This window comes from Hypanus sabinus, chromosome 12, assembly GCF_030144855.1.
Source record: "Hypanus sabinus isolate sHypSab1 chromosome 12, sHypSab1.hap1, whole genome shotgun sequence".
Classification (NCBI taxonomy): domain Eukaryota; kingdom Metazoa; phylum Chordata; class Chondrichthyes; order Myliobatiformes; family Dasyatidae; genus Hypanus; species Hypanus sabinus.
Window position 1 is genome coordinate 76631245 of NC_082717.1, and position 72089 is coordinate 76703333.

The window sequence follows — 72089 nt, forward strand, 5'->3', positions numbered from 1 at the left end:
TGTTGCTGATTTGTAACACTGGACAGAACTCTTTGATGTGGAATGGATACTTGCCGCATCTCCTCCCCTCTTTCTGTAGTCTTTCTGACTGTACCTTGATTCCTTTCATATATAGAATCTCGTTTTCCTGTGAAATATCATTTGAATTTGTCCTGCACAGTTTTGTACTCCTTTTTCTGAGCATCCGACAGTTCTAATCCACGTATGATGTCATTTGTTTTGTCACCTATGCAGTATATCAGTGTGCTTACCTGATGCTCTTCTGAAGCCAGAGTGAGATTGCGTGCAACCTAGATCTCTCAGGCCTCTGAGCCATCTCTCAACATCCCCTGGTTGAGAGAAATCAAATGTTCTGGGGGGGTTTATTAAGTAAGTAGATGTAGGTACTGCAGGTGCTCCATTTTCTTGTTTGTTTTGGTTATTTATTATTTTATTTATTTGGACTACAAAAGTCTTATTTTCTCTCCTGAGAGTATGACTGACTTCTCTGCTGTATCTGTGTCTCTGTGCACTTCCCCAGGCTAGTGGCCCACAGATTATTACAACATATCCACTTTTGGGTGCAGTTTAAAGGTGTTGCCTGGCAACCCTGGCCAGGAATTTAGCTCAACCTCGGTGCACACAACTAGCAATTAGCATAGGCAGTGAATATTTTTCATAGATATATGTGAACAGTTTTACTGTAAATTCATTCTTGTTGGGGTCTCACTTGGTCTGTAGCACAAATTTGTTGCTGATTAACCAATTCTGACATCATCTTGTGTTTGATATTGAGGGATAGTGCAGGGACATGCCTGGATGCTAGCAGACAGGATATCCAACTGAAGTTTATTGATAACGCCACTTGTGTGATGTGAACTCCTCCATGTGGAAGCGGCTAACTGATTGGCATAGGAATAACCCATTACCTAACCACACCTACGCGTCCATCTCTCCACTTTCTAACCTGGTGCTCTGGTTTCCACCCCCTGCCAAACTAGTTTAAACCCCCACCAACAGCACTAGTGAACCTGCCGGTCAGGATATAGTCCAGGTCAAATTTAACACATTAAAATAACATCTGCAGTGCCCAGCTGATCATGATTATAATGTCTGAATATCTGCTTTATTTGTTTAAATTAATTTTAAATGAACATTTATCTTTTTAATTTCATAGGCAAATGTGATATATTTTCTAAAAACATAGTGGCAGATTGTACGTAGATTGTATTTCTAGGACTTGAAATTTAACTCGCTAGATTGAAAATAGACAATATTTTAATTTTCCACCTCTGAGTTGCACTCTTGCTATATGATTAACATATCTGGTATTTGCCTTCAGATTCCTCTTGTTGCCTCTTATCTTTTATTCCAGATTCTGAATTCTTTTTCGCCCTCCCTCTCCTGAGAATCACGTTCTTCCAAAGCCCTTCCAACCTATGTGAACTAAACCTCTAATAACACTTAAAACTTGAGTTCCATTCTTACACTGTATAGCTGCATCACAAGTCTGATGTACTACACAGGAACATCATGCTGTGGTGTTGGTTCTCTTGGCTAAAACAGAACTAACCTATCATTTACCATTGGGAACTGTACCACTGTGAATAACAGCAATAATTTTACATGACCTGCGCAATTTAAGTATCCAGCAGTCTCTACAATTTTCTGTAGATATAACCCTGCTTTTACTAGGTATTTGGTTCCTGAGTTGTGTTCACCAGTGTCATTTTGTCAGGACTCTGCAGACTGTTTACTCTGCGTCTTACTCAGTCTCTGAGAGATTATGTGAGGTCAGCTGACACAGATTTGGAATAAGGTATCCCAACAGCAGAAAAGAGTAGGAAGCCATGTTGAAGACAGGAATGTAAAAGAGAACTTACTAGTCACACACCTGCCAGTAGAAATACCAGTTGAATGATAGATTATTCAGTCAATCACATCTAGAATCCATGCATCTACAATTGATAAGAGTTAACTCTAACTTTGTAATTGTTGTTATGTAACCATTCCCCACTCAACAGAGTTAACCAGGACATCATTTTGCCTTTATCATAAAGCATTGCTCTCATGGTTCCTGTTTCATGGTTTCTAGGAGCTACTGAATGGGATGTTGGATCCTTGTGGTACAGTAGCATTGTCATTAGTTGGACATTATGAGTTATTTTAAGAAAGATATTTAACTTCAACCTTTTTGCGCATAAAAAGTAATATTTTAGAAAAGTACAACTGTTTAACACTTACATTAAAGGAGTTAAGACACTGGCTGTCATAAGATTGGGAGAATAGCTGGAAATGGAGAATCTCAGACACTGAGGCAAATTCATTCTTGGTTCTCCTCAGAATATTTCAGGCACTCTGTTTGCCTTGTGAGGTCTTTCAAGTTGTTTTGTGGAGGCACCTCTTCTCCTGAGGATTTGCAATAGGTTAACAGTTTTCTAAGACTTTGGATTGATTTGATCCTAACACTTGTGGTTCAGCAAACTGGGGACCTGGAAATACAAGGTTGAGCTTGTGATTCAATCAATTGCGGAAGCATACTTTGGAAAGTGAATCTGAAGGGATGACAGTTCACTTCAGCACACTGCTAGAGTGGACTCAGAAAACCTAACTGCTCTTGCAAATCAGGCACAGTCCTCTGCACAAGCAAATTGTTTGTTGGTGCACTCCTTTTCAACCCACAAAATGGGCAATGAAATTTAATTTACACCTATGATTCTTAAAATGAAAGAATTTTATTCTTGAAGTAAAAAGAAATTGGTCTATATGGTTCTTTTCATAAATCCAAGGAAAAAATTGAAAAACAACAACCTGGAGTACAGCAATATAGCCCTTATTTAATTGTATCTTCCATTCATTTGTGTCCCTTTTGGAGAGAGTAGCTTCCATACAACTTTCCTCTGGCAGAGCACTCCCTATGTGATATGAAGGATAGCTCAACATTCAAAATTCACCTGCAATGAGATTTTCAACCTGAGTGATCAGAGAAACAACAATTCTTATTTATGCCCTATTTGAAAGGCTATCACTCAAACTCCATTCCTTGTCCTCACAGAGATCTCATAAGTACAATATCACTGATGCATCTGGACTGCTTTGCTATTGGAGTTCAAAATCACAATCACTCTCAGCTTTATAGTCTGACATCGACAGGTTGCTGCGGCTGCCACTAATCTCACAGTTCAAAGTAAATTTATTATCAATGTACATATATCTCACCATATACAACCATGAGATCCATTTTCTTGAGGACATACTCAGATCTATGGAATAATATCCATAAGAGAATCAATGAAATACAGCCCCACTAGAGTGTTCAACCAGAGTGAAGGAGGCAACTAACTATGCAAATAGAAAAAGAAGAAATAATAATAAATAATTAGCAATATGTATCAAGAACACAAGATGAAGAGTCTTTGAAAGTGAGTCTGTTGGTTGTGGGAATATATTAATGATGGGGCAAGTAAAGTTGTGTGAAGTAATCAAGACACATCTTACAGTTACTGTTCATAGTTGTGTGTGGATAGTTCAATTTCCATCCTGAGGGTGAGGAGACTTCCCATTCCATGTCCTCATTGCACCATCCATTCATGTATCTCCATATGGATGAGTGAAAGCTTCTATGATGACCCTAGCTCTTAGGGTCATTGAGTTATACAACGTGAAATATGCCTTTTGGCCTCCTGAGTCCATGTTAACAATGAAATGTCATTTACACAAATCCTATATTAAACCTAATTTTTGTTCTCATCAACTCTCTGCAGATTCAGCCACTCAGCAACACACATAAATTGTCTTAAGGAGACAGGAGGCTGGACCCAAGTGCAGGACGCAGGCACTGAAGTACTAGGGGCGGGATGGGAACAACTAAACGATAGACAAGATGTGGTGACCGTGGTGTGCGAGAGGGACGTGACGTTCAAGGTGATTCTGGGGTTCCGGGAGAGTCTTGGAGTTCAGGCGAGGCAGAAATCCCAGAGTCCAGGCAAGGCAGGGATCCTGGAGTTCAGGCAAGGCAGGGATCCCGGAGTTCAGGCAAGGCAGGGATCCCGGAGCTCAGGCAAGGCAGGGATCCTGGAGCTCAGGCAAGGCAGAGATCCCGGAGTTCAGGCAAGGCAGGGATCCCAGAGCTCAGGCAAGGCAGAGATCCCGGAGTTCAGGCAAGGCAGGGATCCCGGAGTTCAGGCAAGGCAGGGATCCCGGAGTTCAGGCAAGGCAGGGATCCCGGAGTTCAGGCAAGGCAGGATCCTGGTTCACTGGGTGGGCCGCATAACTCCTAGGCAGGGCCCGGACCTCCCAGGCAGGAACACGGGGGCCTGAGCAGGTCACGGGGCACCTGGGTAGGTTGTGGGGCACAACCTGTTGACAATGAAGGATAGGTAGGGGCAGAGACCTCTGAGCAGGCCACATAACTCCTAGACAGGGCCCGGACCTCTCAGGCAGGAACACGGGGGCCTGAGCAGGTCGCAGGGCACCTGGGTAGGTTGCGGGGCACAACCCGGTGGCAGCAAGGGATGGAAAGGGGCAGAGTCCCCCACCGGGGAACGGCTGTCTGGCCAGGCTTGCCCGATGGAGGCAAGGGATAGGAAGGGAACTAGGTCCAGGGTGACTGCCAGACTTACTCAAAGAACTCGTCTTTAATGAGGAGAACTCCAAGCCAGGGCAACCAGAGGAATAGGGTAAGCAGGACGATGACAACAACACCCCAACTCCACTCAGTCCCAGAGCCAGCCGATGGGCATCAGGTGCGCCTCCTTGAGCCCCAGCAAGCCACGATGATCCACAGGTGTGACTAATTGGGCTCAAGGGCAAAAGGAGGGACGGCTACAAGACCCAGAGTCCGGAGTCTGCGGACCGGATCAAGACCCGGAATGCAGGCTCCGGACTGGACCATAACACAAATTACTGGAAGAACTCTGCAGGTATCTCTGGAGGGAAATAAGGACTCAGCCCAGAATGCCAACTGTTCTTCTTTCTCCACAGATGCTGCCTGACCTGCTGATTTCATCCAGCTTTCTGTTTGCCTGCTCAAGATTTCCAGCATCTGTAGAATCTCTGTGGCTCTGAGTTTCTACCACTCACCCGCAGTCGCCAAATAATCTATCTAGCTACATAGGTCGGGGTGGGGTGGGGGGAAGTGGTATAAGACAGGACCATCCAGTGAAAATCCACAAGGTCACAGGTAAAATGTGTAAGCTCCTGAATTAGAATCAGAAATTGGAATCAGGTTGAATATATTGGCATTTGTCATGAAATGTGTTAACGTTGACCACACATCTGATGTCAGGTTTAAATCCAGCCCTCTGGGCCTATGAGGTAACAGCCCCACTAACTGTGCCATCCCTTAAGAGGTGGCAGCAGGTAGTACACCTGTGAGCAGAAATGTCACTTTGCTGCAAGAATTTCTAACACATCTGTTGGGAACACGATTGAAACCAATCATGTCAGTTCCAGTAGAGTGTTACATGGGAAAACCCTGGCAACACCGCACTGTGAGCCCTGTAGTTGAAGATCTCAACCTTTATAAAATTCCACAAAAAATAAAATTCTGGCTCATTGTATGTGAAGATTATCTTTCACAACGTTCCACAAATTTCACAGTGATTGTGTTAATTCAGTAAAATATGGTCACTGTTGCATCATGGCAGCCAATTTACACATAGCTCATTCCAGAAATTACAATGAAATCACCAACCAAATCTCCGGCGGTGGCACAGGATCTTGTGTATCTACAGAAACTCAGTTTAACATCTCATCTGAAAAAAAGCATCGTTATCTCCCTCAAATTGGGAATACTTCCTCACTTTGTGGAATACTTTGCTACCGCAGGGGCCACCCTAAATGTCCTGTTGCCCACCGCTTTAATTCTCTATACCCTATACACTCTGACCCCCTTGAATTGTGACCTTCCTGTACTTTCAGTGAAGCCCAAAGTAAGGTTGAGGAACATTAACTTATCCTCTGGGCGCGTTGTAGCCTTCTGGACTTAATACTGAACCTTTAGGTAACTTAATTCCTCATCCATCTGCAATATTAGCTCCATTTGTTCTTTTTCATCCTTTCCCTTTCTCTCTGGGAGTGGGAACATGCACTGCCTGCTCTGCTGGACAGTTCTCCTTGCTATGCATTTTCCAATTACACATTATTTTTGTCTGTGTTGTCATTCTCTAACTGGCCCATTCACTCATTGACCAAGTAATTGTTCGTACGTGCTGAGCAAGAATAACAATGGAACAGCAGGATTAAGTGTTTTTACTGATTCATGTTAGCTACGGTACATGCTGGACAACTTACAGTTTGAGAGCGATGAACTGGGCTCGTGGAGACGACAAACACACTCAAAAACCTGCACAGGAAGAGAGAGCCTTGCGCACATAGGAGACCTAAACTATTCACTATGTGATCAATCGTCCACATGCACACTTGTCACGTGCTCACAATTGATCCAGTGTGATTCAATAATCTTGTTTATAGCTTACTGCACAGTCACCCCAGCTTCTTCCTTTTGGAGCTTTTCCAATTCTCCACCCTCCCTGCAGCTTAACAAGTTTCTTCTGTCACCTTCCTAGTTCGGACAGAGGTCTCTGTCTGAAATATTGATTCTACCTCTTCCTACAGATGCAGCCTGACCTGCAGTTTTGTTTTTTTTTTGATAGTCATTTGCCTCCCTCATTCTGTACTATTGGAGTGGGATTTGATGAAACAAGGTTTTGAGGCTGAGCTGTTCTGCTGTTAACAACTTCACAAAACTTAATCCAAAATAAACTTACACTTTCTGCAAAACTGTACTTAAAGCATTATATTATTAGGACATTTCCAAGCACATTTTAATTCCTAGAGCAGGCAGGAACAGTCCATCTACACTGAACGAAGATGCTCGACCAATACTATTAAATAAATAGTATGATCTCAATGAGCTGTATCCTGCAATCTAATTGTCACATTTTTATCTGCAAACTTTCACAGTCATCTGCAGGAACACACAATTCCATGTTTCCTTGTTTGCCAATCTAAAGAACCAAGACAGTGTAATGTCTGAGATTCTACCCAATGAGTTCCTTGAAGAAGGCAGAGAACTGTTCACAAAAAAGAGCTTGGCTGAATCCTGATAGAATAGAATACATTTGACCTGAATCGTGCAACAACTTTTCTAATTACATTTTGATCAATATGCTCATTTTAACTAAAATATGCAGCTCTTAGCATTCAAATTTAATGTATAGAAAACTTGTTCACATTTCTATTGTCAGGATTCCATTGAGGATTGCTTTCAACAAGTTTGTTTCCATGCTATTTCAAGAAGTACAATGTAAGCAAATGGCTGTGTCAAGGATAAATATCAAGTACAGTCCAGGCTTAAGCATCTTTTTGTTGACAGGTTTTCTCCCTTCATTGGTTGAACTAGAATGCACTATTAGGTTCTTCCCAGAGTCCCTGGCTTACTGAGTATTACTTAACACAGGCATTGAAAAATTACATTGGAAGTTTCATGATCTACTGCATTTTAGTCATTAATATTTATTGTGTCTTTGAACACTGACAGGTTGAAATACAGTTAAGAAGAGACACAAGAGACTGCAGATGCTAGAAGGTGGAACAAATTAACGAACTAATGGAGGAACTTTATGGATCAAGCAGCATCTACTAAGGCAAATGGCCAATCAAACACTTGAATTGAGTCCAGATGAAGGGCTTCGAGCCAAAACGTTAACTGACTGTTTCTCTCAACAAGTGCAGTCTGACCCATTGAGTACCCGTTGTACTCAGCAGGTCAGATTTGTTTTTCATTAAACTGCAAGGATTCGATATATAGTGCATTTAGGCTAATTAGTATGATTGGTACAAAGTAATTTTTATTAATCTACTGCTTAGAATGCATTCAGTTTAACATTCAATTCTCTTTTTGTGTAATACTCAATGTCATAGTTTTAAGAACTGTTTCTTTAAATTTATTACTCAGCAAAATCTGGGTTTATGGTGAAGGGATGGAAAGCCTTTTCTTGTAGGACTTTGAAAACCAGCATCAAGTATGTGGACCTAGATCAGGTATGGTATTAGTACCCTTTCTATTTACCCCAGCTATTTATCTCAGGACAATGCCAGTACAAAGCAGCATTCCCTCTACCAGTCACTCAATGGCCACTTAAGTGCCAAATTAAGGTTGCAGATTTACTAAGAGCAGAACTGAAGCAGTCAAACACATGACCTGGATTTTCTGTGAATTTCATTGTCTTCTTAATGAATTGAACATGCACTGACAAACAATACATCATTGCAATTATACCTTTAGAAAGAAATTAGAATAAATAGCATAAATGCATTTTGCAATCAGTATATGAGTATGTTTCTGAGGAAAACATAATTTTCTCAGTGCTTGTGGATGAAATTCTTAGATGCCCAGTATTTTGCTGATGCCGTTATGTCATATATTGGCAGTCGAAAAGATTTGCATTTACTTATTTATTGATAGACCCCTATATGAGCATGGGATATCCCAATGGCATAATAACCCATGATGCACACTGAATTGGCTTTTATTAGCCCTTCAGATGTACCCTTAGAAAAGTTTATTTTTTTTTATTCAGTGTATGGATGTTTAAATGGACTGGAGACAGCAGGTTCAAACCCCTTTTCTGTTGTTACCTTTTTTTCATACCGTCAGTGTTTAGTTTTACTTATAAGGAGCAAATATTGCAACAGGCCATGAGAGAAAGAGTGCTGAGATGCACGGAGTAGGACCTGCCAACACTTCTGCCTATTATGTCAAGGCAGGAATAAGTTTAAAGGCTTGAGAAGTAATATATATTTTGCTGTAATCCCAAGACAAATAAAAGGCAGACAGTATTTCTGCTTAGCACATTAAAGCCTGGCTGACTTTAAAAGCCTTGGGGAGTACTTTGGGGGTTTTGGAAAACGTCATCTGGCTTAAAGCAAAGACCAGAAGCTGTCATGTTGCAGATGGAACTGATGGATGCAGTAAGGTAATTTAGCCTGCTTATAGCAGCTGCAAATATCAGCTGATGATTATTTATATCATTGCTGGTATAATGTGCAATGTAAAAATGGGTGCTGGGGGGGTTGCTGGGTGAGGGTGAGGCAGATGCTTAGGGGTGGGAGAAATGAAAGAGAGAGAGCGCTCTGTGCTGATTCAAAGGTAGGAAAGGTTGTCTGAACTCTGTGGGCTTTCTTTACCAACACTTTCCATGCATGAGCGGTGGCTGCTGAATGAAGTCATTATGTGCTGAGAGGCAGCAGAGGGAAACAGACTTTGTCAGTCGCTGGTCATTAGTGCCTGGTTGTTCTTGAATCCTTGCCAGTTCGCTGGCTCTAAATGGAGGGACAACGTGCTCCCCGCCTCGAAAGGCTCCGGAGCCAGTCTCTCCAGGCAATGTTGCAGGTTCCTCCACCAATGCCACAGCTGAGGGAAAGGCTCCTCTTATGTTGAGAGCTTTCCCCCCACAGCAGCTGTATTCACTTTGAAATAACTGTGTTATATGTACCCCCCCCCCCTTATTTCACAGAGCCACCTTTGATGCCAAGAATACCAATCACTGTGATCCTGTGGCTCAACCTAATAATCCTAGTGCTGGTTACCATGGCAAGCATGTGATGGCCATTTCCAGAGCAGTTTTACTGGTGCCTCTTAAGAGTTAAGTGCTGGCAGCGAATGGTAAAATGGCTGGAGCTGAAAGCTTTAGGGTTACTTCGAGCTGCCTTAGAGTGCAGAATTCCATATTTACTACCTATAAAGGGGACATCCTGGCCAGACTAACAATTCAATTTGGCACAGAATGCAGAGATACTTCAAACATCATTTCCCCGCCCACACACAGAGTTCAAGTATAATGATTCAACAGATTCAATGCTCTTATTCTGCACCTTTCAAACCGTGTCAAAATGTTTTGCAGCCAATCAAACACTTCTAATTGTAGCCACTGCTGTAAGGTGCATGGTAGTTGAGAGTAGTGACTTGGCCAGTAGTCACACGTTGACACTCTCCATGAAGGACGAAAGGCCCTCAGTTCCACAGAGTAATAATGGATGCAAATGCAGCCCTTTCTGATGGAATACAAATGTTGCCTGGTTTACTTATCGATTCTGCAGCCAGACAATTCTCTATGCACTGAATTAATTTTCATATGTTTCATCATGTGTTACCTGGTAGCCATGGTAGGAGAATGGTGAAGTGGGGAGGAGAAAATCTTCTGCTCGTTCACTGTCTGAATAGTGTACCAGAGCAGGACATCTGCCTATTGTGCAATCTGCTCCCTGGAGTGAAAATCAGAGATGAGAGAAAGAAAATAAGGAAGTGAGGTGACCTCAGAACACCTCTTAGTGGACCACAGCCAATTTAGAGTAATCACAGTTGTTATAGAAGAAATGCGCACAGCAAGGTGCCACACGCGGTGATGAGATAAATGATTAGAGCATCTGTTTTTCAGATTGAAGGATAGATTGGCCAGGACATTTGCCTCTCCTTTTATGAACTCTGCAGTGGGATGTTTTCCATCGACTTGTGAAGGCAGATGGGGCTTCATCAGGAAGACCGCACCTTTGACAGTCCAGAGCTCCACTGAAGTGCCAGCCAAGATTATGTACTGAAGTCTTATTGAGTAGTGTTCAAAGAAACAACCTCCTTCTTTAGAGGTGAGAGTGCTACCAAGTGAGCCAAGGCTAGGCTTCACTCTCTAGGCAAAGCAGGCAATCCTTAACTTCTTTTTATTATTTCTATGAATCACCCGTCTGAGAAGTTTCAGTTCCATAGTCATAGAAATGGAAAAATAATATTGAAGATAGTTGAAAGAACTGTAGGTTTCAATACTAGTAGTTATTAGCACTCTGGCGTTGCCAGAGTACGGGATAATCAGCATGTGCAGTGGACTTCCCAACACTAAAGACATCTTTAAAAGCCTACGTCTGAAAAAGGACCATCAAAAACCCATCATTAATAACCCCCAACGCTCAGAACGTGCCCTCTTCTCATTACTACCATCAGAGAAGAGGTACAGGAGCTTGAAGACACATACTCAACATTTCAGGACCAGCTTCTTCCCCTCTGCCATCAGATTTCTGAACGGATAATGAGCCCCTGACCTATTCACTATTTTTTGCTCCCTTTTTGCATGACTTACATATTTCATGACTTATGTCAGTGATATCAAGCAATACAATTGCTGGTTATCACTGAGATGTCACCTGTTGTCAGCTCTTTGAATTAAATAAACATTAGCATGGACATTAGATATCTCTGTCTTAATTGAAAATTTTATTTTTAGCCGGTATTAAATTACTGGCTGTGAAATATAATTTTTTTGCAATAACTCATAACTGATCTGAGAAGATTTAGTGAAACTCTCAGGTCTTTCTACCTTTGCAGGGTGGGCTACGCTGAATGATGATAGGTTAGTCATTAGTACCATTTTATGAAAATAGGTCATGTGGCTAAAGGCTTCCGCTGTAGTTGCAACATTGCTTTGTGTAGAACTGGCAGGAGAGTTTGCCTGTCTCTGTGTAGGGATCCAAAGCAAGAATACATTCCCTCAGCAGAAGCTTTCATTTTGTTCAGTTAAATAGTGCTCTTCAATGGAATTACCAATGTTTTTCAGCATCTTAGGGGTCACTGAGGCATAGAGTCAGAAATGCTGGTTGGTGAAATCTAGATCCTGTCCCTGAATCAGAAGGGTGAATGCTGAACGTGATTTCTTCCAACTGAGATCACAAGAAGATAAGGCCAGAGATGGCAAACTGTGTGATTCAATGGAACAAACTGATGCACCATCAATAACTCTCAGAGACGTGAGGCGAGATATAGGCTTTTATTCGCTGGAAGAGAGCAGTCAGCAGCAAGAGATCCCCATATGACATCCTGGAGACTGAGGGAGGAGCAGTGCCTCCAATCGCCTTTATACAGGGGTCTGTGGGAGGAGCCACAGGGGCAATCAGCAGGGGGGGCGTGTCCAGTCAGGGATATGTAGTTCACCACACAAATAAAGCTACTTCCTGGAAGGTAACTGAAGAAAGGTGACGGTGAAAGGAAAGGTTCAGTCTCTATGTTGACCTCACTAAACCAAAGCAAATGAAATAAGGATGGTATTGTATCTCACAGTCACAAGGGGAGAGCCTTCAAACGAGACCATGGTTAATGTACTGGATAAATTGCAAGAATAAAAACGGAACAGCTAACTATTACCAGCTTTTTTAAACACACTAGCCGCAAGCCATTGCAGCTCCTCGATCAACTGAAATTCGAAAAACAGACTTCGTTCGCAGGAAATCTGAAATAAAAAAACAGAAAGTACATACTCAGCAGGTCAGCCAATGTCAGTGGAAACAGAAACTGAGTTAACTTTCATATGAGAAACCCTTCATCAAAATATTAATCTGACAGAGGGTTGCAGGCATCAAATATTACATCTTTTCCCCTTCCTATAGATGCTGCCTTACTTGCTGAGTATTTCCAGAAATCTCTGTTTTTATTGCAGTTTAATTGATTTGAAGGACTAGTTCAATAGAGATAAAGTTGCTTGTTGAATCAGGAATCCAAACTGAGGAACTGGTTACTACGTGAGACAGAGTTTACTTGGGAGAAGTGTAAGTAGAGGTACAAATCTGCAGAGTGATCTAAAGCCAGAATTAAAATGCTGCAAGGTCAACAGATATATACGTGGTGAAGAGGAAGACAATAATTAGATCAAGAAGTGTATGGTTGAAGTGTCTTTGACGTTGTAAGTCAGGCAATATGTAAAATAAAGTCTAGCTTATTGTCACACACTCAAGAAGATGTATGCACAGGTGCACTGAAAATCTTACAGCAGCGTCTCAGGCACATAGCATCAGATAAGCAACAATCATCAAAAAAACATAAATATAAACATATAAATATATACAAGAAAACACATTTAGAATGTGAAAAAAACACCAAAGTCCATTGCAATACAGAGTGGTCATAGTGTTACTATAATGAGGTTGTGATTAGAGTTATGCAGGTTGGTCAGGAACCAAATGGTTGAAGGGAAGTAACTGTTTTAGAACATGATCTGGAATTTTAGGCTTCTGTATCTCCTGGCCAATGGTAGCTGTGAGACAATGGCATGGCCCAGACGTGTGGGTCTTTGATGACAGATGTTGCCTTCTTGAGGCACCTGGCCTACATATCAGTGTTCACAACTGACACACAACACATCAACACATATAACGCCTTGGCTGATTGCCTCTCACGGCCAGCCATGGAGCCTATACACATAGGGGTTGACAATGCTAGCATGGCAGCCCACCAAGCTACTGACCCAGAGGTCTGGGCTTATTGAACAGCAGTCATGGGCATGTGGTCAGCCGACATTAAGTTCGGGGAAGCTGGGGTTTCTCCCCCGTGCGGTATCTCAACCGGTTGCCCTTGCTCCATAGCAAACTGGAGGGAGACTGCTTTTAACTCCATTTATGGCCAGTTGCATCCAGGCCAGGAGGCCTCACAGAAAATGGTTGAACTAAAGTTTTTGTGGCATGGCCTTAGAAAGCTAGTTGAGCAAAAATTGGCTGTCAAGTTCAGGCACCATTGGCACCTTTTGAGATCTCTGAGCGACAGCTTGACCATGTCAATTGTGGACCTGGTTGTTTCTCTTCCCCCCTCACTCAGTTTCTCGCACCTCATTACCATGGTGGACCATACTGCCAGGAGGCCAGATGTTGTCCCTCTAACATCGATGATGGCCACAGACATAGCTTGGGCGCTCATCAGCATCTAGGTTGCTCAGTTTGGCTCCCCATCTGATATTTCCTCTGATTGCGGTTTCCAGTTCACACCAGGCCTCTGGGTTGTGATGGCCCAGAACGTTGGTGTTAGGCTACATCACACCACAGTGTATCACCTGCAGTCCAGTGGCCTATGCAAGCAATTTCACTGCTCCTTAAAGGCTGCACTGAGGGCTTCCTTGATGGATGAGTGATTGTTCTGTGTTTTGGAGTGGAGAGAATAGATAGCAGGAGTAAATCTGGATCAGTTGATTGCTTTAAACTGGCTCAGCAAGATGGAATCACAACATGACCATGAGTATGTCACCACACCTCTGGATGAGCCAGAGGCTCCTGCTGTTACTCCACCCATGGAACATAGGACCCAAACTGGGTGGTTTGTCCAAGCTCCAGACAGTTTCACCTAGTTTTGGTGAATTCTTGGGAGGGGGAAAGCTGTGTAGGGTAATGTAATGGGTGGATATAGATACATGCATAATTCACAAATGCTGACATTGAGATGGAGTTCACTGTAAGAGGCTGGTCTCTTAATGACATGAAGTTTTCTTTACTGTGCTTTGCGTTTTGTGGTTGGTGGACAATAAAGGAGTGCTATGGTTTCCCTGAAACTTAAAGCACCTCTGCCACTTTATTTACAAAAACTTGCATTACCATAAGTGGTCAATTCTGTGTAAAGCACTCTCATCAGAGGTGTCTATGCAAAGTTCTGGTGGAAAGGTAACCAGTGGTATTTCATTTTTACTTGCCGACCCTCAGGGTATCCAGTTTGCTTGCACTTTTGCACATGTGTGCTTGACTATGGCTTTCTTCCAACATTCTTCTCCTTGATTCCGATATGTGGGAACTCTTACTTTGTCCTTTCAGTCACCACTACTGAGGCTGTACGTCTTTCTGAGCACCTCAGCGTTTTGTGGCTGCTCAATGCTGTGCTGGAGAGTTGCTTTGCTGCATTTCTTGATCCAATCCGGGCTCCCGAATAGACAGACTCGCGTCTGTCCCTCCCAAGCCATGCCACATGAAACAACATTTCCTGATGCTTGTGCCTTTTAGCTCAGTCTCCTCTCCACTACTATCTCACGATGCTATTACACTCGGGATACTACATGGCTCCTGATCCACAGGGAACAGAAGAAATTGATGTACTAATCAAATCAAAGGACATGCAGATTGGATTCATCAGAAATGCATCTGGAATTTAAGAATTAAATTGAAGTGAAGTCAACTCTAATGAAGGGTCTTCAATGTGAATTGTTAACTTTGTTTCTCTCTCTGGACTTGTTGAGTATTGCCAGTTTATACTAAGCGGGAAACTAAGTTTATACTCCTTGTAATTCAGAAGTTTGAAAAAGAAAACAGTTTGATTGTGATCAGGATATAAAGGGAATTTTTTTTCTGCGTTTCAACATAGCCTTTGTGGTTAACCAGCTGGACTAATATTTGAAAATTGGAAGAATCAACTCAGAATAAGGTTTATTATCATTGACATACAGAATATCGTGAAATTTGTTGTCAGTAATAATAAACATGATTTTGACTCTGAGCCAAAGACTTGTTAATTTGGATTATTAATCAGAATCAGATTTGTTATCACTGATTTAGATAATGTGAGATTTGTCGTTTGTGGCAGCAGTACAATGCAAAGACATATATATTACAAAAATAGCATTCATGGGTTCATGGATTGTTGAGAAATCTGATGACAGAGGAGAAGAGCTATTTCTGAAAATGTTGAGCATAGATCTTCATGCTCCTGTACCTTCTCTCCAACAATTGTAACAGGAAGTGTGAATGTTCTGAATGGTCAGGGTGGATGTTGCATTCTTGGGGCACTGCCTCTTGAAGGTATCCTCAATGATGGGGAAGGTTGTGCCCATGATGGAACATAATGAGCGCCAACAACCCTCTGCAGCTTCTTGCAATCCCGTGCATTGGAGCCTGCATACAAGGCTGTGATACAACTGGCCAGAATGCTCTTCACCATAAATGCATAGAAATCTGGTAACATACTCATTCAAATAGAGTAGCTGGCATGCCTTCTTCAAGATTGGGCCCAGTGTAAATTCTCTAAGATGTTCAAACCTGGGAACTTGAAGCTGCTCACCCTTTCCACTGTTGACTTCTCAATGAGCTTAGGTGTGTGTTTTCCTGACTTCCACATCCTAAAGTCCACAATCAATTTCTTGGTCTTGCTGACAAGTTGCTTTCTGGCAAAGATGTACTTGGTAAGTGGGAGGTCTCCAAAAGTTAAATTTTGAGAGTACAGAGTTTGTATGCTCTTGTCAGAATAAAAGGCAAGGAGTACATTTGGGAGGATAAATTCCCAAGGCCTTATAATATATTCCTTTAAACAGTGTGGGAGGCTAGTGCAAAAATAAATGGACTGCACTGGGATGGGATAGAAATAAAAAGTCAAATTGAAATTTCCAAAAGAGCACACTATGCATGCTGTTGATGAAAAATGTGATAATGAGAATGGTACAGGACTGCTTAGCCATTTAGATTTACAGTGTGAAAACTAGCAATAGACAAGCAGTATAGCTTACACCAAAAGTGAACAGCAAATTTATTCAACTGGAATTGGACACTGGCTCGGCTGTTTCAGTCAGTCCATAAAATGAGTTTGAAAGGCATTTTAGAGACACTAAAATGAAGCCTGCAGATATCCAACAAAGAACTTATAGTGGAGAAAAGATAACTCCTATGGGAATGACATTTGTAACCGTGAAGTAGCACAACCAATAAGCTACATTGGGCTTGTATGTGATAAAAACAGGAGGATCAGCGTTGTGGGGGTCTGATTGGCTGAGACAACTACAACTCGAAGGGAGATCCTGTTTCTATAACATTCCTATAACAGAGTCAACTAAAAGTGAATTAAGAAAGATTCTGGATGATGCCACAATGGTCTCCATGCTGTACACCATAAACTGCTGCACAGAGGCAACTCTCTGTTGGTGCCAGCCTCTGTACGTCTGGTTGGAAGGCATATTGGACTAAGAAAGGACCATGCTGCCTAGTGGGATCGTGAAAGTAGTGGTCTGACTACAAAAGTTTTTGTAGGCAACATATCTGAGAAAGCTTCTATGTTAATAAGGCAGTTACTTGCAAAGTGTGCACAGAGCTTCAGGAAAGTTGCAAGCATTCAGCTCTTGTGAGTGTAAAGAACCAGAATCTATACTGTGTGCATTAATATTACTGCATGATCTTCAAGTGGGAGGTGAAAAAACTCTTTGTAAAAGTAGATGCAAAGACCAAAACCCAGCTGGATGAATGGAATCAGGAAAATAAAGGAGTCAACAGAGATACCGAAACAGACAATGTGGTTGAGGAAACCAAGAGGAGAGATCAGATCGTAAAGGGAGTAATGGAAGAACTAATAAGGGAATACTCTATTGAATTAAATGCACCTTCCCAAGATCAAGATACACATCCTAGAAAGTCTGGGAATGAGAGAAAAAGAAGGAAAAATCAAAATAGACCCTGAGAGAAAAGCTGAAACAAGGAGAAGAACATTTGTCCAGAGCTGTTCAGAACCATTTCCTGCAGGCTCAGAGTCAAATCCTACAGCCACCATGAAGGAGGACCCAGAACCTCAGATTGTTTTGATAGCAACAAGTCTCATCTGCCAAGAGGCATGAACTCCCATGTTAGGAAAAATGTTATCCCACAAGAGTAAGAAACCCTCTACAACGATTAAGGCACGAATGGGACAATTTATCAAGTTACGTGTATGCCACACTTAAAGAAAACACAAAGTTAGACTCATCTTTTGAACTCCCATCTTTTCTTTTCAACCCATTTAATTTTTTTTTTGGAGTTTCAAAACACAACACCAGTGCATATATTATAGAAAGGTATTCTAAGGGACTGGATACATGAGTGTTTGGATAGACAGGAACTGACAAGGGATCGTCAATGTGGCTTTGAGTGGAGTAGATGATGTCCAACCAATCTTACTTGGTTTTTCAATAAAGTTATCAGGAAAGTTGATGAAGATCAGGTAGTGGATGTTGCCTACATGGACTTTAGCAAAGCCTTTGACAAGGTCTTGCATGGAAGGTTGCTGAAGAAGGTTCAGTCATTTGGCATTCAAGATGAAGCAGTAAATTGGATTGGACATTGACTTCACGGGGGAAGCCAAAGAGTGGTAGTAGATGGTGAACTGTTGGGCATTGAGGAATACGTTTGGACAGAGGGTTCTGGGAATGCAGATCCATAATCCTTGAAAGTAGCATCAAAGGTAGATAGGGTTGGAAAGGGATTCCTGACAAAGGGTCTCGGCCTGAAATGTCGACAGTGCTTCTCCCTATAGATGCTGCCTGGCCTGCTGCGTTCCACCAACGTTTTGTGTGTGTTGATTGAATTTCCAGCATCAGAAATCCCATCAACCTTCTATGTTCCAAGGAATGAAGTCCTAACCTGTTCAATCTTTCCATATAACTCAGGTACTCCAGACCTGGCATAACCTTGTAAATTTCACTTTTGAAGGCCTCCCACTTAGCAAGTACACCTTTGCCGGAAAACAGCCTGTCCCAGTCCACACTTGCCAGATCCTTTCTGATACCGTCAAAATTGGCCTTTCTCCAATTTAGAATCTCAACCCATGGACCAGACCTATCTTTTTCCACGTTTCCTTTGAAACTAATGGTATCATGATCACTAGATTCAAAGTGTTCACTTACACGAACTTCTGACATTCTGTCCTGTCACATTCCCTCACAGCAGAACAAATATTTCACGCTCTCTCATTGGGACTTCTATGTACTGATTAAGAAAACTTTCCTGGACACATTTGACAAGTTCTGTTCCATCTAATCCTTTTACAGTTTGGCTGTCCCAGTCATTATGTGGAAAGTTAAAATCAGCTACTAGAACAACCTGATTTTTCTTGCAACAGTCTGCGATCTCTCTAAAAATTTGCTCCTTTAAATTCTGCAGACTGTTAGGTGGTTACAATATAATCTCATTAATGTGGTCATACCTTTCTTGTTACTCAGTTCCACCTGTAACACCTCACGATACAAGTTGTCCAGTCCGTCCCAACTGAGCACTGCCGTGACATTTCTCTGACTAGTAACACCACCCACCCCTCTTGTTCTGTTGTGTCTAAAACAATGGGACCCCAGAAAATTGCTCTTCCAGTCCTGCCCCTCCTGCAACCAGGTCTCACTAATGGCTACAATATCATAATTCCAGATGTTGATCCACACCCTGAGTTCATCTACCTTACATATGATATTTCTTGCATTAAAATTTATGCAGCTCAGGACTCTATGCTCAACTACACACAGTTGAGCATCATGCTCAATCCTTTTTATTCCTGACTTTGTCTGAGGTCTTAATATCTGTCTCCACAACCTTTCCACTCGTTGTTCTGACACTGGTTCCCATCCCCCTGGAACTCTAGTTTAACGCACCTTCCCCTCCCCCTCCCACCAGTACAGCATGAGAAAATCTTCCTGCTAGGATACTAATCCCTTTCCATTTCAGGTGCAAACTCTCTTCTGAACACGTCCCACCTTCCCTGGAAGAGAGCCCAGTGATCCAAAAATCTTATGCCCTCCCTCCAACACCAACTCCTTAGCCACATGTTAAACCATATAATCTTCCTAGTTCTGGTCTCACTAGCACGTGGTATGAGTAGCAATCCTGAGATCACAACCCTGGAGGTCCTGCCCTTTAACTTAGCACCTAACTCCATGGCCTCACTTTACAGAACTTTGTCACTCATCCTACCTATGTCATTGGTACCTACATGGACCATGACCTTTGGCTGTTCACCCTCCCACTTAAGAATGCAAAGGACTTGATTCATGATATCCTGGACTCTCGCACTTGGGAGACAACATACCATCCAGGAATCTTGCTTCTGCCCACAGAACCTTCTTTCTGTCCCACTAACTGATGAACCCCTATCACTGCGGTGTGCTTCTTCTTCCCCCTTCCCTTCTGAGTCACAGAGCCAGACTCAGTGCCAGAGACCCGACTACTACGGCTTTCCCCTGTTAGGTCATACACCCCCAACAGTATCCAAAGTGGTATACCTGTTGTTGGGGGGAGTTGCTACGAAGGTACCCTGCACTGGCTGTTTAATCCCTTTCCCCTTTTTGACTGTCACCTAGTTTTCTGTGCTTGTGTGTAACCTTGGGGTACTGCCTCTCTGTATGTCCTTCATTAAGATGGAGAGTGACATAGTTAATTCAGAAACAAAGGTTCTGAACTTAAAGAAGGGTAGCTTTGAAGGTATGGGATGTGAATTAGCTAAGGTAGACTGGCAAATGATACTTAAAGGGTTGACGGTGGAAATGCAATGACAAGCATTTATAGATTGCATGGATGAACTACAACAATTGTTCATCCCAGTTTGGTAAAAGAATAAACCAGGGAAGGTAGTGCACCTGTGGCTGATGAGGGAAATTAAGGATAGTATCAAGTCCAAAGAAGAAACATACAAATTAGCCAGAAAAAGTGGCGCACCTGAGGACTGGGAGAAATTCAGAGTCCAGCAGAGGAGGACAAAGGGCTTAATTAGGAAAGGGAAAAAAGATTATGAGAGAAAGCTGGCAGGGAACATAAAATCTGACTGTAAAAGCTTTTATAGATATGTGAAAAGAAAAAGATTGGTTAAGACAAATGTAGGTCCCTTACTGTCAGAAACTAGTGAATTGATCATGGAGAACAAGGACGTGGCAGACCAATTGAATAACTACTTTGGTTCTGTCTTCACTAAGGAGGACATAAATAATCTTCTGGAAATAGTAGGGGACCAAGGTTTTAGTGAGATGGAGGAACTGAGGGAAATACATGTTAGTAGGGAAGTGGTGTTAGGTAAATTGAAGGGATTAAAGGCAGATAAATCCCCAGAACCAGATGGTCTGCATCTCAGAGTGCTTAAGGAAATAGCCCAAGAAATAATGGATGCATTAGTGATAATTTTTCAAAACTCTTTAGATTCTGGATTAGTTCCTGAGGATAGGAGGGTGGCTAATGTAACCCCACTTTTTAAAAAGGGATGGAGAGAGAAACCGGGGAATTATAGACCGGTTAGCCTGACATCGGTGGTGGGGAAAATGCTAGAGTCAGTTATTAAAGATGTGATAACAGCACATTTGGAAAGCGGTGAAATCATCGGACAAAGTCAGCATGAATTTATGAAAGGAAAATCATGTCTGACGAATCATATAGAATTTTTTGAGGATCTATCTAGTAGAGTGGATAGGGGAGAGCCAGTGGATGTGGTATATTTGGATTTTCAAAAGGCTTTTGACAAGGTCCCACACAGGAGATTAGTGTGCAAACTTAAAGCACATGGTATTGGGGGCATGGTATTGATGTGGATGGAGAATTGGTTGGCAGACAGGAAGCAAAGAGTGGGAGTAAACGGGCCCTTTTCAGAATGGCAGGCAGTGACTAGTGAGGTACCGCAAGGCTCAGTGCTGGGACCCCAGTTGTTTACAATATATATTAATGATTTAGACGAGGGAATTAAATGCAGCATCTCCAAGTTTGCAGATGACACGAAGCTGGGCGGCAGTGTTAGCTGTGAGGAGGATGCTAAGAGGATGCAGGGTGACTTGGATAGGTTAGGTGAGTGGGCAAGTTCATGGCAGATGCAATTTAATGTGGATAAATGTGAGGTTATTCACTTTGGCGGCAAGAACAGGAAAACAGATTATTATCTGAATGGTGGACGATTAGGTAAAGGGGAGATGCAACAAGACCTGGGTGTCATTGTATACCAGTCATTGAAGGTGGGCATGCAGGTACAGCAGGTGGTGAAAAAGGCAAATGGTATGTTGGCATTCATAGCAAAAGGATTTGAATACAGGAGCAGGGAGGTTCTACTGCAGTTGTACAAGGCCTTGGTGAGACCACACCTGGAGTATTGTGTGCAGTTTTGGTCCCCTAATCTGAGGAAAGACATTCTTGCCATAGAGGGAGTACAAAGAATGTTCACCAGATCGATTCCTGGGATGGCAGGACTTTCATATGAAGAAAGACTGGATCGACTAGACTTATACTCACTGGAATTTAGAAGATTGAGGGGGGATCTTATTGAAATGTATAAAATTCTAAAGGGATTGGACAGGCTAGATGCAGGAAGATTGTTTCCGATGTTGGGGAAGTCCAAAACAAGGGGTCACAGTTTAAGGATAAAGGGGAAGCCTTTTAGGACCGAGATGAGGAGAAACTTCTTCACACAGAGAGTGGTGAATCTGTGGAATTCTCTGCCACAGGAAACAGTTGAGGCCAGTTCATTGGCTATATTTAAGAGGGAGTTAGATATGGTCCTTGTGGCTAAAGGGATTGGGGGTATGGAGAGAAAGCAGGTACAGGGTTCTGTACCTGTTTGGATGATCAGCCATGATCATACTGAATGGTGGTGCAGGCTCGAAGGGCCGAATGGCCTACTCCTGCACCTATTTTCTATGTTTTCTACCTATCACCCCCTCAGCCTCACCAAGTTTCAGCCTCAACACTTTAACGTGTAGTGTTAGAAGTTGGAGCTGGATGCACTTCTTGCCAGTGTAGACATTAGGGACACCAGAGGTTTCCCTGCTTTCCTATATCCCACAAGAGGAGCATTCTACTATCCTGCCTGGCATCTCCATTGTTCCTAACACAGCAAATATAAAGAAGGAAGAACTATAAACTGTGGGGGAGAAATAGACTCCACCTGCAGCTTTTTTGCTTTCTCTTATTCAGGCCTCTCCTCACCAGAGCCTTGATGAGTTAAAGCTTCAGATTCTCCTCTCTAACTCTGACCACTCCAATGATGGCTGCTCCATTTGCCCCCGCCTTACTTTAATTTGTTCTTGTCAATCAACCCCGAATGCTGATTGATCACTGCTCAAAGCTCCAATCTGCTGTAAGTTCATTACCCAGCCAGGTACACCACTAGAGGCTGATGCCTTGTGAGGGTTCTCCCTTTTGAAGGATGTTCTGACATTGGCCTCTGTTACAGAAGTCACAGGGTCTTTTAAAGCTATACGGATTCACACAAGGTGTGGTGCTATTCTTCTTTTCAATGCGTGCATAAACGATGTTGAGCTTGTTGAGGAATGAAGCATCACTGCCAATGAAACTGTTAGAACATAGAACATTACAGCAGAATCCAAGCTCCTTGGCCCACAATGTCTTGCTGACCTTTTAATCTACTCTGAGATCAACCTAATTCTTCCATCCTGCATAGTCCTCCATTTTACTTTCATCCATAAGCCTATCTAAGAGTCTGTTAAATTCTCTAATGTATCTGCCTCTATCACCATCCCTGGCAGAGCATTCCATGTACCCACCACTCCCTGTGTATAAAAAAATCTATCCCTGACATCACCCCCCATACTTTCCTTTAATCATCTTAAAATTATGCCCCCTTGCATTAGTCATTTCTGCTCTGGGAAATAGGCACTGAATGTCCACTCAATCAATCCCCCTTATCAATTTTCCACTAAGTTTTTGTCTTATAGGAAGTAATGACCTACAAACACACAATGTCATGCATCCAATTGTGTCTCTGACTTCACATGCACTTGCCTTTTTGCTTTCATGATGACCATCCATAGGTTATACGTGGACTACTTGTAGGATTCTGGTCCACTGGTCATGAATGCCTGAGACCTAGTCCTCAGGAGACAGTGACAGTGAATCTCCTGGAAGCTTTGGTATGTTCTCAATGGCACATACTCATCCACACTATTCTTAATGAAGTTGGTGATAGCATGGTATATTCTTTTGGTTGCAAGATGTATACATGTATATAGTCCGCTCCACCAATACAAAGCAGCTCTGTAAATGCTCCTCCACCTCCCTTGACCATACCTTTGTGGTCCTCACCACCAGTGCTGCTGTCCTCAGGCTCTACCTGTATGCCAGAAGCAGAAGTATAGCCAGGTACTCAGACTTGCCAATGTGCAGGTGCAGGGTGGAGTGGTAAGTGTCCTAGACAAAGGTGTTACATTGATTGGGTGTTAATCAATCCGCTGGTTCTGCAGGTGACATGTAGGCCAGAGGCTTCTTCAAGCTGGCCTGGATGAAGTCCCTGTGGAAATTGGGAAAACATGAGGGTGCACTGTGCTGTGATGTGATCCCGTGCCAGCTTGATCTCCACCAGGGTGAGACATATGCCATCTATCATGATTATGACAGAGAACTCCCTTGGCAGGTAGAACAGGTGATGTTTGACTGCCAAATGGTCTAGGTTGGGGGAGAAGGGCTGAGATGGAATTGCCACACCTGTGCACTGCAGTGAGTTATCTGCCTTTAGCTGATGCCACCAGCTGGACTGTGCAGTAAACGGTGGAATTCTCATGTCCTATGTCCAGAGTGCTGAGGATGAGTTGCTGTTTCATTGTCACTGGGTCTAAATCCTGGAACATCTGATCCAAACACACAGGGAAGCATTTCCATCAGAAAAACAGTACCAACATTTACCTTCTCAAAGACACACAGGGATAGGCAATAAATATTGGCCTTTCAGATTCCTAAAACAAAGAATTAATGTAAAAATGTATCTTGTTCAGTAATGGTCTCCAGGAATGAAAATCTTTCGTTGATGGGTGACTCCTGACTTACCACTGCCTTCTCAGTTCTTGGGCAGTTAGAGGGAGAAAAAATCGCTGACATTGTCAGTAGTGTACATTGAACAAGTAAATAAGAAGTGAAAAGGTACTTAGAGTGGAACCATTTCTGTCAGTGGGGGTGTTTGGGATGAGGGCACAGAGTTTAGAAACGTGAGCTAGGCTATACAGGAGAGAAGTTAAGAAACATTTCTATGTGCAAAGGCTGTTATAACTTAGAAACCATTTTTCAGCATTTTTTCTAAAAAATGGCATTTGATACCAACTCAATCATCAGTGATTTTTTTAACCAAAAGCATTAGGGAAATGGATTTGGGTCACCATTTAGCTGCCATATTGATGAATGGTAGGATGAGTTTAAGAAGTTAAATGTCTACTCATCTTCTCATGTTCCTGTGTTTTTGGAATAGCAAAAACCACGAGATTTGACTTCTTGTTGCTGCTGTAACATGCCATCTTGTAGAGCTTCTGTGAGCTGGTATCTCAGCTTTTAATAATCTGGTAGCGACTCTGTCATGAATGATTCAATGTACATCAGGTGGTAGGAATTGTCCTTTCAGCTGCAATTTACAACCTGCTGTTGATGGTTATTCAAACTTTTACGTGAAAATTTGCATGGAAATATGAGGAAAGGTGGCAATAAGCTTGAACAAAGACAAGGGTTTAAGGCTCATGTTGAAAAAATTAGAGACAAGCAGAGAGCTGGGTAGATTTTGGAAAGTGATGCCAGAGCCTGGGCAGGGAAAGTAATGGAGTTTTTACCATCTTATTAGCACAAAAAAACTAATGTTGAAAGAAAACAGATATTTCAGAGTATCATAGGGCTGGGGAAATGATGAACATGGGATAGTACAGCACTGCACAATATTGTGTCTACCCTAATGCCAATATATTCTAAATATCCTCTTCCTTTGTATCATTTGCATCCCTCTATTCTCTTTATATTTGCATGTCTATCTCAAAGCTTCTGAAGTGCCACCAATCTGCCTCTTTGCATTACTGTACCTGGTAGCATATTCCTGGCACCTACCACGCTCTATGTAAAAATTAAATAATTTGGCACTCATGCTGCCTTTAACTGCCCCCTTCACTAACATTAACAGCTTAACCTTAAGTCCATGTGTTAACATCCACTGCCTTACTCACATCAAGCTCCTTTGTCACCTCTTCAATACACTTAGAGAGTACCTCAGCACAGAAACAGTCCCTTCAGCCTGTTTCTTACAGACACAAGCAGAGCAGTTGTTATACCAAGTTATTAAGCGTCCAGATAGGTGCATCAAAAAAAATTGATAATGGTCAGCAGGGCCATGCCAATTTTTTTCTAAGCTCCTGAGAAAGTAGTGGTGTTGGTGAACTTTCTTGGCCTTGACATCTATGTGGTTGGGTGTGGACAGGCTACTGGTGATGTTTACTTCTAGAAACTTGAAGTTCTCAGCCCTCTCAACCTCCACACTATTGACGTAGACAGCAGCATACACACCACCCCACTTCCTGAAGTCAATGACCAGTTCTCTTGTTTTGCTGACACTGAGGTAAAGGCTAATATGCCTCAAGCCCTGAGCACTTACCCACCTTAATGGTTTTCATAAAAACCTCCTCATTAACTTCAAAATGTCTATGCACATTAGCAAGCCCCACTCTGCCTTCACTATCCACCAAATCCTTCTCTGTGGTAAATACCAACACAAAGTGCTCATTTAGTATCTCAGTTCTGAATCCAAACACAAATTATCTCCATCACTCACCATCGAGCCTTAAACTATTGGCAGGGTATTTGCCTTAACTTTTAGTCCATGAATTTCATTGCCTCGCAACTTTACTAAACAGTGCTGGAATGAGTTCAAAATTCAAAGTAAATTTATTATCAAAGTACATATATGTCACAAGATATATACGAATATACACAACCCTGAGATTCATTTTCTTGCAGGCATACTCAATAAATGCAAAAAACATAACAGAATCAATGAAAGACCGCACTAACATGGTGGACAACTAGTCTGCAAATGCAAAAAGAAAGAAAAGAAAAATAATAATAATAATAATAAAAAAAGAAATAAACAATAAATATTGTGAACATGAAATGAAGAGTCCTTACAGGTGAGGCCATAGGTTGTAGAAATGTTTCAGTGATATTGCAGGTAAAGTTGAGTGACATTATCCCCTTTGGTACAATAGCCTAATGGTTGAGGGGTAATAACAGTTCTTGATACTGTTGGTGTGAGTCCTGAGGCTCCTGTACCTTCTTCCTGATGGCAGCAGTGAGAAGAGAGCATGTTCTGGGTGGTGGGGGTTCTTGATGATTGATGCTGCTTTCCTGCGAAATGCTCTGTGTTGATGTGCTCAATGGTGTGGAGGGCTTTACCCGTGATGGACTGGGTCATATCCACTAATATTTGTAGGATTCTCCGTTCAAGGGCATTAGTGTTTTCATCCCAGGCTGTGATGCAGTCAGTCAATATACTCCACACCACACATCTATAGAAGTTAGGTCAAAATTTTAGATGTCATGCCAAATCTTCACAAACACCCAAGGAAGTAGAGACGCTGCTTTGCTTTCTTCATAATTGCATTTTGTGCTGGGTCCAGAACATGTCCAGTGAAATGAAAATACCGAGCAATTTAAAGTAGCTAACCCTCTCCACCTCCGATACCCCGAGGTGAACTGGCTCATAGACCTCTGGTTTCCTCTTCCTGAAGCCAATATTCAGCTCCTTGGTCTTGATGACATTGAGTAAGAGGTTGTTCTGCACCACTCAAACAGATTTTCAATCTCACTCCTATATGCTGATTCATCACCACCTTTAATTCGGCCTACAACAGTAGAGTCATTAGCAAACTTAAATATGGCATTAGGGCTGTGCTTAGCCACTCAGTCATAAGTATAAAGCAAGTTGAGCACCTGTGCTGATGGAGATTATGGAGGAGATGTCTGCAAGTCAGGAAATTGAGGTTCCACTTGAGGGGATGGTGGTATTGAATGCTGAGCTGTAGCTGACACAGAGCATCCTGATGTATGCATCTTTGCTGTCCAGGGTTGAGTGAAGAGCCAATCAGATGACATCTGCTGTGGACCTGTTGCGAAGTTAGGCAAATTGGAGTGGATCCAATTCACTTCTCAGGCAGAATTTGATGCGTTTCATCACCAGCCTCTCAAAACACTTCATCACTGTGGATGTAAGTGATACTGGACGATAGTCATTGAGGCAGGTTACCATGTTCTTCTTGGGCATTGATTATAATTGAACCCTCTTTGAAGCAGGTGGCTACCTCAGACTAACAAAGAAAGAGGTTAAAGATCTCTCTCCAGTTCAGGTTTTTAGCACTCAGCCTGGTACCTCATCTGGGTTCACCCTCCTGAAGGCTGCTTCCATGTCATCCTCAGAGACTGATATCACAGGATCATCAGGGGCTGTGGGAATTTGTGACTTTTCAAGGTGAGCATATAAGACATTGAGCTCACCTGGAAGCGAAAAGCTGTTATCACCTATGTCACTTGATTTTGCTTTGGAAGAGGTGATACAATTCAAGCCTTGCCACAGCTGTTCATTCAAAGTTTAGTCTGGAATTGCCACTTCACCCATGAAATGGCTTACCAGAGATTGTACCCAGACCTCTTGAAACTTCCTTGGTCACCAGACTTGAATGCCTCTGATCTGGCCCTCAGCAGATTATGGATCTCACTGTTCATCCAGATCTTCTGATTGGGGAAGACTCTGAATGATTTTGTGGAGACGCACACATCTTCGACAGGTTTTATAAAGCCTATGATAACCATGGTGTATTCTTCTGATCACAGATGAGTCCTTGAACATGCCCCACTCGAAGCAATCCCATAGCCATTCCTCTGCCTCCCATGAACACATCTTTGTTGTCCTAATCTTGCTCTTTAGACTCTGCCTGTTTTCAAGTAGGAGAAGGACAGCCAAGTGATCAGATTTCTGGAAATGCAGTTTGGGCATGGAATGGTAGGCAATCCATGATCAATGATAGCAATGATCTGGTGTATTGGGACCTGTGATGTTACAGGTTATGTACTGCTGGAAATTGGGCAAGGATTTCTTTAAATAAGCCTGACTGAAGTCACCAACTATGATATGAAATGTGCCTTGGCGGACTGTTTCTTGTTTGGTGATGGCATCTCAAGGGTTTGATTATGGTTGGCCACTGGTGGTATGTAAACTGTGGTCAGAATTATGGAGGAGAACTCACTTAGTAAATAGAACGGTCAGCATTTAACCATTTGGTATTCAAGGAAACAAGAGTACACAAAGCTGCCATATCGAAGCACCACAGAGAGTTTATCAGAAACGCTCACTTCCACCTTTTGCCTTTTCCAAAACAACAGTTCAGTCCATCCTGTGTATTGAGAAGTCTTCAGGTCTGATTGCCATATCTGGTGTACTCTGAGTAAGCCATGTCTTAGTAAAATGCAGAAGACAACAATTTCTCATTTCCCTTTGATACACAAATCTTGCCTTTAGGCACTCAATATTGCTCTCTGGACAGCACATTTGCTCATCAAGTGCTGGGTAAAGGGGTCTCATTCCTCTGCTTTTCAGCCTGGCATGGAGATCCCCGCCTCCTGCCTTGTTTCCAGCCATTGTGATGGAACCTTCATGGGCATACTTGAGAGTTAAGTCCACAATTTCTTCAGAAGATCATGAAATCTGTATTCATCAATTTAAAAATATATTGCTTAAAGGGAAATTACATGTGGCAGATTGCCATGAGAGTAATTCAAAGGAGGTATATTTAGAAGTATTGTATGCAGCCTGCTAGACAACATTGTGGTTCACCGGTGTTTTCTGTTATCAGACAATTCTGATAAGCCATACACAGAATAGACTTCTAGACGGAGTGAAGTGTAAAGTGCTTCAAACAATTAACTGCCAAATGTAGGAATCGCCCTCTCTAGGTAAATAGACAAGGCTAATATTTCTTTTATTCATTTATAGATGTGGACATTGGCACAGCCAGAATTTATTGATTTTGAATACTGCAGGAGGGTAAGCAACCTTCCAGGGTCACTATAATTCAATGAAGGAGCTCCCAAAGTAATTATGTACCTGAGTCAGACATGTTGCAGAGAGTCTGGAATCAGTTAAAAATCAGATTAAATAAGAATGCCAGAATTCATTCCCTGATGGATAAAGGTCAACCAGATGGATTATTAGAAAATCCGGTAGTGGTTACCATTAATGATATGAGCTTTTTAGACCAGATTCACTACTTTGTAAGTTAAGTGAATTCCATTATCAATCAGCTGCAATGGGTAATGGAGATTGGAGCTGCAGTCTTGTAACATAATTATCCATTAAAAATAGCAAAATCAATGTGATCTGAAAATATTTCTCCCTAATTTTCCCTAAGTGTAGAATTAGAAATCTTGATCTACTATGTACTATGGTGCCAAAGAACTGCTAGAAATCAGTAGTACTCTCTCAGGTGGGTCAGACTGACTTTATTATTTTTTGAATTCCCTGACGTTTGTCTGGTCACGGAGACTGGGAATTGTTTGAAGCTACTTTGGTTCTTCCATTGGAAATACATATTAATGGCTTTTCTTCTGCCTTTCCTGCAATTCGTTGTTCACAGGCTGACATATTGCCTTGAAATATTTCTGAACTATGCAAACAAGGTGAATGTGGTGCACAAAACTTCTGAAATGGCCAGTGAAACAGAGGCTCAGGGATGTGAAGATTTCACTGATTTTAGTTTAAGAGCAATAGAGGTGAGAATTTACCAGTTTGGCAAAGTTAAGGTAATAATGTGCCGGGAAAGCTGGAGGCAAAATTAATTCAAGGGCTCTTCTCTTTCAAGAGAAATTAGAAAAAAAGTAGTCAACTTTTCATAATGAATAAACCGACAGATTAAAAGTAAATAGATTTGCATTTGCATTGTCATTCATGACCTTTGGATATCTAGAAGCACTTTACAGTGCCTCAGATCCAATTGTTGGGAGATGCATTATGTTCAGATCTGTTTGGTTATTGTAGGAACTGAACCAACTGTTTCCTTTGGCCAGATGTAGCTGTTTCTCACAACTAGAGAATGGACGCATTTAGAACAGGGGCAGGAATCAAGTGAAACAAAGTCCCTGGAGCTCAGCTCCTATGGTGACAGGGTTGGAATGATCCATGGAAACCTGTATTAATGGTCTCCTTTAGGAGCTGGGCTGCTTTTCTTTTAGAATACACATTGATATTATCCACTTACTGATTGATGGTATTCCTTACCTAGAATTTGGGGAGAAAAGCAGCACAGCCAATGAAGCAGCTTGGGGTTATGATCTTGGACAAAAGCAACTTACATGCAAATGAACTTGACCTTGGGTTCTCAAGAAATTTTTGACTGGACTGTCTAAAATCCCATCAAACCCAATTGCTGAAATATCAAATGGACAGAGAAATTAACTGAAGTGTAGTCAACCAATGTGTCTCCTAATGGCAATGCAGTCTTTGAGAGTCTCGGACCTGTTTTCTCTAGTTCTCTTGTGAAAGGAGGATTTAAAAATTGTGGAAATAATACATTGAGTGGAAATTCTTGCAGTCCCACTACATACCAAATTGCTTTGCATGAGTTTCCAGGAGCAAACCTGGGATGGTTATGCACTGCAGGCCTTTCTTTAAAAGGGTGAATATGAATGCAGTCCATTGATAGAGCCCTATTAATCACCTATCACATTAAAAATTGTATAAGCACAAGTTGCTTTCTAACTGAGCACGGAGCTGCCATCTGCATCCAGCAGATGGGGCTATAACATAGCGAGAGAGAGAGAGAGAGAGAGAGAGAGAGAGAGAGAGAGAACGATCAAACTCCACATTACCTCAACTTCTGAATTTGATGAAATTTCAACCAATGCTACTTTAGCAAGAACAGTTTTGGTTAACCTAGGTAGAGCTTGAATATTGCAGTGATCTTTTTCCTTTCTTTTTTAAATTAGTTGCTGATAGATTCTATTCTTTTCTCATATTGTTCAGGATACTATCGTACACATTCTATCCCTTTAGGCAAACCAGAAATAGGATTTTTGTGAATCCAGTTGGCTTACACCATGGATAAACGCCTGCAAGGAGGCATTAGTAGAGGAAGAGAAAGATGTGCTTTAGGGAATATGAATGTCATATATTGAATCAAAGTGTCATAAGTACAAGGCTGATAAGGAAGCTGACTATAACTATTAAGCACTGAGATTTTCAAAGGAGAAAGACATAACGAAGATTAGAGTACCAAGTTATGATTCAGCTCAGTCCGAGAGCCCCTGTGTAATCTACATCATGGAAACTATCAACTCATTTAACCTAAAGTCCCTTGGAGCCAAGACATTCAATCGTGCAGCTCCATTTTTTAATCAGCACCGCATATTTGAAAGTTGATTAATGTTTCCAAGAGTGGAAACGATTACAATCATTACCAGGTTAAAATGCGCCACATCAGAAATCTGACTGAGTGCTTCAGATTGCGAATTGGACACTCGTATCGATGACACATTTTCCACATTGGAACACGCATTCAGTGACGCCATTCATTCTGTAGCTCTTGTTTCTGGGTGAAGGCTGTTCATGTGCTTCGAAGTACACTTGCTGTTAGGCATTGTTAGCCCAGTCATTTCAAGATCAGCGGTGAAATTCAATGGAGAATAGTACACTCTAATCTATTTGCTAAACCATTCTCCTGATCCCACATGTCTGTTAGGAAACACAGAGGAAGCATGACCCAAATACAGAGCAGTGGAGACAATATGGTGGTGTGCAATAACTTCAATAACAAACCTCAAAATAACAAGACAAGCTATGAGGGGCCAAGAAAGAAGAGAAAACAGATACTTAACATGACAAGGCAGCAATGTAACTGAAGACTAGGAGCAATTGCTTGAGGCTGGCTGATTAGTATAAGTGAACAAGGATTGTGGAAGAGAGATGGGTTTAAATAGGCTGCAGGTGATGAGCTGGAAATGAGTGGCAAGTGACTGCTGTTAGCTGGGCGGAGACTGGGAGGAGCCTGCATGGGTACCTGACAACGTAGTGCATGATGCTTACCTCCATCCCAGTTTCACCACCTCCTCCTCTGACATCAGCCAGTCCAGATGAATGGCCTTGACCAGTAACGTCCACTGTAGTCCCTGAAGTCCAGTATCTCTGATGCAATCCCTTGCCATGACCCCAGTCCATTAGTTTTGGACTCGATGAGTCTTCACCTACAGCCCTGTACCCAGGCAGTGAACACCCACACTCGTCATATTGAATGCCACCTGATAGGAAGGCTGCAATTGCTCAGGCTGGAGCACTTGAGCTACTGGGCGAGATTGGATAGGCTGTGTCTGTGCTGTGGTTGGAGTGAAGGAGGATGAGGGATGATCTGATAGAGATAAATAAACTTAAAGTTAGTGTTGATAACCAGAATCTTTTTGTCATGGTAATGGGGTCAATGAACAGTAAGCACAGGTTTACGGTGAGAGGAAAGAAATTTAAATAGGATTTGAGGGGAAAGTAGTTTTATACATAAAGTGATCGATATCTGAAACACACCACGGTGGAGTCAGTTACAATCACTGTTTAAGAGGGATTTAGAAAGGCATGAATAAGTAAGGCACTGGATGGAAGTGAGCCAAGTCCAGGCAAGAATGTTGGTCCGCTGGGTCTGTTTTTGTGCTGATAAGTCTTTGACTCAACCAGTAACCACCACTTCTCAATCGAGTCAATTCTCAACAATCACTCCTCCCTCAGCCAGAGCCGCGATGGGCTGTTGAATTGTCGATTCCCTTTGACCGCTTCACTGGTTCCACAACCTAACGGGTCGCAGATGGCATTTCATAGCGACGTGATGCAATTTTACAGTAAGAATGGGGAGTGTTTAGCGTGATGCTACTGCAGCTCTTGGCATCAGAACTCGTGGTTCAATTCCGTCATCTGTAAAGGGTTTCTATATTCCTCCCCATGAACTCATGGGTTTCCTCCAGGTGCTCTGTCTCCCTCCCACATTCCAACGGTGTACTGGTTAGCAGGTTAATTGGTCATTGTTGCTGTGACCAGGCTAGAGTTAAATAGATGGGCGGTATGGCTGGAAGGGTCTGTTCCCTGCTGTATCTCAAAATAAATTAATAAATAATCCTGGCAGGACATATTAGAGTAGTTGGCATCTTGAGCTCCTTTAAAAGAGATATTGAATATAGAGTACAAAATGTAGGAATCAGCACATAAAGTCAAGCAGCAACTTTAGTGAGAGAAATCAAATGAACATTTAGTGTCGTTGACACTTTTACGTTTAACTTTTACTAAGGGCTAGTTGGGCCGCTTGTAGAGTAGTTGATCTGTTTGTGCTGGTTTTGTAGAATGACACCTGGACATTGATTGGTGAGTTCAGAGGGACCTGGGACCAGCTTAGATGGACATCTTGGTTGGCATGGTTGAGCTGGGCTGAAGGGGCTGTTTCTATGCTGTATAACTCTAGGACTTTATTTAAGGAGCATTTAAGAGACTTTTAGAGTTGCTATGACTACCATTGGATGACAACAGAGGCATTACAAGGAGCTTAATTATGTGTGGTGTTGAACTCATGCTGAATCGTATTGTTATGATAACTTTTATTCTGGATTCACAAATACTTCTTTTTGTTTTTCGGCTGTTGGCACCCAGCTTAATGGCGTATTACCACCACCTTCTGCTCCGGAGAGTGGATCAGACGATAGACTTACATTCTAAATCCCTTCACCCATTCACACACACAAACACACCCACCCTAATCTACACTTTATCCTTTCTTCTTTGGCCATCCTAGTACCCTATTGCTGCTTATCCCATAAAAACCTCTGTATCCCTTAAGAAAGCTAAAAGCACCCTGACCTGTGCTCTCTCACCCATGCCCAGTAACCCTTTTAATGTGAATTCCTGCACCCCAATTCCCTTAGATTAATTCTCATCATCTCTCTCTGTAACGCGTACTTCTTGCAACTCAGAATTTCATGTTCTACAGACTCCTCTTCCTGACATTCCTCACACAATCCTGTCTGATGTTTCCCTATCATTTTCAGTGTTTTGTTTAGTGCACAGTGCCCCAGCCTTAACTTAGTCCACACAGTTTCCTCTCTCTGTATCCACTGCTTACCCTAGTACCTGTAACACTCTTTTCTATTTGATATAAATGGCTCACTTTCCCCTCTCTGTCCCATCTTTCTTGCCACATTTAGATAATTCTTTCCCAGATTATACATTTAGCATCTTAGATTCACAGATACAATATAAACTGATCAATTTTAGGACTATTACCAATCCTTGAGGGCTGATGGGAGACAAGCTTGATATAATGTGTGCAGGAAGTTTGAGGGAAAGTCCAAAAGTCTGTGTTTGACTTTTTTTTATAACCAAAATGAACTTGAATCACAATTTAAAGAAATTACTTGCAAGAATAAAACATGCAATGCCTTCTTGTGCTGACATTCACGGACCATATATATTACATAGTGTTCAATTACATTTCTTAGTACCAATAGCAGTGTGGCCACTGGGGTGCTATACTCTACAATAATTCAGGAATTTCTTCATTCAGCCTGGACTCTCTGTCCAGTAGTGGAAAAATCCTACACTGCAGTCCACCCCGCCCCGCCACGGTCTGTCAAACTGTCTGTATTTGACTTAGCATTGCCTTTTGATGGGCTAGTACATTGCAGCGGCCCCAGCGGATGCCTGCTTGGCAATCTGCCTTGTGGCTTTCATCTGTACAGTAGGCAATGTAAACCAATGAAGAATTGCTACAAGATTATTTCAGCGCTCTCTACAGCAAGATGAAAAGATTCCATCTCCACCAGCACCACCACCACCCCCCACCCTTCCCCAAACTCAATTTCCACAATTACCTTGTCCTCCTTCACACTTAAAAGTTAGTCGAACTTCTCCTCGGTGATCTGAACTTACCGTAGTGGTTGTTGCTCAGCCTGATATTAGGAGCAGCTGTCAAAGACTGGCTTGGTAACCTGGGGATTTGGCAGCTTTGAGATAGAATAAGGAATGAAGGCATTGGAAATGGTGGTGTTACTCCAACCATGCTGCTCAGTGTGAAACTCAAGGGCTGTGCACTACAATACATAGCTTTCATTTGGCTCCTACGTTACAACAGCAACTACTGTTCCAAAGTATTTAATTGGCAGTAAAGCGCTCTGGGACCTCCTGAGGTCATAAAAGGCACTTTTAAGGATGCAAATCATTCTTTTTTTAATAGGTGACGGGGGGCCTATGACCTTCACTCAAGTGAACCTGGGAGAAAAGCCACTCATCAATATTTTTACCCAAGTGTTCTGAGGTGAATCTACTGCCCAAGTAAAGAATGGCTCAAGCTCCCAGTTTCTGTCATGTTAATAGGATTAATGGGTGGCAGAGTGGAGATACGTCTCTACCAAAGGAGATGTCAGGCGCTCCTTTCCTCCGCTAGTCTGAGGGTCACCCTTGGGCAAGGTGTAGCATCTGCTTATCCCCCCCAACCCAGTCATGATCACATGAAGGCATGGGAGCAGGTGGTGGATGATCATATGAGCAGCTAATTATGTGACCACTGACCACTGACTCAAGGCAGACAATCTCAGAAGATGACTGGGGTCACCCGTCTCGTAAAGACACTGCCCAGAAGAAGGCAATGGCATACCACTTCTGTAATAAAATTAGCCAAGAACAATCATGGTCATGGAAAGACCGTGACTGTCCAACTCATTCGACACAGCATGTAACAAACAAACGAATAGGTTAAACAGAGCTGGTTGTTTTAAGAAAGTGTAACTTTTTCTTTGGAGAAGCCAAATCACACTGGCCATTCTGAGACTAACTCATACCAGAGTTGTGGATGGCAGTAGTATTGCTAGTTGTTAGTGTTGCTCCCCATAGTGACCCTGAATTTTCTCAAACACCTCTTGCAAGTCGCACTGCGGGCATTCGTTGCTGCTGAAAACAGCACACTCCACAGCTCCTGACTCCCTGATCATTTCTGGGGCTACATTTCAGCTGCTGAATTGTTAGTAGTACTTCCCCATCAATCACATAACACTGCATATAAAACATCTGCAAAAGAAATGGTAAAAATCCCAAAAGAACAAAGGTTAGTTGCCTGGTTTACATTAAAATAAACTGCACGAAAAAATCATATTTCCATGGCATGCAAACAGGTACCAATGCCAGAGTTAAAGAAAGATTACTTTTATGTAGCGTCCTTCACAACTTCAAACCCTCAAGATAATTTGCAGCAATGAAATACATTTTGAACTACAATTACTTGTAATGAAAGAAACATATTGACATTTTTAGGCACAGCAAAGTTCCACAAATGGCAGTGTAATAGAAACTATACGGCATATGTTTAAATGATTTTGATTAAGGGATTAATTTAGGAGGGCACCAGAGATAACTCTTCTAGCAGTAGCACTGTAAGATCTTTTACATTCACTCGAGGAAGTAAACTTTACCTTAGATTAATATAACACTCAAATGCTGGCATCCTTTCAGTAGTTCAGTATCGACACATGGGTTTATTGTCATGTGTACAAGTATGTGAAAATAAGCAGGTGCAATAAAAAATTTACTTGTAGCAGCATCACAGGCGTATAACATCAGAAAAGCAGCATTCACAAGAAAAAAAAACAAGTTAAGCATAAGTTATACGTAATTTTTACATTTTTTCCATCTGAATTTCTCTGTTCAATTCTCCAGAGTGGAACTTGAACTCATAACATATGAAGTTAGAGAAGACTGAACCACTGTTGATCTGAAGTGCCTGCGCTAATACTCTTGATTACTAAAAATCTTTGATCATGTAACATTGCAAAATTGCACACACGATTTCAATATTCATTTGCTCTATTTGGGAGCTTTGAAGCATGAATTGATGCTCTTGAAGGCCGAATTTGCTTGATTAGATTTTGACATATAAACACTTTGACATCAAGTGCTTGATGTTACTTGAGATGTATGTATATAAAGCATGGTAACAGAAATGATCTACAAAATCAAATTAATTCTACTCTTGCTTCTGGCCTCAGTACCTGCAGTGTTTTCCTGAGTTAGTCCTTGAGTCATGACATTATACAGTACGGAAATACATAGTCGTCTTTGCCTCAAATTGAATATATTTCTTCTGAACTGCTCTCACTGCAAACTGCAGCCTGTAATTTATCTGTAAATAACGTACTTTTGAAGCGTCTTAATGAACTAGTGATTTAGTGACCTTCTGAAAGACTCGATGGTATTAACTCTCCAGAATGCAGTTACGGCATGTTTGAGTGAATGAAGGTACATTGCTATGGCTGAAAGAGAGGGAGGAAGGGAGGACTCCAAGCTGGACTAAAATGACGGGGTATGAAACTTCCTCTACCAGGTATCTTGTTAGCGAATGTACAGTCACTGGAGAACAAGTCTGAGGACCAAGGGCAAGACTGCTGTATTGGAGGGAAATGAGAGACTGCTGCGTTCTGTGTTTCACAGCTTCTCGATGCAGCGAATGGACTGCACTACAGATTCAGAGAGGGCAAAAGCTGAGGGGTTATGCCTCTTTGTGGTGCTTGGGCAACCCGGAACATCCAATGATTAAGTACTGACTGGTCTATTTACCAAGGGAGTTCTCCTCCATGATCCTGTCCACAGTTTAGATATCGCTAAAAGCTGATGTAAAGCAAGCACTCGCGGTACTGAGTGCCACCTTCAGCAAACAAGAAACAGCCTACCCCAATGTCTTTTAAATCATTGTTGGGCTTGTTTGAAGAAATCTCTGCCCCATTATCATCAACGTATCACCTGCAGCACCAGGGATCCCAACACAATTGACCTCTGCTATGTTGGTGTCCCTGGTGCTGCAGGTGACACGTTGATGATAATTTTTTTCATAGTGTTTTTTTTTATGAAGTCGAGTTGCGAACTCGACACTCAACCCGGCACGTATGGAAAGCGTGTCTGGAGCGGCCCGACTGGATTCGAACTCGGGAACCTTTGCTCCAGAGTTTGGCGCTGATGTCACTGCGCCACCAGCCGGCCAAAGTAATAAATACCTGTGCCGATCAACTGGTTGGAACGTTCGTCGATATATTTAGCCTCTCACTTTAGTAGTCTGGGTACCCACCTGCTTCAAGCAGACTTCAGTTATACTGGTGCCTCAGAAGAACAGGTTAATCTCCCTCAATGATTATTATCCAGTAGCACTTACATCCATAGTGATGAATTGTTTTGAGAGGTTGGTGATGAAACACATCAACTCCTGCCTGAGAAGCGACTTGGATCCACTGCAATTTAAATTTGCCTACCGTCACAACAGCTCAACAGCAGATCCCATTTCACTGGATCTTCACTCAACCATGGAAAATCTGGATAGTGAAGATGGATGAATCAGGATGCTCTTTAGTGATTACAGCTCAGCATTCAATACCATGCTCCCCTCAAAACTAATCAGTAAACTCCAAGACCTGGGCCTCAATACCCCTTGTGCAATTGGATCCTGGATTTCTTCACTTGTAGACCCCAGTTAGTTTTGATTGGCAAAAACATCTCCTCCACAATCTCCATCAGCACAGGAGCACCACAGGGATGTGTGCTTAATCCCCTGCTCTACTTGTTTTACACCGACGACTGTGTGGTTCATTACAGCTCCAATGCTATATACAAGTTTACTGATGATGCCACCACTTTTGTGGGCTGTATCAAACATGATGATGAATCAGCATACAGGACGGATAACGAAAATTTGGTTGAGTGGTGTAATAACAACAACCTCTCACTTAGTCTCAATAAGACCAAGGAACTGATTGTAGACTTCAGGAAGGGAAACCAGAGGTCCATGAGCAGGTAATCATTGGAGGATCAGAGGTGGAGAGGGCTCAGTAACTTTAAGATCCTGGATGTCACTATCTCAGACAATCTGTCTTGGATCCATCCTGTAAATGTAATTGCAAAGAAAGCATAACAGATCCCCTACTTCCTCAGGAGTCTACGAAGATTCAGCATGTCATTGAAAACCTTGGCAAACTTCTATAGGTGTGTGGTGGAAAGTTTGCAGAATGGCTGCATTATGGCCTGGTATGGGAACACCAATGTTTTTGTGGAAAATCCTACAAAAGGTAGTAGATTTGGCCTGGTACGTCACAGGTAAAGCCCTCCTACCACTGAGCACATCTCCATAAAAGTTGTCGTAGAAAAGCAACGTCCATTATCAAAGATCCTCACCACACAGACCATGCTCTTTCTCGCTGCTGCCATCAGGTAGAAGGTACAGGTACCTCAGGACTCGCACCACCGGGTTCACAAACAGTTACTACCTCTCACTCATCAGGCTCTTGAACAAAAGGGGATAATTATACTCATTCTATATCTGGTGTCCCCACAACCGAAAGTCTCATTTAAGGACTATTTATCTTGTTATTTCATGCTCATTATTTATTGATATTTATTTTAGTTAGACAGTTTGTTGTCCATTGATCCTGATTACAGTTACTGTTCTATAGATTTACTAACTATGCCCACAGAAAGAAGAATCTCAGGGTTGTATGTGGTGACATGTAGGTACTCTGATAATAAATTTTATTTTGAGCTTTGAACTTTGGATATCATCATCCCTTCAAAACTAATCAATAAGCTTCAAGACCTAGCTCTCTCTACCTCATTGGCAACCAGATCCTCAACTTCATCACTTATAACCCCAGTCAGTTTGGATTGGCAAAAACATCTCCTTCACAACCACCATCAACTCGACAAGGCCTAATGCTTAGCTCCCTGCTCTACTTGCTTTATACTTATGACTGCGAGGCTAAGCACAGCTCCAATGACATATTTAAGTTTGCTGGCGACACCACTGTTGTTGGCCGAATCAAAAGTGGTGAAGAAGCAGCATATAGGAGTGAGATTGAAAAGCTGACTGAGTGGTGCCACAACAACAACCTGTCACTCAATGTCAGCAAGACTAAGGAGCAGATTATACACTTCAGGAAGAGGAAATTGGAGGTCCATGAGCCAGTCCTCGCGGGATCTGAGGTGGGGAGGGTCAGCAACTTTAAATTCCTCGGTATTATCATTTCAACGTAAATTTATTGTCAAAGTACGTAAATGTCATGACATAAAGCCCTGAGATTTGTTTCCGTGTGGGTATACTCATTAAATCCAAGAACCATAATCGAATCAATGAAAGAATGCACCCAACAGGATGGACAAACAACCAATGGACAAAAGAAACTAGTAACAGTGCAAATACAAAAGGAATAATAATAATCATCATCATCATCATAATCATAATAATACTAAATAAGCAATAAACATTGAGAACATGAGATGAAGACTCCTTGAAAGTGAGTCCATAGATTGTGGAATCAGTTCAGTGACTGGGTGAGTGAAGTTATCCACACTGGTTCAAGAGCCTGATGGTTGTGGGATATTAACTGTTCCTGAACCTGGAGATGTGGGTCCTAATATCCTGCACCTCATTTCTGATGGCAACAGCAAGATATGGCCCATTCCATCATTGGTAAAGCTCTGCACATCACTGAGCACATTCACACGAGTGCTGATGCAGGAAGTCAGCATCCATCTCAGTAGGGGTCTCATGTAGATGTGTTCAATGGTGGGGTGAGCTTTACCCATGAAGGACTGGGCCATATCCACTAGTTTTTGTAGGATTTTTCATTCAAGGGCGTTGGTGTTTCTATACCAGACCATGATGTAGCCAGTCAATATACTCTCCACCACACATCCGCAGAAGTTTCTCAAAGTTTTAGATGACATGCTGAATCTGAATTGAATTGACTTTCTTACTTACATCTTTCATATAGGAGGAGTAAAAATCTTTATGTTACATCTCCTTCTAAATGTGCAATGTGTAATTTATAATAAATAGTATGTACAACAATATAACATAGAAATACAGTTGTGTCAACATACATTGATCAGTCAGATGGCTTGGTGGAAGAAGCTGTCTCGGAGTCTGTTGGTCCTGGCTTTTACGCTGCGGTACTGCTTCTGGGATGGTAGCAACTGGAACAGTTTGTGGCTGAGGTGGCTCAGGTCCCCAATGATCCTTCAGGCATTTTTTACACACTTGTCTTTGTAAATGTCCTGAATACTGGGAATTTCACATCTTCAGATGCGCTGGGCTGTCCGCACTACTTTCTGCAGAGTCCTGCGATTGAGGGAAGTACAGTTCCCATACCAGGCAGATGCTCCCATTTGTGCCCCTGTAGAAAGTTCTTAGGATTTGGGGGCCCATACGAAACTTCTTCAACTGCCTGAAGTGAAAGAGGCACTGTTGCTTCACAAACACCTAAGGAAGTAGAAGTACTGCTGTGCTTTCTTTCTTATTGCACTTATACACTGTGCAGAGGACAAGTCCTTTGAAATGATACTACCAAGGAAGTTAAATTTGCAGGCCCTCTCCACCTTTGATACCCCAATGAGGACTGGCTCAAGGATTTCCAGTTTCCTCCCCCTGAAGTTAATAATCAGCTCCTTGGGCTTGTTGACATTGAGTGAGAGGTTGTTGTTGTGGCACCACTGGGCCAGATTTTCAATCTCCCTCCTGTGTGCTGATTCATTACAACCTTTGATTCGGCCAACAACAGTGTTGTAGTTAGCAAACTTAACTATAGCATTGGAGCTGTACTTAGCCGCACAGTCACAAGTATAAACCGGTTAAAGCAAGGGGCTAAGCACATGGTCTTATGATGAACCTGTGCTGATGGAGATTGCGGAGAAAATGTTGCTGTCAGTCACTGGTGTCAAGCATCCTTCAGTGATTCAAGTGTAGTCCAGAACTGCCACTTCGCCAGTGACATAGTGGCCTTTGTATCTTACTTGGTCGACAGACCTGAATATCAGAGTTCTGGCCCCCAATAGATTATGCATCTCATAGTTCATCCAGCGCTTCGGGTTGGTGAAAGCTGAATGATTTTGTGGGAACATTCTTGTCTATGACTGATCATTAATTGTTGTCGATCTGTCGTGAGTCCAACTTGTACAGCAAGTGCTGCTACAAAGAAAGCATGGCAGCGCCTCTACTTTCTTAGAAGTTTGCAAAGATTTGGTTTGCATCTAAAATTTTGACAAGCTTCTGTAGATATGTGGTGTAGAGTAAATTGATTGCTTGCATTATGGACTGGTACAGAAACACCAATGCCTAAGAATGGAAAAGCCTACAAAAAGTAGTGGATACAGTCCAATCTATCACGGGTAAAGCCCTCCCCACTACTGAGCAGATCTGCATGGAGCGCTCTCGTAGGAAAGCAGCATCCACCTTCCAGGCCACATTGTCCTCTCACTGCCACCATCAGGAAGGAAGTACAGGAGCCTCAAGACACACACCACCAAGTTCAGCACCAGCCTCTTTTCTTCAACAATCAGTCTCTTTTCTCCAGAAGAGGTAACTTTGCCCAACTTCACTCATCCTAGCATTGAACTGTTCCCACAAACTATGGATTCACTTTCAATGACTCTTCATGTCATATTCTTGATACTTATTGCTTATTTGTTATTGTTATTATTATTATTATTATTATTATTATTATTATTATTTCCTTTATTTAAAATCTTTTTTTGTATTTGCAGAGTTTTTTGTCTTTTGCATATTGGTTGTTTGTCCATCCTGTTGGGTGCAATCTTTCAATGGTGCTATTGTATTTCTTGTAAATTACTATGAATGCTCACAAGATAAAGAATCATAAGGTTTTATAGGTGACATATACAGTATGTACATTGGTAATAACTTTACTTTGAACTTTTAGACTTTGTCTGCCTGACCTAGTTCTATTTGCCTACATCCCTCTAAAACTTTCCTACCCATGTATTTGTTTTGACAATTTTGTAACCTGCCTCTACCAAATCCTCTGGCAACTCTTTCCACATATGCACCACTCTCTGTTTAAAAAAAAAAATGCCCCTTTATTTTATTTTATTTTTTTGCTCGGACAGTAGCAGAGGTATAAGTAGTGGTTTTGATTCCACAACCCAGATGTTCTTAAGTGGTGTAAATTTGACACGATGGAAATGTTACTTCCTGAGAATGTCCAGTGAGAAGTTTGAGCACAAGCTCCAACAAAGAGCAAAGCTTTCACCAAAGAATTCTAAACAGAAACAGAATTCAGCAGCTGTTCCTGAGTTCCCAGTGCCTGTGTTTTCCTGGGATTTGTAAATAGCAATTACACAGTAATGGCTGTGCAGGTGCATGAAGGAGCGGGGAAGGAGACATCTGGAATATGGTAGTAGATTTTAAGAAGACCTGGCCTGCAAAAATAGGAGAACTTCCTCAGAGATATGATTAAAAAGACACCCATTTGATACCTTCAATGGGCAATGCCTCAAAAAGACAGCATCTATCATTAAGGGCCCCCATCAACCAGGATAACCAGGAGGAGGTACAGGAGCCTGAAGGCACACGCTCAACATTTCAAGAACAGCATCTTCCTGTCCACAATCAGATTAGTTATTTTGCTCTCTTCTTGCACTATATGCTTAATTTGATTTTTAAAATATTTCTTATTTTAGTTTATTGTTGCTGTTTATGATGCATTGCAGAGCACCACTGCGGCAAAACAACAAATTTCACAACATACGCCAGTGATATTAAACTTTGTTTCTGATTCTGCTCAGGGTAAGGTGCAGATTCCTCACACTCTGAATCAATGTCCATAGTGCTGTGGTGTTCAAATTTCCATCCTTGACATCAAATCCTTCCATGGGTTGCCCCTTTCTACCTTTGTAATCCTCTGCAGTTCTGTAAATTTCTGAGCTTGCTGAACGGCTTCAATTCTTTTGTCTAACTCATTCCCTAAATTAAATTTCTCAATCATTGGTCGTCCTCAGTGGCCCAAAGCCTGAATTCAGCAACTCACTCTCCAAATCTCACCCCCTTCCTACCTTTATTTCTCCTTTTAGATGTTCCCTGAATGCTCCCTCCTATTAACCCCATGTCCTCATTATTTGATTCTGGGTCAACTGCTGTTTGAGATTATTTTGAAAAATGTACCTCCATTATAGGTGATAGAAAAAATAACTACTTTGATAAAGACATTATTTGTATTCATCTCTGTATTAGTCCAGGTAGTAAGTGGCAATGGATCAGTTAATTGTGCAATTCAACATAAGTCCTCATCTGTCCATGACAATAAACTTTACCAACATGTTCAAAAAAATTACATAGATATTGAAAATCTAAACTAAAAGCAGAAAACGTTAACTCATTGGAGAAAGGAATCAAGTCAGCATTTTAGGCCAATAATCTTTCAACAGAAGTGAGAACGCAACATGTTTTGATTCCTGAGAAGTTAAAAGAACAATAGGAATGTTGACTGCTCATTTCAACGGATGCTGCCCGACCTGCTGAGTTCCTCCAGCTTGTTTGTAGGTGTTGATTATTACCAACATTCTTTGTTTTTATTGCAGAAATCTTCACTGGAGGTTTATCATCAAACCTTGACTGATGGACCTTTTCCTCAATGATGCCCATCTGAGTAACTCTGTAGCTATACTTTGCAACCTCAGATAAAGCGAAAGGATTCACTGAAATTGGTCACCAAGAGGATCAGGAAGAAAGCAGCACTGGCTGGTTACTAACCTTGGTTAGTGTTGCAAGATCAAACAACCTAATATGGCATTGAATTGCAGTTTGAGAGGCATCTATCCACTGAGCAATAAGGATGTGTCTAAATATTCCTATGATATATTCTCAAGGTTATTGTGCAAGATACATGATTCTGATCACTTATAATTAAAATAATATCTTACAGGCACTATATGGTGCAGCTCTATTCCTGGGGCTTTAGCCTTAACTTGGGGCAGTATTCTCATCTCTTAGTCAGAAGCTTGAAAGCATATTCATCCAAGTTTTGTAAATATATCAGTGTAAAACTCAAGGTCATCCTCAATCTTCTTCCAAATATGCAATATAGTAATACATACTCATTGTATCATGGTCCTTTCTAGCAATCCCCCACCTTGCCATTTACCTCAGGAACTGGGCCTCAATCCTGTCATCTAGTTTCCAATCATTCCCAGGTTCTAGTAACTACACACACCTGCTTTCCATCAGCAAATGCATAATTAAAAACTCTGTGATCACAACAAGGAGCTGCCAGTTCATTGGTCAACTCCGGTGTGAGTAACCTTGTTTCACGGACCTTAGGACTTCTAGTTCTAAGTCTAGCATCGCTCCTGGATACCGATTCCATGTTTGCTACGTCAAGAACGTCTCCCGACTCTGCCTCCGTGCCTGTGTTCTGCACTGGGGTTCATCCACCACCTCGCTTGTGTAACATATTGTTTCCCAGTCCCATTAAAGTCATATTAAAGTTGATGAAACAACAACCTAATTTTCTCATTGTGAATGTAACAGCAATAAAATTTCCAGAGAAAAAGTAATAAATGAAACTCCCCTCCTAAATGAACACTGATTTTTCTGTTACTGACTTTAAAGTTATTGGAAGGATGAATGGACAGAATGGTGTCTTTAAAGGCTGGATCTGGACCTTTTGAGATTTATCTTACAAATACAAGAGATTCTGCAGATGCTGGAAATACTAAGTAAAACACAAAATGCTGGAGGAACTCAACAGGTCAGGAAGCATCTATGGAAATGAATAAAGTGTTGACGTTTTAAGCCAAAATCCTTAATCAGGATTTGCGTCATTTCCTTTTGACATCTGTGAAGTGATTTAAGTCCTATGAAGAAGGATTTGTAAAATATTTGCAGTTGCTTTTTTCCCTTTTTTGAGTGTATTATTATTCCCTGCCTAGCATTTTCTCACTTGCATAATATCCAAAAGGAAAACTATGGAAAACCAGCTGATAAATAGCCCACGACGTATCACAGGTCAAAATCATAGGTTCAGATCTGTAGTCTCAATTTGGGGAGTACAAATGGCAGTTAGCAGTTACTTAGATTTCACTTTAATGCCTTTTGACACCATCTGAACTCTCCCAGTCAGATCGCAGACCTGATAATCACTCCCCAGGTATCCATTATTCTCCTCATGATATATGCAAAAGTGCTAAATCTTGGTGTAAAAGTTATTTTTAAAAATTAAAACCTTTCTCTCCTGCCAGGTTATGTGATTGTAACCTTATTATAGTGTCACAGCATGATTTTTTAAAAATCTTTCTTCTTGCGCAGCAAAAGTCATTAAGTTCGTAAGTAAAATAACTGAAGAAAGGCAGAGCATCTCAGAGGAAGAGAGAAGTATTGAAAGCTTGGAGTATTGAAAGTTATAACAGCGGAGGTAAAAGCAAATAACTCTGCACTGACTTCTGGTTCCAATAGAACTGCAAATCCAGTTATGAGACTTGAAACTTTGGGTTGCATAAGTTGATGATATAAGTTACATTTCTGCATTTTCATTTTCAAACACAGGGTCTATGACAATGCGGCACACATGCAAACCACATGACTGTACAAACATAAGAAAAGATATTGCTGAGATTTTCCTGCGAATCGCCAACAATTCCTCATTCAGCCCTTGGCATTTCCTCCGTGTAACCATCAGGATGTTTGAGACTCCTGCTAAATTGTCCTCGCTGGCAGAAGTCACAACCTCTTTACTGGACCTTGCTTTCTGGCGTCAATGGAGTTCAGCGGTGAAACACTATTACTGGGAAACGCATCCACTGAAACTGTGCCTGGTTAGATTTGGTAATTCCACTTGATCCAAGGGAGTGAAATGGCTGCATGGGAGAAAGATAGATTTCAGAATGAATAATTGAGAGCGCTTATTCGTTTATGGAATTTTCTGCTTGCTTTATTTTTATTTTCAGTGTATTAATAATTTTAAAGCAAGTTTAATGTAAGCTGGTTTGATAGTTTTTTTTGTATTTTTAAGAATGTTGGAGAGCTTCGCACAATGATCAAAATAAGTGCTAATGCTAAGAACCTAAAATAAAGACAAAAATGCTGGATACATTCAGCCTGTCAGGCAGCACCTGAAAAAGTTCAAAGTAAATTTATTATCAAAGTACAGATGTGTCATCCTAAGGTTCATTTTCTTGCAGGCATACTCAAAGTGAAACAAAGTTTTAATGAAAGCAATAGGAGCTGAAATATTTATTTCTTTTCTCATGGATGTTGCCTGAACTGCTGAATGTTTCCAGCATTTACTGCTTTTATGAACAGTTTGGACAGATGTTTCAACTTTGAGTCATGGCATAATTGTCTACCTGGGATCATAACTGTTATGTTCTGCTTTACATGGGGCCTTACCTATAAAGGTTTGAATTGGTTTTGTTTGGGAAGTTCTTACTGGTGAATCAACACAATCAGAGGAATTTCAATGGAAAAGTTTAATGGCATTGCCTGCTTTTCTCAAGAAGCCTAAGTAATTTAACGTTCAGTTATGTCAAGACTACAGCATAATGGTTTATGCAGGTGTTTATGGTCCACACAAGCCTTGCACCATTAACTCTCAAACTTACTGGCAAATCCTTCCTTTGCAGAAAAAATATATATGGTGGAGGAACTCAGTGAGTCAGGCAGGTTTTGTTCTGGATTCTAGCAACTGCAGTTTATTGTGTCTCCTTTCTCCAACATATACTTCCCTTGCTTCTCTTCCTGGGTATTTCCACATGTCCCGTGATGGTGCTTTCCAAACTCTTATCACTCCGTGGGCAAAGTCGTTTCTTCTGACTCTCTTCTGTAACTGACTCCAAGTTTTGGGCTCGTCCACCATTTACTTCAATTGTTTACAAATCAATGGAACCAAAAGGGAGGGAGCATTGTGCTAATTTAAAGTTTGGATCCATAAATGTCTTGATTAGCATTCAGTCTGTGTTTTGCTAACATCTTGACGTAGTTTAGGATGATGTTCACAATTTGGAACTATTATAGTAGTTCTGAAATATTTTCAGCATGTATAATGTCAGGAAACAACTGAACTGCTGGGCATTTATCTTCTAGTTGGGCAATAGGCAGTGTTAATTGTTTCAATATACAGTATTAAGATTTTGGATTTGTTTCAGGACTGTAAAATACCTGCAGGAGCTTGGAGGGATCTGATAGTAATTTGTGTCTTTCATGCCTCTTATTATAAATGAGATGGGCTCTTTAATTTGGTTGGATGTGGACTAGTGATCCAGAGTTCTGGAGGTATGATTTAGTGAGGTGAATTGAAGATCCAGATGGCAATGACGAATTAAAAATTTAATAATGAATAAACAAAAGCCTGAATGCACGTTTCACCCAGCTCAAGGACAGCTTCTAGCCTGCAGTTAGGAGATTATTAAACAGTCTCCTTGAATGATAACTTGGACTTCCGACCTCACAGTCTACTTTGTTACGGTCTTGCACCTTATTTTGTGTCTGTTCTGCACTTCTTCTGCAACTGCAACAGTTCGGTCTGCATTTGCTTCTTCCTTATACTACCTGAATGACAAGATATTTCGAATTAATCTGCATGGATAGCATTCAAAAGTAAGTTTTTCATGGTACCTCAGTACATGTGACAATAATAAACCAATTTACCAGTGTGAAACACACATTAAATGCTGGAGAAACTCAACAATTATGTATCATCTATGGAGGAGAATGAACAGTCAATATTTCGGGCCTAAACACCTCATCAGGTTTGAAAAGGAAGGGGGCAGAAGCTAGAATTGGAAGTTGGGGGATGGGGAAAGAGTACAATCTAGTAGGTGCTATGTGGAACTAGGTAAGGGAGAAGATTGGTGGGTAGGGGGGTGGATGAAGTAAGAAGCTGAGAGGTGATAGGTCAAAGAGGTAAAGGGCTGAAGAAGGGATCTCACTGGAGAGGACAATGGATGGGGAAAAAGGAAGGAGGAGGGGAACCAGAGGGAGGTGAGGAGAAAAGAAGGGGTATGAGGATAAGCAGAATGGTGAATAGAAAAAGAGAGGGAGGACAGGAGATTAATTACTAGAACTTAGAGAAATCAACGTTCATATCATCAGTTTGGAAGCCATCCAGACAGAATATGAGGTTTTGCTCCTTCAACCCGAGTGGCTTAATCAAGGCAATATAGGAGGCCATAGGCCAACATGTCAGCATAGGAATGGGAAGTTGAAATGAAATGACTGGGGTTCCTGCCTTTTGTGGTGGACTTAGTGAAGGTGTTTGTTGAAGCAGTTCCCCAGTCTGGGTCAGGTTTCACCGACATAGAAGAAGTCTCACCAGGAGCACTGGAAGCACCAGATAGACTAGATGAACCCAAGAGACTTCCAAGTGAAGTGTCATGTCACCTGGAAGAATTGTTTGGGGAAGACAGTAGGGAGGGATGAATGGACAAGGGAGTGATGTAGGGAGTGATCCTTATGGAAAGTGGAGGAGGGGTGGGAGGGGAAGATGTAGTAGGAGCCTATCAGAGATAATGGAAGTAACAGAGAATGGTGTGCCAGATATGGAGACTTGTGGAGTGGTAATTAAGGACAAGAGGAACCCTTTCCCTGTTAATGTTGGTATTGGATGGGGTGAGAGCCAATGTGTGGGAAATGGAGGAGATGTTGGTTAGGGCAGCATTATGGTGGTGGAAGGGAAACCTTGCTCTTTGGAAAAGGAAGACAGCTCAGATTTTCTGGAACTAAAAACCTCATCTTAAGAACAGATGCGGCAGAGATGAAGGAGCTAAAGGAAGGGAGTAGCACCTTTAAAAGTGATATGGTGGGAAGAGGCCACGATTTGGCCAAACTCAAGTTGGCAGAGCACAACTTTGTTTTCTGCCCGAGATAGCCTCTAAACTGATGGCATGAACATTGATTTCTCTAACTTCCAGTAATTCGTCCCCCAATCCCTTTCACTTCTTTTCTATTATGCATTTTGGTTACCCTCTTATCTCTTATCTTCTCTTCGCTTGTCCATTACCTCCTGCTGGTTCCTTACATTCTCCACTTTCTTCCATGGCCCACAGTCCTCTCCTATGAGAGTCCTTCCTCTTCAGCCCTTCTTCCATCTATCAATTCACAGCTCCATCGCCCCTGTCCCACCCTCCCACATTCCTCCTCACCTGGCTCACCTGTCTTCGGCCAGCTTGTACTCCTTCCCCTCCACCTCACTTTCTTATTCTGGCTTCTCCTCATTCTTTTCCAATCCTGTTGAAGGGTCTCAGCCCGAAACATTGACAATTTATTGTCCTCCATAGCTGCTGCCTGACTTGCTGTGTTTCTCCTGTGAGCGTTGCTCAAGATTTCCAACATCTGCAGAACTTCTTGCATTTACCAAGTGTGGAAAACTTTTGTCAAAAATGTTACCTGGGAATCTTTGGATTGAAGCAAACCCCAAAGTGGTTTATTGTTCTCGCTCAGTGAGGGAACTATTTCAGGTCTGAACTACACGTAACTCTAAACACACAACTATAATGCTAAGTCTTAAAGGTCCTGTAACATGGTCAAATATAGAAAAGATATACTAAACAGTACTGCAAATAATCATCTGTCTTATGAACAAGCAGAATTCTCTACTATGTAATTCTCTACTATGTACTATGTATACTTATCAGTAGCTTAAGGAAATTGTTACTGCCTCTGAAAGACAGGTACATGGATAGGAAAGGTTTAGACGGATCTGAGTGAAAGACAGGCGAAAGGGACAATCTCAGACAGACAATCTGGTCTGCAGAAACGAATTGGGCTGAGGAGCCTGCTTCCATCCATGACTTTATCTTGGTAGATTTATGAAACTTTGCCCAATATAACAGAGAGATAAATATTCTTCAAATTAGTTTGTCGATCAGGGTTTTCTTCATCTTATTTCTCTCTGACTTGGAAAAAAAAGCCTGAATTTATGTGGCACCATCAGCTGAAAAATAATTCCCAAGGAACTTCACAGGGATGATTGTAGTAGAATTCGACATTCAGTAGTTTAAAGGAGTTTCTTAAAAGAGACTGAAGTAATGAAGTTAAGAAGGGAATTGCAGGACTTACAGCCTAAACAGTAGAAAACGCAGCTATCAGAAGACACCCAGAGATGTGCCAAAAATTAAAATTCAAGGACAGTGTTGATTTTTAAGGCTGTTGAGCCAAGGGGAGATGCAAGGTTTGGAGTACTTTCAGTCATCAGTGAACACATTACTCAGTGTTTGATAGACAAATGAATATATAGCAGTAGCATCTGTTGTACAGCATGGAGAGCATCATGCATATGAAATTTGCATTCATTTAAACTGCTAGAATAAAAAAAAGCAAGCTTTATTACGGCACATTGGAGGCACTGTCCATCAGATGAGGTCTTAGCAGAAAAATAATCTCTCAGTGTGCTATTTACATGGGAGTTTTCTCTGTTATTCTGGCTAACAACTAACTTAATCAGTCGAGGGAGATTGGTGTGTGAAATTGCTTCTGTGTTTCTTACAATGCAACTGTCAAGTACTTCAAAAGCACTTCAGTGACTGTGAAAAACTTGGGTGCCTCAAAGGCAGGGAAAGCATCGAAAAAGTGAAAATTTGTACTTTTTTCTGGATATTCCAACTGATAATGAAAATATCTTCACCCCCATTCCACTCTTCTCCAAGAATGTCTGATGTTCAGAGTTCTCCAAGGCATCATGCAAACCAGTTCTCTCTCCAATGACTCGGTCTTCACTTCCAAACTTCCTCGGAAAGCAGCCAACATAATCATGAGCTTTGCCCATTCCGTTCATTCTCTCTTCTTTCCTCCCATTGGGCAAAATGTAGAAAAGCCTGAAAGCATATATTACCGTTCTCAAGGACCGGCTCTATTCCGCAGTTAACAGACTCTTGAATGAACCTCTCATGCACTAGAGAAGAGTTCTTGATCTCCCCATGTACCTTGTTATGATTGTTGCAGTTTATTTGTTTACCTGCACCATGTCTGCAACTTGAACACCATACTCTGCATTCTGCTTCCTTATTGCTACACAAAGTGCTGAAGGAACTCAAGGAGTGAGGCAGCATCAATGGAGGGGAATAAACAGTTGATGTTTTGACCCAAGACCCTTCATCAGCACTCATTTTGTATAAATATACTTGAGTTTGAAATGATCTGTATGGATACACAAATAACCTTTTTTTTTAACTGTATCTCGACTTCTGTGACAATTAACCAAGCCTAACCAATCCAATAAATATTGAATAGATGGTGAACTTCTTCCATAGACTTGAATAAAAGGATAGTGACTGCACACATAAAATACGGATGCTTGGCAAGTTAAACAGTTTTGATGCCACATTAACACAAATAAACACTGTGTAACTGGGTCATCAGGGGCTGAATCGGCAGTCCAGCTTTGAGCACAAATAGCCATTATTCTATTTACAGCTGCATGTGATCAATAGGTTGATGATTCTCCCAATGATGGTAACACAAAATAGAAGAAGTTTCCTTGCCCTTTTTAAATGTGCTTTGATTAATTGAGGTTTTGCATTATTCCAGAGGATGTGGGGTCTGAGCTGATTAAGAAAGCAAATATGATTAACTTATTTAATTGGTCTAACATCTGTAGCTAAAAATAGTGTGCAAGCTGACTGATTAGTAACTCAACCAATGTTGATTGTTAGCACTGGGATACTAAACACAGTTGTCCAGTCATCCAAGGGCATGGGGTCATCAGCACTGACTCAGCATCCAAAATAGCACCAGCTGGAAACCTGTCCTTGACAATGAATCAGAAAGTGTGTTTGCAGGTGAATTTTGGACACGGGCGCTGTAAGAGTAATAAAGAAGATGACATTGCATTGCAGTTTCTCCTCAGTGCATGAATCAAGGCTTTGTATTACAAGCTCTCATTTGTAAAATCACTCCATGAACCACTGATTCATTGCAGAGCGTCCTGTCAGCCACATTGGCCTCTTGAGAATTCCCTGTTTCAGGAGTTGCTCCTCTGGCTTTATTGACAGATCTGAGTAATGTGTTTGTTCTGCAAACACCATCATGTGATTATCGTGACTCATTGGTTAATTAGACAATTAGCCACTAAGGCGAAGTTAGATACCTGTTGCAGTATTTGTACTATTGTTTAATGACTGTCTAATTGCAAAGTTAAACTGTTGAAGCCAAATCAGAAGAAATTTCTTTCTTGGGAATAATGTTTCTCCCCTGAGTTCCTTAGAACTGTAATTATTTTCTTATACATTATTATACTCCTGCGTATTTTCATGCACGTATATCTATTTCCTTTGCATGAAAAGACTAGAGCTAGAAAATGCCCCTGGCAATGTTAGCGGACAAGAATTCAACACATTCCTCTGTCACTCAACTGTCTGCTAATTTAATGGAGGCATTAAAACTCATTCAAAATAAATAGTAATTTTTAGCATATAAGGTGAAGATTTTCATTTTGAACTTGGTGTAACGTGTCTTTTATAAACTGATATAGGATTTCACACTAACTTCACAGAGGAAATATTTCCTCCTTTGTGGTCAGGACAGAAACTTGTCATCTTGCTATTGATAGCACATCCGCTGGTTGGCATATTTTCCAAATGGCCAGATTCAAGTGCAAACTTCAGCACTTAGATTCTTTTTTTAACTAACCTCACCTGGCTGAGGGAAGAAGTTGAAAATTCATCGTTGCTAAGTGCAATATTGGTGGCTACAACCTGTGGATTCTTACTCCAAAAATCATTTCTATTAACTATCATACAGCTAAGATACAGTGTGCTTCGAGTTGCTGCTGGGGATTAGCATGAATCATTTCATCTATGACTTGCCTACCTAGAGCCAGGCCTTCTATATTAACCACCCATTTGAAGAGGTGATGGTGATCCATATGATGGAAGTCGGGTCCACCCCTCAGTGTGCAAATAGGACCTAAAAATGTTTAAATTCCATTTTTCAGATTTTCATTTAGGCCAGAAGAATTCATACTGGGTATACAGATCTCACCAGGAGGGCATAGGCCTCTTTTGACACAAGAGGTTCACAGGTGCTGGAAATTTTGAGTAAGACACAGAATGCTGGAGAAACTCAGCAAATCAGGCAGTGTCTATGGAGGAACAACCAACGTTTCTGGCCGAGACACTTCATCAGGTCTGGAAAGGAAGGGAGCAGATACTAGAATAAGAAGATGGGAGAGGGGGAGGAATACAAAATGGCAAGTGAGGGGTGACTCAAACAAAACACTGGAGGAACTCAGCAAGTCAGACTGCATCTGGTGAAGGGTCTCAGCCCAAAATATCAGTATTTTGTGTGTGCTGCTCAAGATTTCCAGCATCTGCGGAACCTCTGGTGTGTAGATGATAGGTGAGACCACGTGAGGCGGGGTAGATGGGTGGGGCAATGGGATGATGTGAGAAGCTGTGAGGTGTCAGGCTGAAGAGATAAATGGCTGAGGAAGAAGGAATCTGATAAGAGAGGACTAAGGGGTGAAGAGGAGGAGGAGGGGAACCTTCTCTTTTGAGTCTGATTAAAACCATCCAACGTTGGGACAACACAGCGGTGCAGCTAGTGGAGCTGCGGCTCCTCGGGTTCAAATCAGATCTCAGATACTGTTTGTGTGGAGTTTATATGCTCTCTGTCCATCTGCAGTGGTTTTCCTGGGGACCCTGGTTCACTCACACATGCCAAAGACATGTTAAGTTAATTGATGCTGGTGTGGGAAAGAGGGCAGTATGATAGTAGTGTAGGATTAGTGCAAATTGATTCTTGGTTGCTGGTGCATACCTGATAGACTGAAGGCCCTGCTCTCCATGCTCCTTGACTGGTTTTAAACCCTCTCTAACCATATCCTGATACCTGTCCCTGTTCTTTCTCAGCTTTTATGAGATGGAACCACTGACTACCTACCATACAGAACTGCGCAAATGGAACAGTTAGTGCTCAGCTCCTTGGTGGCAGTAACTTCTGAAATTCTGCACATGGGCTGTCAAACATTGATTTCCAGGACATCGTGCAAAATTTGGAAGGCCTAATCTTGTCAATTGAATTAACAATTGGAGCCCCACCAACATCAAGCTTTATTCGTATTTCCTAGCATTACGTTGTTGAAATTCCCTATCAAATCAGATCAGAGATCAGCCCCAGAATAGGATCCCATTGCTTACAGTGTGGACTCTAGGTGAAAAGATAAAGGATAAAAAAATTTTAAACTCCTTTTATTAAAATTAATTTGCTTAGTTATATATTATTACTTCTGGTTAACAATCATTTTATATTTTTGCTAAAATTACTTATAACAATATTAGAAATTTTAAGTCTTTGAATGCTTGTGATTGTCGGTAGAAGACACACAGTTTAAAATATCTTCCATGAAAATGTTAAATCAGTTAAAAAAAGGAAGCAGATTTCTTAAAGTGCATGATCTATTTTAAAGTTAATTTGTGCCAGAGTTTAAATGTTCAGAAGTTTGGATTTATCTTGAAATAAGTTAATTTCCTTGTGAAATGTGAATTTTCAGTGTGATTGAAAGGGGCCATTTAAATACAAGTTCTCATTATTTGCATTTATTTGGAATAGCTGAATGTAAGTCAGCCTGCTGCAGTCTCTGACCCAGTGTGTGTTACGGAATTTATTCAGTGCCACAGCTGCTCAATGCCATTTCTTCATCAGAGTGGAAAATATCTGAGCAACTTTGGAGAAATTCCTGAAATGACTATATTTTGTGGCTATTTTAATTTTGTCCACAGTAATTATTTTGGAATTTATAATGGATTCAAGAAAAGGTCATATTGCCTGAGTGCTTATTTTCCCACTCAATTAGGTCATGGTTGACTTGTTTTTATGATTCCATTTATCTGATTTGAGTTAATACCTCTTGGTATCCTTAGCAAAAAGAAGATTTATCAATTTCAGTTCCAAAATTTTGGATTGACCTCCAGTCTCAAGGGAAGAGTGAAGTTTTCATCAGACTTTGCATTAAGAAATTCTTGTTGACATTCCCCTTGAATGGCCTCTGTGCTACGTTAAAATTATACCCAGGAGCAAAGCAGTGCAGATGCTAGAAATCAGAAATAAAAACAGAATGCTCCAGATAGTCTACAATCAGGCACTATCTATGGAGGGAAGTAAACTTTCTGTTTCAGGTCAATGTCATTTGAAAGTTTTAGCTGGCTCAAAGCAATTTAGTGTCTTGATCAACTTTTTCCCAGAACTAACGCAGCCAAAAAGGATTTGCAGTCCATTTATTTCATTTATTGTTGTGTTAAAAATAATTGTTGTTTGCTTTCATAACAGGAGTGAAACAACTTTAAAAGATTGATGCTAAATCCATCGAATCTTGTTGAAGTTGGAATGTATATCTAGACACCGCAATCCTGGAAAATGCAATTCTACATTTCTGACCTCAAACAATTATAAATACACTTTTTAAAAAAGATATCTCCTGTACCTAATAAAGTGATGATTAAGTGTCTGTTCATGGTATTCTGCTGCTGTAGTCCATCCACTTCAAGGTTAAAAATGCTGTGCATTGAGAAATCCTCATCTGTACACCACTGTTGGAACACATGCTTATTCGAGTTACTGTCACCTTCCTGTCAGCTTGAACCAGTCTGGCCATTGCTCACTGAATGGCTTTTTGGTTTTTTTTTGCACCATTCTCTATAAACTCTAGAGACTGTTGTGCTTGAAATCCCAGTTTCTGAGATACTCAAACCACTCCGTCGGGCACCTGCAATCATTCCACAGTCAAAGCCACTTAGATCCATGTCATCCGCATTCTGATGTTTGGTCTGAAAAACAACTGAACCTCTTGACCCTGTCTGTGTGCTTTTATGCACTGAGTTGCTGCCACATGTTATGCTGATTAGATATTTGCATTACCTAACAGATGTACAGGTGCACCTAATAAAGTGACCACCGAGTGTGGTGCTGTTTAAACACCCGTTATTGGAAACCATTATTATGCAAATCCATGCTCTTTTGGAGGAAGGGAGAGGAACAGGGGATTGGTGAGATATTTTGCAATCCATTCTTTTCTTCGTCAGGGAATAATGGAAATAAATTTCATCTGTTACTGGAAACTCAGTTTCTGTAGTTTGTCATCACACAGGATGTCTGCTTCATTAATCAGGCAATTGGGATTCCAATAAAGGTTGTTGAGAAAAACATTTTCTATTCAAAACTCAGGGAATTTTGCCTGCATGTGCCTTTCTGCTCACTACTATTGCCCTCTCAATACCTCTGGAATTTCTATTAGTTCTTCAGGTCTTTACAGAACTCCTGATTAGGATTTAAATCAATTGATCCCACACATCTACTAAGTGATATTTTAGGCTTGACAGACAGAAAGACAGTGCAGAACATCGCTGGCATATCTGATGTCCAATGGGTAACTATTAGATTTATTATGGATTATTCACCCCAATGATTTAAATCAACAGTATTAAATGTCAAAAGATTAACACATTTTACTTCAGAGAACATAATAAGGGTAGCATCACAATATCTTTCTCTGGACAAGAACTGTGATAGGTTTGTATCAATCTGATTATAGCACACAGAACATAGGACATTACAACACAAAGAAGGCCCTTCAGCCTATAATATTGTGCTGACCATTTAACCTACTCTAAGATCAATCTAATCCTTCCCCACTACATAGCCCTGCACTTTTCTACCATCCACATGCTTATCCAAGAGTTTCATAAATGTCCCTAATGTATCTGCCTCGACCACCACCTATGGCAGCGCATTCCACACATCTGCCACACTCTGTATAAAGAATGATGACAAGTGATCATTTACATTAAAGGACAAACCATTCCTCAGACATCTCTGGATGTCTGTAAATGTGCCAGTGGAGGTAACATTTCTTTACCTTGGAAAGGATTCTCTGCATTAAGCAGCCAAGCTGTGATTTGTGGTTTTGACTGTATTTAAGATTTATCAGCAGTGGTTGTGCTCAAGTTTTCTTCTCAGCTCCAGAAAACTGTTCAGGCAATCAACTGGTTTCCTTAAGATTCTTTAGATGAAGGTGCTATGATTAATGCTTCTGTGGATTTACTCTCTCAGAACTGATCAGTGTAGGAAGTGCACTTGTGACTCACACTACTCAATCATATAAGATTGAGCAGTTGAATCGCAGTGTTATTTGTTGCGTTATGTGTCCAGAGTGACCAGTGAAGTTCACCATTTCTTGATCCTGGTCAATACCATCAAGTTGAACTCTCCAACACAATGTATAAACTAAATAATCCGGGTACCCAATACTTTAGCCATCATCCACACAAGCAATGGAGGTGAGGTCTTTCAAATCACTGGGTAGATGAGGATTCATTGCGCTTTGAAATGTTATGGTACAGAAGGAGACCAAGATTATGTGAGATCCTGGTAGGAAAATGCCTTGTCCCATTTCTCTCCTCTTCCATCATAATCCTGTAGACTATTCACTCTTAATACCCCTTGGAAGCCAAAAATTCATCTAATTTCTACCACCCTTCAGACAGTGAATTTCACATAGACTGAGTAAAACAAAACCTCTCCTCACATCTCTTGTACCCTTGGCTCTGAATTTTAAACATCTGTCTTCTGGTTCTTGACTCATCTACAAAATGGAAACCAGACTGGATCTTTAACTCTTCTCAGGCTTCCAGCTGTGTACAGGTATTGATTATAACTGATGTTTCAGGGATGATGCCTGCACATGTCTCATCCAGTGATATCTATACCCAGCAGCCCCTGTAGTCCATCTTTCCTGATTGGTTCATCCTCATCCAATCAGGTTTCCACTCGAATTCCAGTTATTGCTTAGAACGTGACCTTCATCTTTGTTAAAATTCTTTTCCTCTAGTTTTATCTTAACGACTTCTGTCACCAGGTGGTCTCAAAACCCATCGGCGTGGCACAGTGGTTTTGTGCTGTCGAAATAAATTCTACGACCATTGAAAATACAATGTTCTGCTACCACTGATATCTCCAGGTAACCCAAACAGATACACTTACCGTGCTCCTTGATGCGGGTTTTCACCGTGCATCAATATACCAATATTGACCAATATACGCAGTGATGAAGGTGGTGGAGTTTGTCATTGAAACATCAGTTATAATCAATACCTGTACTGGCTGGAAGCCTGAGAAGAGTTTTTTCGTTATATATACTAGGAAAGCATGAGATCCTTTTACAGAATTGATCCTGTATACCACTATCAGATAGCTTCTCAATTTTCAGTGTTCCTCTTGTAGCTGAAATCTCTCATTCCCTATCAATTCTAATAAACTTTTCTATACCCCCTTAAAATTGGTGACCAGAACTGGATGTACTCAGTAAGTTGTGTCATAATTGCCAATTTAACTTTGTAAACTACGACCCTTCTTGTGAATTGTAGAATCCCATATCCTTTACTAACTTCCACAACTCTTCTCATTGCTTCAGCGGTCTATTCTAGTTGTGATTGATGGCTTTGCCATTGGGATGCAATTATCAGTAGAGTTCAATGTTATTTCGACTCTCTTCCCATGCAGTTCCCGGGCAAGGATCTGCACAATCAATATTGCCTCCACCATTACCAATAACGACAGCAGTCAGGAAGCACATCTGTTGCATTTTCAACATTTGTAGCTCCAGTGTCTTTCCTGGCTGATCTCTATTTAGAATGTAACAGTAGTCAAATTGAAACTGATTGTTCATTAACTCTGATGAAGGATTGGAAGCGAATATTCAACATAGAGGATAGTACAGGCCCTTCAGCCCATGATGTTTTGATGACTTTTAATCTATCCTAAGATCAGTCCTTCTCTTGTACATAACCTTCTGTTTTTCTATCTGATTACCAAAAAAGCATTACAATACTGCAATCTAATGGCTGACGCAATGTTATTTCTCCCTTTTTCCTCTGTATCTTTACCATTTTGATCTTGGGCAGGTACCATTTTGGCAGCTATCTATAAAGGCTGTGCTTACAGAATTGACTTGGAGTGAAGGAACTTCCTGAAGAGTAATACTCCGTCCACATTTTCTTAGGATAACAAACATAGTGGAAGTAAAACCAGTTTTGCCATGTCAAGACTGCATTAAAGTGGGAATCATCTGCCCTTATTAAATACTTTTGGAGTTTTATTTTGCTAAGTTAAAGGTTCTATGGTTATTTTGCCATATTAAAGATACTGTTTGGTATTCAGGAGTTACAGAATTCTATGAATATTGTAGCTATGTTGCAGCTATATAGGACCCTGTCAGACCCTGCTGGGAGTACTGTGCTTAATTCTGGTCGCCTCACTACAGGAAGGATGTGGAAACCATAGAAAGGGTGCAGAGGAGATTTACAAGGATATTGCCTAGATTGGGAAGCTCGCCTTATGAGAATAGGTTGAGTGAACTCGGCCTTTTCTCCTTGGAGCGACAGAGGATGAGTGATGACCTGATAGAGGTGTACAAGATAATGAGAGGCATTGTGTAGATAGTCAGAGGTTTTTCCCCAGGGTTGAAATGGAAAGCATAAGAGGGCATAGTTTTAAGGTGCTTGGAAGCAGGTACAGAGGAGATGACAGGGGTAAGTTTTTTATGCAGAGAGTGGTGAGTGCATGGAATGGGCTGCTAGTGGCGGTGGTGGAGGCAGAAATGATAGGGTCTTTTAAGAGGCTCCTGGATAGGCACATGAAGCTTAGCAAAATAGAGGGCTATGGGTAAGCCTAGGTAGTTCTAAGGTAAGGACATGTTTGGCACAGCTTTGCGGGCTGAAGGGCCTGTATTGTGCTGTAGGTTTTCCATGTTCTATGATATGGCAGATTGTAATTCAATCAAGAACTTCAGGTAGACCTGTTCTAATGTAAATATCAGGCAGTAATCAGTTTGAAAATAAAAGGACAGCTTTGTAAACCAACAATACTCTCAGAGCACAGGTTACTTGTCCACAATAGGAGTCTGCCCAATTATCGTTTGCAAAGTGGTGTGGCGATGAAACATTCACATAAGCATCAGCCAAATGTAAGACAATGTTGACCAACATCCAACCAAGCATCAGGCTCCTTCAGCTAAATTTGTTTGCACCAGTGTGGCAGAGTTCAAATGAGCTTTCAGAATGTAGTGATATTGTAATTTAGCATATCAAGTGTAGTCACAGGCACATTTGTCTAATCAATAATTGGGATAATTATGTAATCGAAGAGTCAGCCCTCATAGTCCCAATGTTTGCTGTGTTCTCTGTCCTCACATGAATTACTTTGTCCTAGCAAAGGTATTTGAACATTCAGAGGTGTTATATCACTTGTGCTGACTTTGGAAGTATGTAATTCAATGGAACTATTTGCCAGAATCAAACTATTGCAGTAATTGTTGTCATTGGAGCTACTAAAAATGTACTGAATCACTTGATGCTATCTTTGTTGTTAAGGACACAAAACCTTAATGCACTTTGAGTTCAGAAAGCTTCTGCTGAAAGTGTCTTTAAGAGAAAATCTTGTCTGATCTGATGATAATGTTGTTTACATTGTAATACATGCAGGTATTTATGCATATTTTATCCATATCTGTACTTTAGTCTCTAAATTTATTGTATATATAAATATTTATTCCTGTAATTGTTGAATGCTGTTTTTATTGGCACATTCCACAACAAATTCCTGATACATTAATATGATGAATAAAGCTGATCTTTGAGGAATAAAGACTGTTCTATCAAGCAGGTGTAATATCTCCCCAATGACTCAGTTCACAGTCACAGCAGGTACTATGAAAGTCAAAGTTTTGCCATTTTAAAAACTCTATTGAAGTGAAAGTTGTTTTGCCATGTTAAATGGGATGTGAAAAGTAATCTTTGTTTTTCCATTTTAAAGGGAGCAGGGAAGTGGAAGCTGTTTTGATTCATTCTAAAGGCACAGAGGCAGCGGAAGTTACTTTGGCAAGTTAAAGACACGGTGGGAATGGAGGTTTTTTTTGTTGCTGCAGATTGGGTCAGCCAGATGTGGAAGTTTCCAGGAATATAGTCTGTCATCAGTTGCAAAAGCCCTTTTGACAGTCATGTTCACTCCCAGGATGTTTAGAGGACATGGCAGGAAACAACTACGTGATCAAAGAGTCTAAAACTTACTCCAGGACAGTGCTAGTGACTCGTGTGCTGTTTAAGGGGCAAGTCACCGTTACACGTTTCCTCATGGAATGGTCATCAAACATGTACCACTCAGCTGGCTTCTTTTGCATAATGGTCCTATATAACAGTGGGATTCCACTTCACCACTTATAAGGTGAAACATTTTGTGACTTATTCCATATAAAGCAAGCTGAGTCCACGGTCCAGGTGTTATTTTGAAGCCCCGTTGTAATACTTGCAGGTAGACTGTCCTGTTATATCCACATGAATGGGTCTGCACAAGAGGAAGTTTGTGCACCACAGAAAGTTTGTGCACCACAGTTAAGGGGATAGACCAAAAGTGTGCAACTCCAAGCAGATAGAGAGAAGCAGAATGGTACTTCAGCTTTGTTCCATGACCAGTAATGGGACAAGTGCGGTAGGCAAAGTGTCTGTGGAAACCTAAACACTGTGCTTAGCCTCCAACTTTCCCTGGTCAGAGGGAGGACGTACAAACTCCTTACAGACGGCAGCGAGATTTGAACCCGGGTTGCTGGTGCTAACCTTTGTGCTACCATGCCAGCCATTTGTTGCAGTTGCACTCAGCCAGACTGATCCACAGGAGTGGATGACTCTGTCCTGCTTCATCAGGACAAACGCTCAGGTTTCATCCTTGGGGCAAATCGGAGCTCAACGTTCAGGCGACCTTCGAGGCAGGTCACTCTGAGGAGTAGAGAGGATTTGCTTCAACTGTCACGCACTCCTGCTGTGTTGAACCTGCCTGCTGGAACCTGTTCTATCAGATTATATGTACAGAATGTCCTGTGACAAAAGTGCCAATTAAATGAACAAGGCCTGTCATGTTCCACTCCTTCGCCCGCAGTCGCATCTACCTGCTCTGTATTAGACTCACAGTGTTTGTATTACCCTCTAACAGAGGACATCTCTCTGTCCCACATCTGCATGCACTGCTCTGCAGCCCAGTTCTGAGCTAGCACCTACTGGGGAGGTGAAGGTGCAGACATTCCCAGGAAAAGGAATAAGTGCTTTTATTCACCCCTAATTTTGTCTTAAAACTCTGTTACATTATTAAGTTGGCTTCCAGTATTTCAAAACTCTTCAGATGAGAATGCATTGCTGTTGGCATATGGAATACGATTTCTGCAATGAAGGAGCAGCCTAACATCCATCTTTTCCAACATTCATAAATTCCATCATTGATTGATTTTAAAGAACATCGAATTTCAGACAGTCTAGCTCAGGAAGAGTCTCCTGGGCCCATGATGTCTGTGCCAAGTATGATGCCAAATTAAACTACTCCTTTGCTTGCATGTGATCTATATCCCACCATTCATTGCATAGTCATGTGCTTATCTTAAAGTCTCTTGAAGTTTTTGGTAACATGTTGAATGTATGCAAACTTCTTAAAAAGTGGAGCTGCTGTTGTACCTTCTCTGTGATGGCATTTAAATGCTGGTCCTAGGACTGATATGATAACACTAGGGAATTTAAAGCTACTGACCCTCTCCACTTCTAATCTCCTAATAAGAACTGGCTCATGGACCTCCAGTGTCTTCCTTCTGTAGTCGATAATCAGTTCTTTAGTTTTGCTTACATGGAATGAAAGGTTGCTGTGGCACCATTCAACCAGATTTTCAATCTCCCTCCCATAAGCCAATTTGCCGCCAGCTTTGATTTGACAAACAACAGTGGTATTGTCAGCAAACTTAAGTACAAAGTCAGAGCTGTAGGTAAGGAAATATGAATAACTTGAAGTCCCTTGCACTACAGGACTGTGTTCTTTATAGAGGCCAGTTCAATATCCAGCAGCTTTCAGCTAATAAGACCAGTCAAGGTAATATGTCAGTCATAGCTGACATTTAAAATTAATTGCTTTGCTGCTAAGTTCAATATTGTATCAATAAAAGTGCCAGGGCCATTAAATTAAGGGATTTTTGCACTATTGTATGGTTTGCTGAAAAAGGGCCTTCTGGAATACCAAGGCATTTACCTGTAATAGTTAACTCCAACCAGAGTCTTGTGAGAGGTCTTTACAAGGCTGAATTGCGAAGACAAAGATTGAAATCATTAATCACTTCTTATTATTCTAAGTCTGGGAAGTTTTGCCCACTGAAGTTTTTCACTAGCTCAGTGGCAATGAGATATAAATGAAGACAGCTGTCATCCAGGTACGCCCTTAATAAGCAAAATCTATAAGCGTCTGCCCTGTTAGGATGTTTCTAGTTTCAAAAATTCACTGGCTACCAATCTTAATATTAATATTCTAATTTAAAATTATACAAGTCGCACATTACTCAGGGCTGTAGGAACATTGTCTTCTATGTTTACACCAGGCTTGGGCTGTGGTCGTGCAGAAGTCCAATGAGGAATTTTTAATTAAGGATATCTATTGTGTATATGTACACTTGATTTTGCCAGTTCAAGTGCCTGATTATCTAGTCCTGATGAATGGTCTCAGCCTGAAACATAGGCTCTTTATTCCTCTCCATAGGTTCTGCCTGACCTGCTGAATTCCTCCAGCATTTTGTATGTGTTACTCTGGATTTCTATAGGATCTCTTGTGTTGAATCACTTTGTCTCCACGGATGCTGCTTGACCCTTTGAATTCCCCAGTTAGTTTCTTTTTTTTGCGCTACAGATACCGTTCTATTTCTCTCTACACCACCTTGCTCAGAGCTGAACCCTGTGTCTATCCACTACTGCCCCAGGGATCAACCTGCCAATGATCCAGTGAGGTATGATTTTCAAATCAGGGTGTGCTTCCCTGATTGCAGAGATGGCTGAGAGTTTTTTCTTTCAAGGTAAAATTTCATTGCCATAAAGAGTAGAAACTTCCAACTTCCCTTTAATCAAACACTAAGTTTCACACTCTTTCCTACTCTTTGGCTCAAGCTCCCCGTCCCTGCCTGGTAGTTGCATCAGTCCTTTCATACAACTGGTTAATTACATTTGCAAAGATTAATCTCTGCTACAGTGGTTACAATGTGTTATATTGAACTTCAGTAAGATTTTAGATGTGAAAGCAATTTAAGGAAAGCAGACATTCACTTTCAGATATGCAGTGCTTTAGCTGGGGAAATAAAAGCTTTAAAAGCTCCCTGCTGTATCCATGTCATCTGTGATCAAACAATTCCTGCAAATCAGTACTTCTCAAAGTCTCTCTCTCTCTCCCTCTCATTTTTCATCTTCCTCTCTCTCCTCTCTCCCTTTCTTCCTCACTCTCCTTCTCCCTTTCCATCTCCTCTTTCCACCTTTCTCTTTCTTCCTCTCTCTCAATTTGTCCCGTCTTGCTCTCATTCTGCCTGACTATCTTTGTTCCTGTCCATCTACCTTTCTCTCCGGCTGTCTCTCTCCCTGTTCGACTATACCTGTCTTTCTCGGTTTGTCTATCCACAAGTTTGCCCCACTGATGGCTTCTCTCTCCGTCTCTCTACCTCCCTCACTCTGCATGTTTACTTGTCTTTCTATCTCCTGTGCTCTATGCCCTTCTCCTCCCTCTCTACCTGTCTCTGTCTGTCTGTCTCTTTTCAGAATTCATCTGACTGGCACTCTACATCTATCCTTTTCTGTCTCTCTGTCCACTTCTATTTTGTTCTGTCTATCTGCCTCTGTCCAATACTTTGTCACTTCTTCTATTACCTTTCAACACCTCCAGAATATATAACACATTGCACTTTGGGCTTTTATTCATCACAGCATTGATAAACCGTTCTGTTCTACCTCGTGCCTGGACAACTCAGTGTGCACTCATGCAGGAAATTGAACAGAGATCCGTTTATTCCTCTCCACACGTGAGCTTTTATTGTCCGCTCTGGACTTCACAGGAAGTGAATGGTACCAGGTCACTTGTCCACTTCTTTTCTGTCTGTCTGTCTCTGGCATTTTCTGCTGGGAAACAGGCCTGGGATCATGATAAAAGATTGACACAAGCCATCCTGATGTGGTGCAGGGCAATGAAATTTGTGTCCCTGCCTTGTGAACAAGATGTTCACCGAGCACCAACTGCACTTTTGCTGTGAAACTGTGGAACCTGAGTAACTCAGCCAGTACGTTCAAGTTTCTGCTTACTCAGACCAGCCTGAACTGCCAACAGAAGAGCTGCATTGAGGTTAGAGCTGGTGGTGGAGCTCTTTCCACAGATCTCTGTATCTTGTTAGAAGCAGAGGCTGATTATGGGTGAAAGCAGCTGCCAAGTTTCCTCCAGCTGGCACTGGAGGCGGGATGATGAAGTAGACAGGAGGGAGGTTAGGATGATCCCAAAACAATTCAAGAATGACTATGGAAAATTCACCCATGAAGATTGGTCTGAGGAGAAAAGGCCCAAGAAACCAGGTATATTAAAGGAATGTTCAATGATGACTTTGTGTACCCCTCATCAAAGCCTGATAGTGAGATGCTTGGTGGATTGTTTGGGCTTCTGGAAAGCATGAGTGAATAGTCAAGGAACTCGAGTATCTCCACTCTTTAGGATGACGTCTGCCCTTTCCAGTATGGAGGTTGTGACCAGCTTCATTTTGATTTTTTGGAGGATAACATCACGGAACATGTGTTCTTGGCTTTCGTGGTGTATAAACCACGCCACGTGAAACACTGGTAAGTGAGCTGCCATGATACTGTTGCAACCGCCCAAGATGGCAGTTTTCATGCCATCTGTACCCTGGACGGCTACTGGCCAGGCTACTGCTGCTCATGTTGAGAGTGCACTGAGCTGGCTTTTTTTTGTAATTTATTTTTTTATTGAAGTTCATCAAACAAACATTTCCATAAGATGCATTTCAGACATTGTACATATACATCATATAATCATATATATCACAAATCTCCACAGAGTATTTATCTGAGGTATACACTTATAGAAAAGAGTGGAAAGAAAATACAAGCAAAAGGAAAGAACTATGTACAAGTAGGGAGTGATCTTTTTTTTTACACCAGATTCATTGATTTGTGAGAATAAAATCAGGCCTATGAGGCATTATATAGTTAAACCATTTTTCTCAGTATGAATCAAATTGTTCCAGCTTATGATTAACAGATGCTGTTATCTTTTCCATTTTGTAAATGTCCATTGTAATTTCCATCCATGTATTTAAAGTTGGGCTCTCCTGTGATAACCATTTCCTAGTAAGAGTCTTTTTACCAGCCACCAACAGTATATTCATTAAATATTTATCTCTTTTCAACCATTCTTGAGGTATATATCCAAAATATATGGTCTTACTCTCCAAGGGTATTTCACATTTAAAGATGTCTTGTAGGGCATTGTGTATCCTCCTCCAATAGTTTTTGATAACAGGGCGGTCCCAAAAAATATGATAATGATTTGCATTTTGATTTCCACAATTTTTCCAGCAAACAGGGAGGTTACTATCATAATTGGATTTCTGAGAGGGTGTAATAAAATATCTTATCAAGTTTTTCCATCCAAACTCCCTCCATTTCTGTGAATTGGTACACTTCCATTGATATCTCCATATTATTGTCCATTCTTCCTGAGATATAATTATCCATCCTTCCTTCTCCCATTTTGTTTTAGTGTATGAAGTCGAATGTGTTTTAAGATGTGACAACCCCTTATACATGCTTGAAATGATTCTACTACCATTATCTGAATTATATGCTTTTCTAAAGAGCTCTATCAAGCATGTATTTGCCTTGGTTATATTTTTAAGTGTCTTATTAACATATTATCACATCTGTAAATATCGATAAAAATCTTGTTTTTCTAATAAGTGTTTCTCTTTAAGCATTTCAAAACGGAACAGTGTTCCTTCTTTCATTATGTTGCAAAGAACTGTTATTCCTTTAGCTGTCCAGTCCTTAAATCTAGCATCCAATTTATTTGGTGAAAAATCAGAGTCATATGCACACCATTTAAGAGTTGCGCTATCTCCCTCTAGATTATATTCTTTTATAGTGGTTTTCCATATTTTAAGAGTCAATTTCACCCATGGATTATCAATAGTATTTATGTACCTTTGCAGGTTGTTATCAGCCAAAATTGCTTGTATGGGGATGGGAAGTACCCGCTCCTCAATGTTTTTCCATTGAGCGTCATATGATGGGTTGCACCAACATACCACAGCTCTCAACTGTGCTGCAAAATAATAATCTCTAAGAGAAGGCAAGCCCCATCCCCCCTTTTCCTTTGCTAATTGCAAAGTTTTGAGACAAACTCTGGCCTTTTACCCTGCCAAATATACCTTGATAGCATCTTGTTCCATTCATTGAATTGATTTTGATTAATCTCTGTTGGTAGGGTCTGAAAGAGATATAACAGTATATTCATTTTAATAGACTCAATCCTTGAACTGAGACTGAAAAAAGGAATCAGGCTCCATTTTGCCACATCTTCCTTAATTTTTTTATATAGAGGCTGATAATTACATTCTGATAATTTTGTCAAATCTTTTGGCATAATGATGCCCAAATATTTGAAAGACCCTGTGTGCCATGCCCAGGGGTATTGACTTTCAATTAATCTTGGTGGGCTATAGTAATATGAAAGTAATTGGGTTTTATCTATGTTGATCTTGTATCCTGATAATTGACCATATTGTTCAAAGGATTGCTTCAAATTAGGTAAACAGTACGTTGGTTGCCCTAGATAGATCAAAATGTCATCCGCATAACAAGCCAATTTATGCTCTGTCCCTTTAATAGTAATTCCCCTGATATCTTCATTTTGTCTGATGTATTGAGCTAATGGTTCCAGATATAGCGCAAAGAGTAGTGGTGACCATGCACAACCCTGTCTCATGCCCCTTTTTGGGTTAAGACTATTTGATAAATATCCATTGATTTTAATCCTAGCAGTAGGATTGTCATATAGTGTCTGTATAGTTTTAATAATTGTGTCTTGGAAACCAAATCTATGTAAAACTCTGTAAAGAAAATTCCAATTAACCGAATCAAATGCTTTTTCAGCATCCATGCTTATCACTATTGCTTCGATTTTATTTTTTTGTATATGATCCATAATGTGAGGTGTCCTTCGTATATTGTCTTGAGTCTGGTGTTGTCATATAAAATCTGTCTGATCATTATGTATCAGTATGGGTAGAAACTCCTCTAATAGTTTGGCCATGATGGAGGTAAATAACTTATAATCTACATTAAGAACAGATATTGGTCTAAATGACCCGCATTCCATTTTATCCTTGTCTTCTTTCGGTATTGATGCGCCATCAATAACTCTTGGAGACATGAGGCGAGATATAGGCTTTTATTCGCTGGAAGAAAGAACAAGCAGCAAGTGACCACCACACAACATCTGGGAGACTGAAGAAGGGGCTGTGCCTCCAATTGTCTTAATACAGGGCTTTGTGGGAGGAGCCACAGTCTGTGGGAGGAGCCATAGGAGCAGTCAGCAGGGGTGGGGCGTGTTCAGACAGGTATATGTAGTTCACCACAGGTATAGCTGAGATTATCACTTCCTTCCAACTGGGTGGCATTTGTGCCTTTTTTAGAGCCCAGTTCAGTGAGGGGAGTAAAACAGGAATTAACTGATGTTTAAATTCTTTGTACCACTCTGCTGTATACCCATCTGATCCTGGTGACTTGCTTAATTTAAGCCTACTAATTGCAGCTTTTAATTCAACTTCAGTTATGTCAGCAGTCATCCTTCTATTTTATTCTTCGCTTAAAGTGGGTAACTCTAGAGAATTCAAGAAGGTGTCAATTTGGGTTATGCTTCCGCTTGGAACTTTGGAATATAGCGTTTTGTAAAACACTTCAAAAGCTTCTTGAATTTCACTTAGCATATTTTTTTTTATCATTTTCATTCTTGGGTCCCTAATTCTATGAATTGTATTTTCTGCTATCTTTTTTTTTCAGTTTCCATGCCAGTATTTTCATAGATTTCGATTCACTTTCATAATGTCTCTGTTTCAGAAACATTAAGTATTTCCTGATTTCTTGCGTGGCCAAATTATTTATTTCATTCCTAATTCTTTTAATTTCCCCTAATGTATCCTGTGCTAAATTCAATTTGTGTTTTTTCTCAAGTTCCTTCAGTCTATTTTGTAATTCCTCTAATGTTTTATTCCTTATTTTTTTCTTATATGAAGATATCGCTATAATTTTCCCTCTTAAGACTGCCTTCAGAGTATCCCATAAAATGGGAGGTGACACCTCTCCATTATCATTAAATTCTAAGTAGAGACCAATTTCTTTTTTAATTTGTTCCTTATAGTACAGATCATTGAGTAGACTTGAAATTAGTTTCCAAATAATATTGGTTGTAGGTCAAAATCAATAGATAAATATATAGGTGCATGGTCACTTGCATCTATTGTCCCAATTCCACAGGTGTTTATTTTGTCTTTGTCTTTTCCAAATGTTATGAAATAGTCTATTCTTGTATATACAGAATGTGGAGCAGAATAATGAGTGTGATCCCTTCTGTCAGGGAAAAGGTCCCTCCATATATTAATTAAACCAACATCCTCAAATGTATTAACTTTCTTATGTAAAGATTTTGTTTCATAGGTTTTTCTATTGGAAGAGTCTAAATTTGGTTGTAATTGTAAATTTAAGTCTCCCCCACATATCAGGAGACCTTCTGTTTCAGTTACCATAATATCAGTAATTTTCTGAAAGAAACCAATATCACTTCCCAGAGGTGCATACATAGTCAATAGAGTAACTGAATTGCTGTCTATATTCCCCCTTACCAGAATATATCTGCCTACTTTATCTCCCATTTCAAATATTTTTTCAAAATTTAGCTTACTTGAGATAAGTATAGCAACTCCTCTCCTATGTCCTGATTTATATGAGGAGGAAAACAGATTAGTGAAGCCCATTCTCTTTAGTTTTTTATACTCATTATCACTTAAATGAGTTTCCTGTAAATATACTACATGGGCTTGTTCTTTATTCATTTTGGATAACATTCTCTTACGCTTGATTGGATTTAATAGCCCATTTACATTAAAAGAAATGAATTTTACCTTGTCCTTAGCCATTTGTATTTATGTGTCAATGTATCATTGAAATTAGAATAAAACTTAATTGATCTACTCCCTGAACAAATAAGAATCAAGAAACACAAATAATAACAAAAATGGCAACGAACGTGTGATTCCAAGGCTGAGGAGTCTAGTAAATGACCTTCCATTGAGCTAGAGGAGATGTCTAACTGTGGGGGATAACCCCTCCTATTTGTGAGTTGAGGGCCCCCATTGCAGTATTCGTAAAAGTCAGTGAACAAATCCATTACACAGAAAAGATTTCCCTGTGTACTCCTCCTATACACACACACACACACACACACATATATATACACACACACATTACACACATACACATATATGCACACATATATATATATATATATATATATTCTCATTTTGGTGGGGAAAAAGGAGTAAGTGAGCAAATAAAGAACAACAACTAAGTAATATAAAATCCACATTATAATAAGTATTTCTCGAGATAGGTATATCACTATGTACTTTTGCTTCTGTTTAACTTCTCAGCATTTTTAAAGTTAGCCAAACCTTATGGCTCTTCTGAAAGAGGTGAGGACTGTCTTTGGGAAACTCCCAGTCTCTTCCTGATATGTTTCTCTCAGCTTCCTCCCGTCTCCTGCCTTCTCGATTCTCACACTACTTCCCAAGCCTAGTGAGACAATTCCTCAGCCAGGCTTTCTTTCGTTTTGGTCATGCTGACGGACAACCCTCCGGCCTTCATGTCTGTAGTCACCTCTTCCACTGCCTGGTACAACCACGTCCCGTTGTCATAAAACACTCAAAATTTAGCAGGGTACGGAGTTTGAAATCTAATCTTATTTTGCTTTAGTACTCGCTTTACTTCGGAGTATTCTTTGCGTTTCTGGAGGACCGCGGGGGGGGGGTGGGGTGGTAATCTTGGTCGAAATATATTAATTTATCCTCTAAAAACACTCTCTTCTTACCCCAGGCCC